General features: G+C 45.2%; 1 long non-coding RNA gene across 2 annotated transcripts; it reads right to left on the bottom strand.

The window, feature by feature from the left end:
* Positions 1-23,342: 23,342 nt before the first annotated feature.
* On the bottom strand, positions 23,343-47,463 carry LOC141091318 (uncharacterized). 2 transcript variants are annotated; one of them, XR_012232488.1, is made up of 4 exons: positions 47,369-47,463; positions 28,825-28,913; positions 27,197-27,293; positions 23,343-24,048 (listed from the first exon to the last, which is right to left on the bottom strand). It is a non-coding gene; the product is annotated as an uncharacterized lncRNA (long non-coding RNA). The 2 variants fall into 2 exon arrangements; XR_012232487.1 differs by lacking the exon at positions 47,369-47,463 and adding an exon at positions 41,207-41,335.
* Between the last annotated feature and the right edge of the window lie 24,626 nt (positions 47,464-72,089).

Raw genomic sequence — 72,089 nt, 5'->3', positions numbered from 1 at the left:
GGCGTGATCAACAGTCATCTTGGTATAACTTTTAAGTACAGTTTGGGTCCTTCGTAATCTTTAATAATGGTGTAATGGTATCTTGTTAAATAGCAAAGGTTGGGGTCCCAGAAGCCATCCCAACCTTGACATCCTCCAAAGCTATGCCCTGGTCATAGCTGAAATTCTTACTGACTACAACAGCAAGCAGACTTAAGATGACTACATAATCTTCACATCACATATCATCTATGTCTGCTGCCAATTAAAAGAAACCATGTCTTACCAATAACGTTTTATTCATTCTTGTTTAATTTCCTTCAACAGAAAACTTTCAATTTCCTTGTTCAATTTCCCTGATTTGCAGCTGTAATTGCTGCAAACGGAGGCTCTATAAAATACTGACTTTAGGAGGGTGAATAGCTCCGCACACTGAAGTTTTCAGTTGTTTTGTCCTATTTGTTGTTTGCCTCTCAATAAAAAAAAAACAAATGGTCACTGTTGTAGACATGTTCTTTACATGAAGTGAGGAAAACCCTAAAAAACAGTGAAATTCCAAATTGTGAGGTAGCAAAACATGAAACAGGCCAAGAGGGCTGAATACTTTCGCAAGCCACTGTAATTGAAATACAGTATCACAAATTTCTCTATTAAATTATTTTTGCGAGTTTTCTCTTAATAAAAAATGTCATAAGCTACAGGAATTGTACCCACAGAAGCTTCACTAGTCTGTTGCTCTTTAATTGGTTAATATTGGTCTATTGCTCTCATTTCAATGTAGCTTTATAGCATGATCAAAGTCTGACAACAGCAGGGACATAACAAGTTTTCCTTGTTTCCCGTAGGCCCCATGCTGTACATTTGGACATGAATTTGCTGGACTATTACAATATTTCCTTGTTGAATATGTAAAGGAGTGGAAGAAGTGTGGGCACTAGTGATGAGCAAGTATACTCATTACTTGAGATTTCCCGAGTATTTTGGTGTGCTCGGAGATTTAGTTTCTGTTGCCGTTGCTTCATGATTTGCGGCTGCTAGACAGCCTGAATACATTTGGGGATTGTCTGTTTGCTAGGAAATCCCCACATGTATTCAGGCTGTCTAGCAGCCGCAAATCATGCAGTTCCGGCGACAGAAACTAAGTTTCAGGGCACATCCAAATACTCGGAGATCACCCGAGCATGTTCGGTAAATCTGAAGTAACGAGTATACTTGCTCATCACTAGTGGGCACCCCTTCTGAAAATCTGCTGTAAAACATGTCTTTGAATGTGATGCATTTATTTGCTTTAAAAGTGATTTTACTTGCTTAGTGCTCTGCAACAGTTTGTTAGCCTAGGAAAGGTTAACAGTTAAGCCCCTGTCACACACAGTGATCTCGCTAGCGAGATCGCTGCTGAGTCACAAGTTTTGTGACGCAACAGCGATCTCACCAGTGAGATCGCTGTGTGTGACAGCTATCAGCGACCGCCCCCCCTGCCGGGTATCGCTGATCGCCCAGGAATGGCCAGGACATTTTTTTGATCGCTGGTCTCCTGCTGGCCAGCACACATTGCTGCGTGTGGCAGGCGGAGACTAGTGATCAGCGACGCTGGAGCTGGTAACCAAGGTACACATCGGGTTTCTAAGCGCCACGTGGTGCTTAGAAATCCGATGTGTACCTTGGTTACCAGCTCCCTGCACCAGCGCGCTGGTTTCTAACATACACAGCGGGTAACTAAGTCACGTGCGTCGCTTGTTACCCGCGTGTTGCTGGTGCTGATCGCTGGTGAAGCTACCTGTTTGGCAGCTCACCAGTGATCATGTAGCGACACACCAGTGATCCTGACAAGGTCACATCGTTGTCGGGATCGTTGGTGCATCGCTATGTGTGACGGGGCCCTTAGTGTCAGTCAGGTGGGGAGGAGTTATATGGGCATTTTCAGGAAATTAGTTTCTGCCTACTAGTGAGTAATGGATAGGTCTTGAAGGTGATCTGCTGTTAGTTGGCCACACATGGGAAGTGTGCAGTTACTGGGAGTCAAAGATTAACATTCAGAAGAGTGCTATAGAAGATCTTTTCCATACAACGATCTGAGTGCAGAGACAGGAAAGGAAGTCTCAGCCACGCATGTTGACCCGTGTGACTCTTATACTAAGAAAGATTCTTCATGCTCATTGAGCACCTGCTGTAGCATAAATGGAGCTGAGGGAAGTGCGATTCCCATAGGCAGCTAGCAAGGAGTGGGCTACAGGGCAACATGTTAAACTGGTCCTGGAGGACTAAGAAGAATCTTACTCTGACTAGGAAGGAGCACCGTACTGGAGGACATTGATAGTAGGAGAAGAAAGACTCTGTCACTCTGATACTGTACTGATCATCTTGTTATGCCGTTTACCATGAAACCAAGATATGTGCTTTCTGTCTTATGCGGATGCAATGTGCAAGACAATGCATGCCTGTTACCAAGTGTTGAGAGAACCATTATGTTTTTAACTATTTAAAAAGTTTGTTGGCCTCCTTGATTCGTTGCATGAATTTAAGTTCCCCATACCATCGTACAACTTGTTGCCCAAAAAGGGGAAAGCAACAAGTCTCCATAAGGCACATGCACACTCAGCAGGGTGTATAGAGACACGGGTGTAACCATCGGACAGTCTCATCCCTTAAGGACAACTTTTTGTTTACAGATGTTTTTGTAAAATATTTTTTGTAAAAAAAACAACAAAAGCTCTTCCTATTATCAGAGCTAATGAAGGCTGACTTTCACTTCAGACTGAGTCTCTATGGGTATGTGCACATGGTGTCTTGTAGACATCGGCACACCCGCCGAGCTTTCCTAGGCAAAGTCATTTCAGGAGAACATTGACAGTTGTTTTCCTGAAGTGGCTTCTCTCAAGGTTTTGCCATCGTTCTGGCATCGCCACTATCATTTACTTTAAATTTTCATGTATAGAGAGCACACGCCTTCCTAATAGATGCCACACAAAGAACCAGCATATCACTTCTTTTAACCACTTCAGGATTTTACATTTTGAAATTTCCTTACATTGTGTTTATTATATTGGATATTGGTTTGCTGTGCAGGAGGATTCCGGGAGGCGTCCACCAGAAAAAGGCGCCGTGTGTACATACATTTGAGAAGTCAATCAATTTTGGACGAATCTGTTGATGTTTCTACTTCTTTTCTAAGGAAGCTCAGACTAATATAAAAATTAGTTTGCATCACTTTTGTAAGAGGAGTATCATTCATGACTAGAGTTGAGCGAAACGGGTCGAAAAAATTCAAAAGTCGCCGACTTTTGGCAAAGTCGGGTTTCATGAAACGAAACCCGACCCTAGGATGAGGTCGGCCACGAGGTCGGCGACTTACGCGCCAAAGTCGCGTTTCAAAAGTTTGTTTTGCGCTCTTTTTCAGCCAATCAGGATCCACGGACACTGTGGGCAACGTGATGACATAGGCACGGGTCACCACCATCTTTCAGAAGGGCATGCAAGTGATTGGCTTGCTTTGGTGGGCGTCACAGGGGGTATAAAAGGGCGTGCACGCCGACCGCCATCTTACTTCTGCCGATCTTAGTATAGGGAGAGGTTGCTGCTGATTCTGTAGGGAGAGCGTTAGGCAGGGAAGAAGACAAAAAAACTGCTTCTGCTGCTAGCGATTTGGCCTGCACAACACACAAGTCACTGTGTGTGCAGTGCAAGGGGAGGCTATATTGTGGTGTATCAGTGGTGTTGGTTGTTGGGCTGCCTTTTAAGGCTTCCTGACACGCTGGCATTGCTGTTTACCCACTGCTCCGCAAACTGCTTTTTTAAAAGCAATCCAATCTCCCTTATCCTCTCGTCACTTTGGTCACAGGCAGCTGTGCCATCGAGCGTGTCACATAGCGCTCAGATATCAGTGGGCCGCACACAATCCACAAGTGTCCAGTGTCCAAAAGTGTACGCAGAGATTCAAAATCTCCATTATCCTCTCGTCACTTTGGTCACAGGCAGCTGTGCCATCGAGCGTGTCACATAGCGCTCAGATATCAGTGGGCCGCACACAATCCACAAGTGTCCAGTGTCCAAAAGTGTACGCAGAGATTCAAAATCTCCATTATCCTCTCGTCACTTTGGTCACAGGCAGCTGTGCCATCGAGCGTGTCACATAGCGCTCAGATATCAGTGGGCCGCACACAATCCACAAGTGTCCAGTGTCCAAAAGTGTACGCAGAGATTCAAAATCTCCATTATCCTCTCGTCACTTTGGTCACAGGTAGCTGTGCCATCGAGCGTGTCACATAGCGCTCAGATATCAGTGGGCCGCACACAATCCACAAGTGTCCACTGTCCACAAGTGTACGCAGAGATTCAAAATCTCCATTATCCTCTCATCACTTTGGTCACAGGCAGCTGTGCCATCGAGCGTGTCACATAGCGCTCAGATATCAGTGGGCCGCACACAATCCACAAGTGTCCACTGTCCACAAGTGTACGCAGAGATTCAAAATCTCCATTATCCTCTCGTCACTTTGGTCACAGGCAGCTGTGCCATCGAGCGTGTCACATAGCGCTCAGATATCAGTGGGCCGCACACAATCCACAAGTGTCCAGTGTCCAAAAGTGTACGCAGAGATTCAAAATCTCCATTATCCTCTCGTCACTTTGGTCACAGGCAGCTGTGCCATCGAGCGTGTCACATAGCGCTCAGATATCAGTGGGCCGCACACAATCCACAAGTGTCCACTGTCCACAAGTGTACGCAGAGATTCAAAATCTCCATTATCCTCTCGTCACTTTGGTCACAGGCAGCTGTGCCATCGAGCGTGTCACCTAGCGCTCAGATATCAGTGGGCCGCACACAATCCACAAGTGTCCAGTGTCCAAAAGTGTACGCAGAGATTCAAAATCTCCATTATCCTCTCGTCACTTTGGTCACAGGCAGCTGTGCCATCGAGCGTGTCACATAGCGCTCAGATATCAGTGGGCCGCACACAATCCACAAGTGTCCACTGTCCACAAGTGTACGCAGAGATTCAAAATCTCCATTATCCTCTCGTCACTTTGGTCACAGGCAGCTGTGCCATCGAGCGTGTCACATAGCGCTCAGATATCAGTGGGCCGCACACAATCCACAAGTGTCCACTGTCCAAAAGTGTACGCAGAGATTCAAAATCTCCATTATCCTCTCATCACTTTGGTCACAGGCAGCTGTGCCATCGAGCGTGTCACATAGCGCTCAGATATCAGTGGGCCGCACACAATCCACAAGTGTCCACTGTCCACAAGTGTACGCAGAGATTCAAAATCTCCATTATCCTCTCGTCACTTTGGTCACAGGCAGCTGTGCCATCGAGCGTGTCACATAGCGCTCAGATATCAGTGGGCCGCACACAATCCACAAGTGTCCACTGTCCACAAGTGTACGCAGAGATTCAAAATCTCCATTATCCTCTCGCCACTTTGGTCACAGGCAGCTGTGCCATCGAGCGTGTCACATAGCGCTCAGATATCAGTGGGCCGCACAAAATCCACAAGTGTCCAGTGTCCAAAAGTGTACGCAGAGATTCAAAATCTCCATTATCCTCTCGTCACTTTGGTCACAGGCAGCTGTGCCATCGAGCGTGTCACATAGCGCTCAGATATCAGTGGGCCGCACACAATCCACAAGTGTCCACTGTCCACAAGTGTACGCAGAGATTCAAAATCTCCATTATCCTCTTGTCACTTTGGTCACAGGCAGCTGTGCCATCGAGCGTGTCACATAGCGCTCAGATATCAGTGGGCCGCACACAATCCACAAGTGTCCAGTGTCCAAAAGTGTACGCAGAGATTCAAAATCTCCATTATCCTCTCGTCACTTTGGTCACAGGCAGCTGTGCCATCGAGCGTGTCACATAGCGCTCAGATATCAGTGGGCCGCACACAATCCACAAGTGTCCAGTGTCCAAAAGTGTACGCAGAGATTCAAAATCTCCATTATCCTCTCGTCACTTTGGTCACAGGCAGCTGTGCCATCGAGCGTGTCACATAGCGCTCAGATATCAGTGGGCCGCACACAATCCACAAGTGTCCAGTGTCCAAAAGTGTACGCAGAGATTCAAAATCTCCATTATCCTCTCGGCACTTTGGTCACAGGCAGCTGTGCCATCGAGCGTGTCACATAGCGCTCAGATATCAGTGGGCCGCACACAATCCACAAGTGTCCACTGTCCACAAGTGTACGCAGAGATTCAAAATCTCCATTATCCTCTCGTCACTTTGGTCACAGGCAGCTGTGCCATCGAGCGTGTCACATAGCGCTCAGATATCAGTGGGCCGCACACAATCCACAAGTGTCCACTGTCCACAAGTGTACGCAGAGATTCAAAATCTCCATTATCCTCTCGTCACTTTGGTCACAGGCAGCTGTGCCATCGAGCGTGTCACATAGCGCTCAGATATCAGTGGGCCGCACACAATCCACAAGTGTCCACTGTCCACAAGTGTACGCAGAGATTCAAAATCTCCATTATCCTCTCGTTACTTTGGTCACAGGCAGCTGTGCCATCGAGCGTGTCACATAGCGCTCAGATATCAGTGGGCCGCACACAATTCACAAGTGTCCAGTGTCCAAAAGTGTACGCAGAGATTCAAAATCTCCATTATCCTCTCGTCACTTTGGTCACAGGCAGCTGTGCCATCGAGCATGTCACATAGCGCTCAGATATCAGTGGGCCGCACACAATCCACAAGTGTCCACTGTCCACAAGTGTACGCAGAGATTCAAAATCTCCATTATCCTCTCGTCACTTTGGTCACAGGCAGCTGTGCCATCGAGCGTGTCACATAGCGCTCAGATATCAGTGGGCCGCACACAATCCACAAGTGTCCACTGTCCACAAGTGTACGCAGAGATTCAAAATCTCCATTATCCTCTCGTCACTTTGGTCACAGGCAGCTGTGCCATCGAGCGTGTCACATAGCGCTCAGATATCAGTGGGCCGCACACAATCCACAAGTGTCCACTGTCCACAAGTGTACGCAGAGATTCAAAATCTCCATTATCCTCTCGTCACTTTGGTCACAGGCAGCTGTGCCATCGAGCGTGTCACATAGCGCTCAGATATCAGTGGGCCGCACACAATCCACAAGTGTCCACTGTCCACAAGTGTACGCAGAGATTCAAAATCTCCATTATCCTCTCGTCACTTTGGTCACAGGCAGCTGTGCCATCGAGCGTGTCACATAGCGCTCAGATATCAGTGGGCCGCACACAATCCACAAGTGTCCACTGTCCACAAGTGTACGCAGAGATTCAAAATCTCCATTATCCTCTCGTCACTTTGGTCACAGGCAGCTGTGCCATCGAGCGTGTCACATAGCGCTCAGATATCAGTGGGCCGCACACAATCCACAAGTGTCCAGTGTCCAAAAGTGTACGCAGAGATTCAAAATCTCCATTATCCTCTCGTCACTTTGGTCACAGGCAGCTGTGCCATCGAGCGTGTCACATAGCGCTCAGATATCAGTGGGCCGCACACAATCCACAAGTGTCCACTGTCCACAAGTGTACGCAGAGATTCAAAATCTCCATTATCCTCTCGTCACTTTGGTCACAGGCAGCTGTGCCATCGAGCGTGTCACATAGCGCTCAGATATCAGTGGGCCGCACACAATCCACAAGTGTCCAGTGTCCAAAAGTGTACGCAGAGATTCAAAATCTCCATTATCCTCTTGTCACTTTGGTCACAGGCAGCTGTGCCATCGAGCGTGTCACATAGCGCTCAGATATCAGTGGGCCGCACACAATCCACAAGTGTCCACTGTCCACAAGTGTACGCAGAGATTCAAAATCTCCATTATCCTCTCGTCACTTTGGTCACAGGCAGCTGTGCCATCGAGCGTGTCACATAGCGCTCAGATATCAGTGGGCCGCACACAATCCACAAGTGTCCTCTGTCCACAAGTGTACGCAGAGATTCAAAATCTCCATTATCCTCTCGTCACTTTGGTCACAGGCAGCTGTGCCATCGAGCGTGTCACATAGCGCTCAGATATCAGTGGGCCGCACACAATCCACAAGTGTCCAGTGTCCAAAAGTGTACGCAGAGATTCAAAATCTCCATTATCCTCTCGTCACTTTGGTCACAGGCAGCTGTGCCATCGAGCGTGTCACATAGCGCTCAGATATCAGTGGGCCGCACACAATCCACAAGTGTCCAGTGTTCAAAAGTGTACGCAGAGATTCAAAATCTCCATTATCCTCTCGTCACTTTGGTCACAGGTAGCTGTGCCATCGAGCGTGTCACATAGCGCTCAGATATCAGTGGGCCGCACACAATCCACAAGTGTCCACTGTCCACAAGTGTACGCAGAGATTCAAAATCTCCATTATCCTCTCGTCACTTTGGTCACAGGCAGCTGTGCCATCGAGCGTGTCACATAGCGCTCAGATATCAGTGGGCCGCACACAATCCACAAGTGTCCACTGTCCACAAGTGTACGCAGAGATTCAAAATCTCCATTATCCTCTCGTCACTTTGGTCACAGGCAGCTGTGCCATCGAGCGTGTCACATAGCGCTCAGATATCAGTGGGCCGCACACAATCCACAAGTGTCCAGTGTCCAAAAGTGTACGCAGAGATTCAAAATCTCCATTATCCTCTCGTCACTTTGGTCACAGGCAGCTGTGCCATCGAGCGTGTCACATAGCGCTCAGATATCAGTGGGCCGCACACAATCCACAAGTGTCCACTGTCCACAAGTGTACGCAGAGATTCAAAATCTCCATTATCCTCTCGTCACTTTGGTCACAGGCAGCTGTGCCATCGAGCGTGTCACCTAGCGCTCAGATATCAGTGGGCCGCACACAATCCACAAGTGTCCAGTGTCCAAAAGTGTACGCAGAGATTCAAAATCTCCATTATCCTCTTGTCACTTTGGTCACAGGCAGCTGTGCCATCGAGCGTGTCACATAGCGCTCAGATATCAGTGGGCCGCACACAATCCACAAGTGTCCACTGTCCACAAGTGTACGCAGAGATTCAAAATCTCCATTATCCTCTCGTCACTTTGGTCACAGGCAGCTGTGCCATCGAGCGTGTCACATAGCGCTCAGATATCAGTGGGCCGCACACAATCCACAAGTGTCCACTGTCCAAAAGTGTACGCAGAGATTCAAAATCTCCATTATCCTCTCATCACTTTGGTCACAGGCAGCTGTGCCATCGAGCGTGTCACATAGCGCTCAGATATCAGTGGGCCGCACACAATCCACAAGTGTCCACTGTCCACAAGTGTACGCAGAGATTCAAAATCTCCATTATCCTCTTGTCACTTTGGTCACAGGCAGCTGTGCCATCGAGCGTGTCACATAGCGCTCAGATATCAGTGGGCCGCACACAATCCACAAGTGTCCACTGTCCACAAGTGTACGCAGAGATTCAAAATCTCCATTATCCTCTCGCCACTTTGGTCACAGGCAGCTGTGCCATCGAGCGTGTCACATAGCGCTCAGATATCAGTGGGCCGCACACAATCCACAAGTGTCCAGTGTCCAAAAGTGTACGCAGAGATTCAAAATCTCCATTATCCTCTCGTCACTTTGGTCACAGGCAGCTGTGCCATCGAGCGTGTCACATAGCGCTCAGATATCAGTGGGCCGCACACAATCCACAAGTGTCCACTGTCCACAAGTGTACGCAGAGATTCAAAATCTCCATTATACTCTTGTCACTTTGGTCACAGGCAGCTGTGCCATCGAGCGTGTCACATAGCGCTCAGATATCAGTGGGCCGCACACAATCCACAAGTGTCCAGTGTCCAAAAGTGTACGCAGAGATTCAAAATCTCCATTATCCTCTCGTCACTTTGGTCACAGGCAGCTGTGCCATCGAGCGTGTCACATAGCGCTCAGATATCAGTGGGCCGCACACAATCCACAAGTGTCCAGTGTCCAAAAGTGTACGCAGAGATTCAAAATCTCCATTATCCTCTCGTCACTTTGGTCACAGGCAGCTGTGCCATCGAGCGTGTCACATAGCGCTCAGATATCAGTGGGCCGCACACAATCCACAAGTGTCCAGTGTCCAAAAGTGTACGCAGAGATTCAAAATCTCCATTATCCTCTCGGCACTTTGGTCACAGGCAGCTGTGCCATCGAGCGTGTCACATAGCGCTCAGATATCAGTGGGCCGCACACAATCCACAAGTGTCCACTGTCCACAAGTGTACGCAGAGATTCAAAATCTCCATTATCCTCTCGTCACTTTGGTCACAGGCAGCTGTGCCATCGAGCGTGTCACATAGCGCTCAGATATCAGTGGGCCGCACACAATCCACAAGTGTCCACTGTCCACAAGTGTACGCAGAGATTCAAAATCTCCATTATCCTCTCGTCACTTTGGTCACAGGCAGCTGTGCCATCGAGCGTGTCACATAGCGCTCAGATATCAGTGGGCCGCACACAATCCACAAGTGTCCACTGTCCACAAGTGTACGCAGAGATTCAAAATCTCCATTATCCTCTAGTTACTTTGGTCACAGGCAGCTGTGCCATCGAGCGTGTCACATAGCGCTCAGATATCAGTGGGCCGCACACAATTCACAAGTGTCCAGTGTCCAAAAGTGTACGCAGAGATTCAAAATCTCCATTATCCTCTCGTCACTTTGGTCACAGGCAGCTGTGCCATCGAGCATGTCACATAGCGCTCAGATATCAGTGGGCCGCACACAATCCACAAGTGTCCACTGTCCACAAGTGTACGCAGAGATTCAAAATCTCCATTATCCTCTCGTCACTTTGGTCACAGGCAGCTGTGCCATCGAGCGTGTCACATAGCGCTCAGATATCAGTGGGCCGCACACAATCCACAAGTGTCCACTGTCCACAAGTGTACGCAGAGATTCAAAATCTCCATTATCCTCTCGTCACTTTGGTCACAGGCAGCTGTGCCATCGAGCGTGTCACATAGCGCTCAGATATCAGTGGGCCGCACACAATCCACAAGTGTCCACTGTCCACAAGTGTACGCAGAGATTCAAAATCTCCATTATCCTCTCGTCACTTTGGTCACAGGCAGCTGTGCCATCGAGCGTGTCACATAGCGCTCAGATATCAGTGGGCCGCACACAATCCACAAGTGTCCACTGTCCACAAGTGTACGCAGAGATTCAAAATCTCCATTATCCTCTCGTCACTTTGGTCACAGGCAGCTGTGCCATCGAGCGTGTCACATAGCGCTCAGATATCAGTGGGCCGCACACAATCCACAAGTGTCCACTGTCCACAAGTGTACGCAGAGATTCAAAATCTCCATTATCCTCTCGTCACTTTGGTCACAGGCAGCTGTGCCATCGAGCGTGTCACATAGCGCTCAGATATCAGTGGGCCGCACACAATCCACAAGTGTCCAGTGTCCAAAAGTGTACGCAGAGATTCAAAATCTCCATGATCCTCTCGTCACTTTGGTCACAGGCAGCTGTGCCATCGAGCGTGTCACATAGCGCTCAGATATCAGTGGGCCGCACACAATCCACAAGTGTCCACTGTCCACAAGTGTACGCAGAGATTCAAAATCTCCATTATCCTCTCGTCACTTTGGTCACAGGCAGCTGTGCCATCGAGCGTGTCACATAGCGCTCAGATATCAGTGGGCCGCACACAATCCACAAGTGTCCAGTGTCCAAAAGTGTACGCAGAGATTCAAAATCTCCATTATCCTCTTGTCACTTTGGTCACAGGCAGCTGTGCCATCGAGCGTGTCACATAGCGCTCAGATATCAGTGGGCCGCACACAATCCACAAGTGTCCACTGTCCACAAGTGTACGCAGAGATTCAAAATCTCCATTATCCTCTCGTCACTTTGGTCACAGGCAGCTGTGCCATCGAGCGTGTCACATAGCGCTCAGATATCAGTGGGCCGCACACAATCCACAAGTGTCCTCTGTCCACAAGTGTACGCAGAGATTCAAAATCTCCATTATCCTCTCGTCACTTTGGTCACAGGCAGCTGTGCCATCGAGCGTGTCACATAGCGCTCAGATATCAGTGGGCCGCACACAATCCACAAGTGTCCAGTGTCCAAAAGTGTACGCAGAGATTCAAAATCTCCATTATCCTCTCGTCACTTTGGTCACAGGCAGCTGTGCCATCGAGCGTATCACATAGCGCTCAGATATCAGTGGGCCGCACACAATCCACAAGTGTCCACTGTCCAAAAGTGTACGCAGAGATTCAAAATCTCCATTATCCTCTTGTCACTTTGGTCACAGGCAGCTGTGCCATCGAGCGTGTCACATAGCGCTCAGATATAAGTGGGCCGCACACAATCCACAAGTGTCCACTGTCCACAAGTGTACGCAGAGATTCAAAATCTCCATTATCCTCTCGTCACTTTGGTCACAGGCAGCTGTGCCATCGAGCGTGTCACATAGCGCTCAGATATCAGTGGGCCGCACACAATCCACAAGTGTCCAGTGTCCAAAAGTGTACGCAGAGATTCAAAATCTCCATTATCCTCTCGTCACTTTGGTCACAGGCAGCTGTGCCATCGAGCGTGTCACATAGCGCTCAGATATCAGTGGGCCGCACACAATCCACAAGTGTCCACTGTCCACAAGTGTGTGCAGAAATTCTAAAACTCCCCTGTCCTATAGACACCTTGTACCTTGTTTTACATTACTATATAGTTTGTTGGATTTTGTCTACATTTCTACCAAAAATGAGGAAGGCTGGTGGAAGAGGCCGTGGAATTGGGCTGGGGTTGGCAGCTGGTAATGATGGTGTTGGTGGTGGATCTGATGGTAGTGGCAAGAGCAAAATAGGACCGAATGCAGGAGGTGCTGACCCTGTGTCATCGTCTGGCTACATAAGGACTCGAACGCTTAGTTTTCTAGGAGTTGGCAAACCGCTTTTAAAGGCAGAGCATCAGGAAAAAGTTTTGTCTTACATTGCTGACTCAGCCTCCAGCTCTATCGCCTCCTCTTCTTCAGTTGTAAAAAGTAAAAGCACTGAGTCGTCATTGGAGGCTCATGTTCATGAACCACACCTTTCCTTGTGTCCTTCACCCCAACCAAGATTGAAGGATGACGCAGGCCATACTACTGATTACTCCATGGAGCTGTTTTCACATACCATGCCTGGATTATCAAGTCAAATGGTGAATTACCCAGGCCAAGATGAATCTGACATGGAGTGCACTGATGCACAGCCGCTGATGGATGATTCTGCTGGTACATTCACTCAGAGCACTACATTGTCCTCGCAGTGTACAGAGCCAGATTTTGACCCTGATGAGACTCAGGTGCCCCTTCCCGCACACTATACCACCATACACGGTGACACAGAGAAAGGTGCACATGACATAGAAGAGGAGGTGATGGATGACCCAGTTGTTGACCCAGATTGGCATCCATTGGGGGAAGAGGGTGCTGCTTCCAATAGCTCAGATGAGGAGCATCCACAGCAGACATCGACATCGCAACAGCTGTTATCTGGCAGGCCCGGAGCACTCCAAAGACAGGTTCCAAACATCAAAAGAGTTGCTGGACAGCTTGTCCAGAGGGTCAAAAGATCACAGCGTGCTAGGCCGCAAAATGTCTGCCAAAGTAGGAAGAGTGCAGTGTGGCAATTTTTTGAACAAAATCCTCATGATCAGGCCAAGGTTATCTGTAAGAAGTGCGCAAAGACCTTTAGCCGAGGGAAAAATCTGAAAAATTTGAATACCAGTTGCATGCTTAGACATTTAAACAGCATGCACTTGCAAGCGTGGACACAACACCAAACCTCAAGTGCCACATGTGCAACTGATCACAATGAAGGTAGTCAGCAACGCTACATTGTTTCCCCCACTGTAAGCCCACCGGTTAGCACAGCAGCAAATGTTGAGGTGTCGTTGCAAGGCCACAGCAGTCAGGGAATCCCACTGTTATATCAACAAAAGACTGATTCTAGGCCATCAGAAAGAACAACAACTCCATCACCATCATCAACCCTCTCTCAGTCCGCCCTGTCCACCGCTACTTCCACCATATGCAGCTCTCAAGTCCAGCTCACCCTCCCAGACACTATGAGTAGGTCAAGAAAGTACTCAGTCTCTCATCCGCGTACACTGGGTTTGAACGCCCACATTGCCAAACTAATCTCGTTTGAGATGATGCCCTTTCGGTTGGTGGAAAGCACAGCTTTCCGCGAACTCATGGCCTATGCAGTACCATGCTATGGCCTACCCAGTCGCCACTTCTTCTCTCGCAAAGCCATCCCAGCCCTCCACCATCATGTGAAAGACCGCATTGTCCATGCACTCAAGCAGTCAGTGAGCGGAAAGGTGCACCTCACAACTGATGCATGGTCCAGTCGGCATGGCCAGGGCCGTTACGTGTCCATCACTGCGCACTGGGTTAATGTGGTGGATGCAGGGTCCACAGGGGACAGCGGTGGTGGGACAGTGCTGCCTAGCCCACGGTATAGGAAACAGTTGGCTGTAGGCGTTTGACCCTCCTCCTCCTCCTCCTCCTCCAGACGCGACAGCTCGTCCACAGAGCGCAGTCGTACGAGCACTCCATCTGCAGCTGCCACTGTTGCACACGATGTGTCCCCCTATCGAGCAGCTAGTGGAAAGCATCAGCAGGCTGTGTTGCAGATGATGTGTTTGGGCGACAGACACACCGCCGAGGTGCTGGCCGAGTACTTGAAGCGACAAACTGAGTCATGGCTGGGCAGTGTACATCTTGAGGCAGGCAAGGTAGTTAGTGATAACGGCCGTAATTTTGTGGCAGCCATAGCCCTTTCAAAACTCAGCCACATACCTTGCTTGGCTCACACCTTGAACCTGGTGGTGCAGTGCTTCCTCAAAAATTATCCGGAGTTAACAGCCCTGCTCCAGAAGGTGCGAAGACTGTGCGCGCACATCCGCCGGTCACCTGTACACTCCGTTCGTATGCAGAAGCTGCAGCGATTGCTCCACCTTCCCAACCACCGCCTCATTATCGACATTGCAACAAGGTGGAACTCCACCCTGCACATGGTGGAGCGGCTGTGTGAGCAGAGGCAGGCCATAATGCATTTGTGGGAGGATACACGGCCAGGCACTTTGAGAGCAGACATGGAGTTGACAGGCGTGCAATGGTCGAAGCTGAAAGACCTTTGTAAAGTCCTTCAGTGTTTTGAGGAATGCACACGGCTGGTAAGCGCAGACGACGCCATCCTAAGCATGAGCATCCCACTTATGCGTCTGCTCATGCAAACTTTGACGCACCTTAAGGAGCAGGCGTCTGCAGCCAATGTTGATGAGGAGGAAGAGGAGGAGGGAATCCTTGATGACATTCAGCCATTGTCTGCTCCGGGACCTCTCCTGGACGAGGTGGAGGAAGAAGAGGAGGATGAGGATGATGGGGATGATTACATAGGGGAGGAGGATGCATCTCGTGGGGCAAGTGAAAATGTTGGCGTGGCAAGGTCTGGTACAGGGTTTGTGCGTGACTGGAGGGATGTGGATTTGCCAGAAAGTGCTCCTCCACCCAGCACTCGCAGTGCATCATTGACACCGGGAACATTGGCCCACATGTCAGATTATGCCTTGCGGATCCTAAAAAGGGACCCCCGCATTGCCAAAATGATGAACGATGACGACTACTGGTTGGCCAGCATCCTGGATCCACGCTATAAAGGCAAATTACAAAACATCATGCCACAGGAGAACCTTGACCTAATATTGGCTAATAAACAAGCAACTCTGGTAAATCGGTTGCTTGAGGCATTCCCAGCACACAGCAGCGGTGATGGTTCTCACACGAGCCGTACGGGCCGGGGGCAGCTTGGCAGAGGTGTTCGTGGTGCACACAGCAGAAGTGGCGTTGGAGACAGGGGTTTCATGACAATGTTGTGGACTGATTTTTCAAATACCGCTCACACAACTAGTAATACTGCATCGATGGAAAGTGACAGGAGACAGCAGTTGTCAACTATGGTTACAAACTACTTTTCCTCCCATATCGATGTTCTCCCACACAGGTCATTCCCCTTTGACTATTGGGCCGCTAAACTGGACACCTGGCCTGAATTGGCACAATATGCCTTACAGGAGCTCGCTTGCCCAGCTGCAAGTGTGCTATCGGAAAGAGTCTTCAGTGCAGCTGGATCAATCCTGACAGAAAAAAGGACCCGTCTGTCAACCCAAAATGTGGATGATCTAACCTTCATTAAAATGAACCACGCATGGGTTTCCAAGGATTTTGTCCCACCTTCCCCTGATGACACATAGGGTGACAGAAAAATGGCTTGCTTTGGTCCACCTCTTCCTGGTACTTCACCTATTTCGCCTTTTGCATCAGCTGAATGTCCAACATCAACATATGCCACTTTCTAAAACTCCCTAACTGTGCTGCCTCCCCCCCATGGCCGGGGTCACCACCTACCGCACGACACCGTGCGAGTGCCGTTGCCCTGGACAGGTGGGTAGGCCGACTCTTGGGCGCGGGCACTGGCACAGGGTCCCTCATAGTGCAATCAAGTGTCTCTGACGGTGGTGGTGCACACCCGCCGTCAGACACACCGCTGTACTATGAGGGGCCCAGTGCCAGTACCGACGCCCACGAGTGGGCCCCCCTTGCTTGGCCAGGGACCCAGCATTTGCAATCTTTACCTCTCCCTGCTCCTCCGCTGTGTAATCTGGGCCGTCAAATCCATACTGTGCCTGACACCGTCTGAGCCTGCCTCCTGAGACATATATTTTGAATGTGTACGCTATCCATACATGTTATCCAGGGATACGGTACCCTTTCTAACATTTGTGCAATGACGTGCAATCCATACTGGGCCTAACACCGTCTGAGCCTGCCTCATGCTGTATAGACATATATTTTGAATGTGTACGCTATCCATACATGTTATCCAGGGATACGGTACCCTTTCTAACCTTTGTGCAATCACGTGCAATCCATACTGGGCCTAACACCGTCTGAGCCTGCCTCATGCTGTATAGACATATATTTTGAATGTGTACGCTATCCATACATGTTATCCGGGGATACGGTACCCCTTCTAACCTTTGTGCAATGACGTGCAATCCACTGGGCCTAACACCGTCTGAGCCTGCCTCATGCTGTATAGACATATATTTTGAATGTGTACGCTATCCATACATGTTATCCAGGGATACGGTACCCTTTCTAACCTTTGTGCAATCACGTGCAATCCATACTGGGCCTAACACCGTCTGAGCCTGCCTCATGCTGTATAGACATATATTTTGAATGTGTACGCTATCCATACATGTTATCCGGGGATACGGTACCCCTTCTAACCTTTGTGCAATGACGTGCAATCCATACTGGGCCTAACACCGTCTGAGCCTGCCTCATGCTGTATAGACATATATTTTGAATGTGTACGCTATCCATACATGTTATCCGGGGATACGGTACCCCTTCTAACCTTTGTGCAATGACGTGCAATCCATACTGGGCCTAACACCGTCTGAGCCTGCCTCATGCTGTATAGACATATATTTTGAATGTGTACGCTATCCATACATGTTATCCGGGGATACGGTACCCCTTCTAACCTTTGTGCAATGACGTGCAATCCATACTGGGCCTAACACCGTCTGAGCCTGCCTCATGCTGTATAGACATATATTTTGAATGTGTACGCTATCCATACATGTTATCCGGGGATACGGTACCCCTTCTAACCTTTGTGCAATGACGTGCAATCCATACTGGGCTTAACACCGTCTGAGCCTGCCTCATGCTGTATAGACATATATTTTGAATGTGTACGCTATCCATACATGTTATCCGGGGATACGGTACCCCTTCTAACCTTTGTGCAATGACGTGCAATCCATACTGGGCCAAACACCGTCTGAGCCTGCCTCATGCTGTATAGACATATATTTTGAATGTGTACGCTATCCATACATGTTATCCGGGGATACGGTACCCCTTCTAACCTTTGTGCAATGACGTGCAATCCATACTGGGCCTAACACCTTCTGAGCCTGCCTCATGCTGTATAGACATATATTTTGAATGTGTACGCCATCCATACATGTTATCCGGGGATACGGTACCCTTTCTAACCTTTGTGCAATGACGTGCAATCCATACTGGGCCTAACACCGTCTGAGCCTGCCTCATGCTGTATAGACATATATTTTGAATGTGTACGCTATCCATACATGTTATCCGGGGATACGGTACCCCTTCTAACCTTTGTGCAATGACGTGCAATCCATACTGGGCCTAACACCGTCTGAGCCTGCCTCATGCTGTATAGACATATATTTTGAATGTGTACGCTATCCATACATGTTATCCGGGGATATGGTACCCCTTGTAACCTTTGTGCAATGACGTGCAATCCATACTGGGCCTAACACCGTCTGAGCCTGCCTCATGCTGTATAGACATATATTTTGAATGTGTACGCTATCCATACATGTTATCCAGGGATACGGTACCCTTTCTAACCTTTGTGCAATCACGTGCAATCCATACTGGGCCTAACACCGTCTGAGCCTGCCTCATGCTGTATAGACATATATTTTGAATGTGTACGCTATCCATACATGTTATCCAGGGATATGGTACCCTTTCTAACCTTTGTGCAATGACGTGCAATCCATACTGGGCCTAACACCGTCTGAGCCTGCCTCATGCTGTATAGACATATATTTTGAATGTGTACGCTATCCATACATGTTATCCGGGGATACGGTACCCCTTCTAACCTTTGTGCAATGACGTGCAATCCATACTGGGCCTAACACCGTCTGAGCCTGCCTCATGCTGTATAGACATATATTTTGAATGTGTACGCTATCCATACATGTTATCCGGGGATACGGTACCCTTTCTAACCTTTGTGCAATGACGTGCAATCCATACTGGGCCTAACACCGTCTGAGCCTGCCTCATGCTGTATAGACATATATTTTGAATGTGTACGCTATCCATACATGTTATCCGGGGATACGGTACCCCTTCTACCCTTTGTGCAATGACGTGCAATCCATACTGGGCCTAACACCGTCTGAGCCTGCCTCATGCTGTATAGACATATATTTTGAATGTGTACGCTATCCATACATGTTATCCGGGGATACGGTACCCCTTCTAACCTTTGTGCAATGACGTGCAATCCATACTGGGCCTAACACCGTCTGAGCCTGCCTCATGCTGTATAGACATATATTTTGAATGTGTACGCTATCCATACATGTTATCCAGGGATACGGTACCCTTTCTAACCTTTGTGCAATCACGTGCAATCCATACTGGGCCTAACACCGTCTGAGCCTGCCTCATGCTGTATAGACATATATTTTGAATGTGTACGCTATCCATACATGTTATCCAGGGATATGGTACCCTTTCTAACCTTTGTGCAATGACGTGCAATCCATACTGGGTCTAACACCGTCTGAGCCTGCCTCATGCTGTATAGACATATATTTTGAATGTGTACGCTATCCATACATGTTATCCGGGGATACGGTACCCCTTCTAACCTTTGTGCAATGACGTGCAATCCATACTGGGCCTAACACCGTCTGAGCCTGCCTCATGCTGTATAGACATACATTTTGAATGTGTACGCTATCCATACATGTTATCCGGGGATACGGTACCCCTTCTAACCTTTGTGCAATGACGTGCAATCCATACTGGGCCTAACACCGTCTGAGCCTGCCTCATGCTGTATAGACATATATTTTGAATGTGTACGCTATCCATACATGTTATCCAGGGATACGGTACCCTTTCTAACCTTTGTGCAATCACGTGCAATCCATACTGGGCCTAACACCGTCTGAGCCTGCCTCATGCTGTATAGACATATATTTTGAATGTGTATGCTATCCATACATGTTATCCGGGGATACGGTACCCCTTCTAACCTTTGTGCAATGACGTGCAATCCATACTGGGCCTAACACCGTGTGAGCCTGCCTCATGCTGTATAGACATATATTTTGAATGTGTACGCTATCCATACATGTTATCCGGGGATACGGTACCCCTTCTAACCTTTGTGCAATGACGTGCAATCCATACTGAGCCTAACACCGTCTGAGCCTGCCTCATGCTGTATAGACATATATTTTGAATGTGTACGCTATCCATACATGTTATCCGGGGATACGGTACCCCTTCTAACCTTTGTGCAATGACGTGCAATCCATACTGGGCCTAACACCGTCTGAGCCTGCCTCATGCTGTATAGACATATATTTTGAATGTGTACGCTATCCATACATGTTATCCGGGGATATGGTACCCCTTCTAACCTTTGTGCAATGACGTGCAATCCATACTGGGCCTAACACCGTCTGAGCCTGCCTCATGCTGTATAGACATATATTTTGAATGTGTACGCTATCCATACATGTTATCCGGGGATACGGTACCCCTTCTAACCTTTGTGCAATGACGTGCAATCCATACTGGGCCTAACACCGTCTGAGCCTGCCTCATGCTGTATAGACATATATTTTGAATGTGTACGCTATCCATACATGTTATCCGGGGATACGGTACCCCTTCTAACCTTTGTGCAATGACGTGCAATCCATACTGGGCCTAACACCGTCTGAGCCTGCCTCATGCTGTATAGACATATATTTTGAATGTGTACGCTATCCATACATGTTATCCGGGGATACGGTACCCTTTCTAACCTTTGTGCAATGACGTGCAATCCATACTGGGCCTAACACCGTCTGAGCCTGCCTCATGCTGTATAGACATATATTTTGAATGTGTACGCTATCCATACATGTTATCCGGGGATACGGTACCCCTTCTAACCTTTGTGCAATGACGTGCAATCCATACTGGGCCTAACACCGTCTGAGCCTGCCTCATGCTGTATAGACATATATTTTGAATGTGTACGCTATCCATACATGTTATCCGGGGATACGGTACCCCTTCTAACCTTTGTGCAATGACGTGCAATCCATACTGGGCCTAACACCGTCTGAGCCTGCCTCATGCTGTATAGACATATATTTTGAATGTGTACGCTATCCATACATGTTATCCAGGGATACGGTACCCTTTCTAACCTTTGTGCAATCACGTGCAATCCATACTGGGCCTAACACCGTCTGAGCCTGCCTCATGCTGTATAGACTTATATTTTGAATGTGTACGCTATCCATACATGTTATCCGGGGATATGGTACCCCTTCTAACCTTTGTGCAATGACGTGCAATCCATACTGGGCCTAACACCATCTGAGCCTGCCTCATGCTGTATAGACATATATTTTGAATGTGTACGCTATCCATACATGTTATCCGGGGATACGGTACCCCTTCTAACCTTTGTGCAATGACGTGCAATCCATACTGGGCCTAACACCGTCTGAGCCTGCCTCATGCTGTATAGACATATATTTTGAATGTGTACGCTATCCATACATGTTATCCGGGGATACGGTACCCCTTCTAACCTTTGTGCAATGACGTGCAATCCATACTGGGCCTAACACCGTCTGAGCCTGCCTCATGCTGTATAGACATATATTTTGAATGTGTACGCTATCCATACATGTTATCCGGGGATACGGTACCCTTTCTAACCTTTGTGCAATGACGTGCAATCCATACTGGGCCTAACACCGTCTGAGCCTGCCTCATGCTGTATAGACATATATTTTGAATGTGTACGCTATCCATACATGTTATCCGGGGATACGGTACCCCTTCTAACCTTTGTGCAATGACGTGCAATCCATACTGGGCCTAACACCGTGTGAGCCTGCCTCATGCTGTATAGACATATATTTTGAATGTGTACGCTATCTATACATGTTATCCGGGGATACGGTACCCCTTCTAACCTTTGTGCAATGACGTGCAATCCATACTGGGCCTAACACCGTCTGAGCCTGCCTCATGCTGTATAGACATATATTTTGAATGTGTACGCTATCCATACATGTTATCCAGGGATACGGTACCCTTTCTAACCTTTGTGCAATCACGTGCAATCCATACTGGGCGTGAGAACGGCTGGCGAGCTGTTAAGCAAGCTATAGCACCTGTCCAGACAAGTACAGGGATTCCCTAGCGAAGAGACTTATTTGATTGTTTTCTATGTTGGGACAGCAATTTTTGGGGAGCACTATACTCTGGAGAATGATAGATGGGGCCCACCATACACTGGAACATTCCAAAGGTGGACATCAGACACTGGAGCAGCATTTACAGGGCCCATTATACACTAGAGCATTAGAAATGGGGCCCATTATGTTTGGAGCATTATTTGGGCCCATAAGACAGTGGAGCTTCATCCATGGGGACCAACATATACTGTAGCATTATGTGGAGCTCATCATATACTGTTTCAAACATTATATGGGACCAATGATTTTGTATGGAGAAATAGATGGGCCTCGTCATGAGATGTAAAAAGTGAGGTATTTTTCATTGTACTATTCCGCTATTTCTCTGCCGTATCGGAGCATGATGAGTTGTGGTATGTGTTAAAGGGGCGCTCTTTCGCCCAGGGCACATGAAAACCTGTAGCCAGCCCTCCCCCCCCCACAAATTTAGCCAAATAACCCCCATTTTTCAGTGCGTAACTTGTATTATGAAGTTAATTAAGGTTGACAAGCTTAAGTAAGAAGAATTGATGCTTTTGGCATTCAAATGGGCACTGTAGGTGTGTTTCCTGTCCTCCTCTCACTGCAGACTTTTATTCCCCATTGACTTACATTGGGTTTCGTGTTTCGGGACGACCCCGACTTTTCCCTATAATCGGACGATCTTGCTCGACCCGACTTTTGGAAAAGTCGGGTTTCACGAAACGAAACGCGACCCTAAAAAACCAAAAGTCGCTCAACTCTATTCATGACACTTCTGGGTTCAATAATTCATTTTTAGGATTCGTGCACACCACCATAAAAATCAGACGAGTGCTATCCCTCATTTTGATGGAAAGCACTTATCTCTGTGTTATTCTATGGGGCCGTGTATGGGTCTTAATTTTTTCCTCCAACCCGATTGCATCACACCCAGCCATTCACGTCTATGGGTCCGTGAAAAATGTCAGACTGCACTTGGCTCACAGGTGTTCTTAGTCTGAGCTACCTAAGAGAGTTTGAAATGCGTTGTCTTAATCACCTGTGTGGATTCATGTTTTACATTTTAGAAATAAATTTTGGAATTTTTCGGAGCTGGAATCTTCTTCCCTTTTTCTCTAGCATTTATGAGCCCTCCACCCATGCACAAATCCAGATTACTACGATGTGTCCTCTAAGGAAAAGGCGTGTTCTTTGGGACTAGATTCTAGGTGCAACTTCTTTGCATTGTCTATAGCTAAGTTTTAGACATATGTCATGATAATGAGTGAAAAAATCAGATGCCAACAGATTACCATTGCTCTAATAAAATTGAATTAGGGTGAAAATTAGTGCAGAAAGGCTGCATTCTGCCCCTTTAATGCTCCTAAAAGAGATGTAGACTTCACAAATGATCACATAACATAAATACCCGTATCCATAGACATTTACATAGACTGCTCTAGCTAGGCTTACTGTTTTTTTTATATACAATCAAGAGCAGAAATCACGTGAATTCAACACAAATATAAAGAAAGATATAAGAAAGGATAGAGAGTGACATTATTTCCAGTAATTGTAGGTATAGTATTAAATTGCATGGAAGCCGATATAGTTGTAGGCTGTTACAAGGCAGCAGCGCCATTGTGTACAATTGTGCCATGTTATGGCATTCCGTATGTGCCCAAATGGCTCTGCATATTTTAACAAGGAATAATCCAAAATAAAGCTATTTACTGAAATAGAACTATAGTTATACAGGGTCTAACGCAAAAACCTATTTTGAAAAACATATACAATCCTAAAAATTAAGCTAATTGAATGCCTTTGCACCTTTTCAGGCTGTGTGACTCTTCAGTGAGAACAATGCTCTACACACATATATATAGCGCGTGAATAAACTGAAGTTGTTATTTCTGGAATGGCCAAATAATATTACGACCCCAGGAGTAAGAGAATACAGTGAATTCTTGTAGAAACAAGTGCATTATGATTCAGTGTAGTTGTTTATCAGGGACCCATCATTTTCTTTAATGAGGAATTCTCATCCTAAAAAACAGAAACAAAATAATACAGTAAATATTAATCAGATGTATAAATGCAATGTACAACCTACAATCTGACTATACACACTATACACTTATGCTACTCACAGGGCCGGTTTTAGACAAAGTGGGGCCTTGCACAAAAGTGGGGCAACAAATGCTAAACATATTGCACCATCACACAGAAATATTTTGGTTGCATTCATATGCGCTGAGTGCAGGACATTAAATGAGCGGGATCAACAAGATCGCAACCGGACTCTTCACCCTGGCTGAGGAAGAACGATGGGCACAGAACGTTGCTAGTAGATCAGTCTGTCCCCACACAGTATCATGTTATCAGCAGCATATCTGCAGGTTACACTGGGCATGTGCTGCTGGGAACAATGATTTCTGTTCTGGTATAAACATTCCAATCACCCTATGAACAAGCAGCAGTTTGTTAGGTCGTTGGGCAACGTTTTCACTTATGGACTCATAGATTCATAAATGCGGATGCTAAGCACACAGTATGTGACACACATATATGTTTATACATGCAGCACACACACACACGTGTATACACCGAGCACATACAGTACACACATACCTATACAAGGAGCAGATTCATGAATACACAAAGCACATACATACAGAGGCATGCATGCACATACAGAGGCATGCATACACAGGCACTTACATACAGATTTATGCATGCACAAACATACAGAGACATATATACAGATGCATGCACATACAGAGATATGAATGCACAGGCACATACATATAGATGCATGTTTACATATGCATACAGAAGCATGCATGCAAAGGCACATACAGATTTGTGTATGCACATACTGAGACATGCATGCACATACATACAGATGCATGCATGCATGGGCACATACATACAGGGGCATGTATGCACAGAGCACATACATACAGAGAGACATGCATGCACAGGCACATACATACAGACACATGCTTGCACATACATACAGAGACATTCATGCACAGGCACATACATACAGAGACTTGCAGATATATATTATACACACAATGGAATACTTACCAGTCCCCTCTTCTTCAGTTCTTCTAAACCCACACATATTACAGGACCTACGGTGACATCACAGACATATGACCAGTCACTGGTCACATGATCATGATGTCACCAAAGGTCATAATGTCACCCAGAGTGCAAGTTTGATGTTGTGACCAGTGCTGTGCATCAGAGGCCCATTTGGCACTAGAAGCCCTAGTGAAGGAGGCTGAAGAGGATGTGGTGAGACAGGGTTCGGAAAAAAGCAAAGGTGAGGAAGACCAGATGCTAGGTTGTGGTGCGGCTGCACAGTAAGGCTACATTCACACGCCGCATTTTTTTCGTGTTTTCATGGTGGTTTTAAACACGCGATTTTGCCACGAAAACGCGAAAAATAAGCATCCCATGCATTCCTAAGGGATTCTGCAACTAATGCTGCGTTTTTTTCCGCGGCGAAATTGCTTCGTGGTAAAAAACGCAAAATGCTCATTAATTTAGAGGAATTGCGGCGATCCCACACCCATAGGAATGCATTCTTCTGCTTACTTTAAGCATGTGGCTGTGCACACCATGCGAAAAGTAAGCAGAACATTTGCGGATGGTACCCACGATCCGGAGGAGGAGAGACTCTCCTCGGGGCTGTGGGTACCATATCCCTGTAAAAGATAGAATTAAAATAAAAAATATTGTTATTCTTACCTTCCGGCGTCCCGCGCAGCCTTCCCGCCACTCTCCACGCTCCCGGTCCTAGTATTCCTTTGGGAGAATGACGGCGATGACGTTGTGATCTCGCGGGAGCACGACATCTCGCGGTCATTCGCGATGACGTTGCGGGAGCGCGAAGTCTCGCGGTCTTTCGCACAAAGGATTACTGGGACCGGGAGCGTGGAGAGAGGCGGGAAGGCTGCGCGGGACGCCGGAAGGTAAGAATAACAATATTTTTATTTTTTTTTATTATTTTTTACATCCTATCTTTTACTACTGATGCTGCATAGGCAACATCAGTAGTAAAAAGTTGGTCACACTCGTCAAACACTATGTTTGACGAGTGTGACCAACCTGTCAATCAGTTCTCCAAGCGGTGCTACAGATCGCTTGGAAAACGCTAGCATTCTGCAAGCTAATTAAGCGGGAAAATCGCGTGAATTTAAATGCGATTTTTCCGCGGAATGGAATCCGGAATTCTCGCGGTAATTTCCGTGAGAGTTCCGCTATGTGTGCGCATAGCCTAAACCGTGAAATGAGTACTAATTTTTTTCACCTTTTGCTGGCCCTATATGACTCATCAAAATGGCAGCCAACTGCTCTCTGTTTTGTTGAATTCACATGGAGCAAATTTCAAAAGATCAGTATTCTGAATTTTTGTAATAATCGAGGAGATTCAATTCTACTGAATAAGTTTGTTAGTCTATTGATCACATCATAATTTAAGCTTGTTTGCTGATAATTACTGGTTGAGTAGTGCAATAGATACAGTCTACACGTAAAGACAATGATACACTAGGAACAAGCATAAGTTTGCCAACCGGACCCTCTCTCTCTATATTTTATTGTAAGATTGTATCTCACAGTAATTTCAAGTAATTGTACCCTGTACGTTTTGGTACAGTGCTGAACAAAATTATTATCATTATTATTATTATTATTATTATTATTATTATTATTATTTTTAGCATTATTGAAGTGACCAGTTATTTTTTTAAAGTAACTGTTTAACATTAAGAAAAATTATAATGAAAATATAAGATACTACTGTTATCAACACCTAAAGGTGAGCTGAGCTTCCCCTCTGTAATCATTTGATATGTGGAAGGAAATTTCTGTGCCCTTGAGCGTGATCTGAATATAATTTGGTCCCATCGTAAGATACAAGTCTTACTACTAGCCCTATGAAAACCACTGGTAGATTATTGCTGAACCTTGTGGTGAGATGAGAAAACTAGGTGCAATGACAGCTTGTCTAATACCTTATTTTAGCTGGAGGTTTCAGAAGGATAAGTAAGGGAATTACTGGAGAGAATGACATGCTTTTAGGACATTGACGTGCCAGCCGCACATGCATCCGATCTGCTGAGTAATCTACCTCTACAATTCGTACAAGTACAGTCATTTAGATTTCAATCCATTCTACCTGTTTTCATTATAGAAACATCTTTAGGTCTTCACCTCTCGTTCGAAGGTCTGGACCTCATTTATACCAAGGCTCAGGTTCTTCCTTCTTTACCCAACTAAAAAAAACAGCCAGAACAGAAGATATAAGTCAAATGAAATTATTATTTTTCTCCCCAGCAATAGAACAGATAAAGGACATTTATGGACTGATCTTGCGAGATTTGGAACACTGATTGGGTTAAGATTGCCCGAGAAGTTTCTTTCACGGCGGTTTTTTGAAGCTGATAGAATCAAACCCAATAAGTATTACACAGTAGCTCATGCTGCAGATGGAGTCAGTGTGACCGCGATACAAAGTAGCAGAAATCCCCATCAAAGCATAGAAAGTTCTGAGCGCTCACATTGACAAGTATCTGTTTCCAATTCAGGACCGGACTAGGAATGAAAATCAACCCTAGCTGTCATCTGACAGCAGTCCATGCGTGTAATTAATGAGTTGATACCCTCACAATTTACATTGGGTACGGAAAGCATTCACAGTTTCACACCCCTTTAAATTTTTCACTCTTTGTTTCTTTGCAGTCATTTGGTAAATTCAAAAAAGTTCATTTTTTTCTCATTAATGTTCTCTCTACACCCCATCTTAACTGAAAAAAACAGAAATGTAGAAATTTTTGCAAATTTATTAAAAAAGAAAAACTGAAATATCACATGGTCATAAGTATTCAGACCCTTTGCTCAGTATTGAGTAGAAGCACTCTTTTGAGCTAGTACAGTCATGAGTCTTCTTGGGAATGATGAAACAAGTTTTTCACACCTGGATTTGGGGATCCTCTGCCATTCTTCCTTGCAGATCCTCTCCAGTTCCATCAGGTTGGATGGTGAACGTTGGTGGACAGCCATTTTCAGGTCTCTCCAGAGATGTTCAATTGGGTTTAGGTCAGGGCTCTGGCTGGACCAGTCAAGAATAGTCACGGAGTTGTTCTGAAGCCACACCTTTGTTATTTTAACTGTGTGCTTAGGGTCATTGTCTTGTTGGAAGGTGAACCTTTGGCCAAGTCTGAGGTCCAGAGCACTTTGGAAGAGGTTTTCATCCAGGATATCCCTGTATTTGGCCGCATTCATGTTTCCTTCAATTGCAACCAGTCGTCCTGTCCCTGCAGCTGGAAAACACTCCCATAGCATGCTGCTGCCACCACCATGTTTCACTGTTGGAATTGTATTGGGCTGCGGGCAGGTGATGAGCAGTGCCTGGTTTTCAATGAACAGGAAAGTTGATAATTTGCTGATTTGTGGGTGTCCGACTACTAGCACTAGTACTGATTAGCAGAACAGGAAATTTGTATCCCCCAATGGATAACTTTTATCCCTGCTACAAAATGGAGCAGCAGGTCAGATACCAGGTAAAAAAAGCCAAGCTGTTGGATTGCCACTGCTCAATACGTTATCACCAGAGATATAGATAGGTGATACTTTTTTATTTTAACAGGATACCCATTTGAAGTCTGATAAACTGCCTAGACCGCGGCATTTCAGTCTATCCAAATTCTTTTATTTGACATTACAAAATGCAGTGATTTCTATTCCCAAAGCTTTCTTAATCAATGCAAAGTAATATCTAGTGGGTTTTTTTGGGCTATATTGTACCTTATTTCTTGGTTGAAAAAGGCAGTCTTCATCAGGTAGATTGATGCATTTGTAATACCCAAAGCTGTGAAACCAAGCAAAGGCACCAACTGCAGAGTGCAAGAAAGTAAAATTATTTTATAGTTTCAAATGATGTATTAATTACAATTTTTGGTTATATAAATTATAAAATATAATATGAAGAGACATTATTATTTTTCCAAAGTCAGAGTGTCTCGTTTTTTATTTTTTTTGGTTGTTATCAATGCTGGGATTCACAATCTAAATTCCCACATATCACACACACATACACACATACTTGTACATACACCCCAGTAACAGTTTTGAAAGAAGCAATTCACCATTCAGTAATAATACAAGTGTCATGGTCACGTGTGTCTGGGACGCAGATGTTTCCGCAAGGCGAACCCATGTGACACACGTGACCCTGGATACACCGCCTCCAGTGGGGCGCATTTAAATAATAAAATGTGCAGGTGGATACGCCGCCTCCACCTGGCGAATTTGGGTATTACACGTTATATACATAAAATCTGGAAACCCCGCCTCCAGTACGGCGAATTTAAATAATAAAGGGGAAACCTGGGAAACTTTAACAATGGTGGGCCCTGCGATAGGGAATGGGGGACGTGGAGACCTCCTAAACTCCCCTGAGCAAGTGTCCCTGCACTCCTCACATTCCCTAAACAGGCTCCGCACCTGTCGCCGCACGCGTACCTTAACGCCCTTGCTCACCCTGACCCTAAACCCTCACTAGGGAATGGTCGGTGCGGAGACTAATCCCACCACTGCACTAATAACACACGAGGAAAGAGACAATACAGGGGAAACACCACTTAGCTTTGCTCTGTTGCATGCGCTCCCAGCAACAGAGCCCTCCACCTGAGTGCATCTTCTCCTCCACCTGGATCCATCACCATAACAGGATCCTTCACCTTAGTGCAGCCTTGGAGCAGAGTCCACCACCAGTTGCAGCTGCTTAGTACCAGAGTCCCAAGGAAGTGTTCAGCTTCTGCCACAAAGTCGAGCATGCTTGAGTCCAGCTCAGTGGCCAAGTCCCACATGGTGAGTGCCACTCTCCATAGTCGCCACTCCACCAGCCCATGCAGACACTTCCCGCTGACACCATCACTGCGACCCCACCACGCCATGCCAGCCCTTCGTCCAGACACCATAGCAGAAACACATCCCCCCTGGCTAAGCTGCGCAGGACTCCTCACCAGCTCCATCCTTCCTCCAGGCTCTCCAAAAACAGAGTGAACACACTCTCACAATATCACAGGCCGTGATTGCACCCCCTAGCACACCTTTATAGGGTGTCACACCTGATCCCTAATTAAGTGCACAAAAACCTAAAGTGCAATACTGCTAACCACCACCGGGGACAGTCAAGACACCTTGGAACTTTCCAAAGTAAAAAAAGTTCACCCAGTGCAATTTAAAACTGTCAGATCATGACAGTACCCCCCCTTAATGAGGGGCCTCTGGACCCTCAAGACCACCCCTCATTAGGGAAACACCTACAGCGGGGACGCCCAGATCCTGAGTTCACCCCACCACTACCCGACATCTCAGGTCTATGACAAACACACCGCTGGTATTGGCAATAAAGTTCCTTTTGGAGGCACCACTCATCTCCAGAGCGCCGACCTGGGGAACGAAATTATGTATGTGTATGTTTGTTTGTTATGAGCTGATCAGGCTCCACAACACACTTCCACGATGTTTTTTGGTGGCACACATACATGCTCGTTCACACACAGGTCCGGACCTGAACGTTTATTGCATACATTCGTTTGTCATAATTGGTGAACTCATTCTGAACTAGACAGCAGAGGCGTCCCCCTGCATCACCACACTCACACCCCCGCAAATCACCAAGGGGTCACCACCCTCCAACCCTCTTCACCATGAGGTCTGCACCTCCCAGGGTTGGTTAATGGTGAGGGTTGAGATTTGTCCCTACTCCCCCGCAGCACACCTGCTGCTCACACCAGGAGGAGAGGGAACGCATATGGAGGAAATATACACTCACTGGCCGCCTCCACAAGGCCAGGAGGGGCGGCTTCTACGGTGGTATTTGAAGATTTGGCGTAAACCCCGCGGACTCTACATCAGTCTGCTCATCACTGGAACGCACCCCTTCACCTCGGGGAACACCAAGCAGCTCCGTGGGGCACCATTCCTCCCACCTGCCTTGGTACGCTCGCGTGCATGAGCAAGTCCCGCTCCCCAGCAGCGACTCTAGGGGCCTTTAGCCAGATCACAGCCGCCATTTTTTTTTTTGTTCTGGTTACCTGAGCAGAGGCCCCAGACCCTGATAACTGCTGCTGCAGCGGCTCTAACACACCTTGCCGCTCCCCACACCTCAGTGAGGCCTGGCAGCAATTACTCAGCAGTCTCCACATGGCCAAAGCTCACCAGAGAAAAAAAAAAATCTGTATGGGCTGTGATAATGTCATGGTCACGTGTGTCTGGGACGCAGATGTTTCCGCAAGGCGAACCCATGTGACACACGTGACCCTGGATACACCGCCTTCAGTGGGGCGCATTTAAATAATAAAATGTGCAGGTGGATACGCCGCCTCCACCTGGCGAATTTGGGTATTACACGTTATATACATAAAATCTGGAAACCCCGCCTCCAGTACGGTGAATTTAAATAATAAAGGGGAAACCTGGGAAACTTTAACAATGGTGGGCCCTGCGATAGGGAATGGGGGACGTGGAGACCTCCTAAACTCCCCTGAGCAAGTGTCCCTGCACTCCTCACATTCCCTAAACAAGCTCCGCACCTGTCGCCGCACGCGTACCTTAACGCCCTTGCTCACCCTGACCCTAAACCCTCACTAGGGAATGGTCGGTGCGGAGACTAATCCCACCACTGCACTAATAACACACGAGGAAAGAGACAATACAGGGGAAACACCACTTAGCTTTGCTCTGTTGCGTGCGCTCCCAGCAACAGAGCCCTCCACCTGAGTGCATCTTCTCCTCCACCTGGATCCATCACCATAACAGGATCCTTCACCTTAGTGCAGCCTTGGAGCAGAGTCCACCACCAGTTGCAGCTGCTTAGTACCAGAGTCCCAAGGAAGTGTTCAGCTTCTGCCACGAAGTCGAGCATGCTTGAGTCCAGCTCAGCGGCCAAGTCCCACATGGTGAGTGCCACTCTCCATAGTCGCCACTCCACCAGCCCATGCAGACACTTCCCGCTGACACCATCACTGCGACCCCACCACGCCATGCCAGCCCTTCGTCCAGACACCATAGCAGAAACACATCCCCCCTGGCTAAGCTGCGCAGGACTCCTCACCAGCTCCATCCTTCCTCCAGGCTCTCCAAAAACAGAGTGAACACACTCTCACAATATCACAGGCCGTGATTGCACCCCCTAGCACACCTTTATAGGGTGTCACACCTGATCCCTAATTAATTGCACAAAAACCTAAAGTGCAATACTGCTAACCACCACCGGGGACAGTCAAGACACCTTGGAACTTTCCAAAGTAAAAAAAGTTCACCCAGTGCAATTTAAAACTGTCAGATCATGACAACAAGAACCAGCAATATTTGGGAATTACCCACCATTAGGCTCTATGGTATGTGGATCATAGGAAAGGTGATGTACACATAAGGGATGGCACATGGATTTGGTGAGACTTAAACATTAGGGACAATCCTGATTGGGTACACCTTGTTGTGGTGGAATGGCTTTTACGCTTTTTTTAATCAAAATAGTGTGAACTAAGTACCCTGTGTTATTCACATGTACTATCACTAACTATTTATTTACTGCAGAGTATTTGTTCATTGTTTTTATACTAGATTTTGTATGTTAATGGCCACAGTGTGAATGTTCACCTACACATTGCAATTATACCAACAGGTACACCAGCCCATTTTTGTTCAGTTCTGCTTTAGTTCCTTGTACTTTGTACATATGATGCGTAGCCCCCCTTTTACGGTTGGATATCTTATCTATTTAGCTTTCCACAGCAGGTGTAAAACAGTCAGGTCTGACAGTGTTTTAACATGGGCATAATTTAGTGTCTATATTGTAAAGGAGTGAGAAATTGACTGACTCCCCATAAAGAGTTTTAAATTGTAATTTTTGATGTGCTCTTTGTGCAATACAGGTATGTGAGTTAGTATTATTTTGCTGTTCTGGGCTGTGGAGATCAGGCAACTGGAAAAGAATGGGTTAGCCGCTGACCAACCCAGATGATGGGAGCAGTTTCAAATGAATGAGGGGGCAGTTCCTTCCTGAGTTTAGCCCTTTGAAGTTAGTAATTAGCGAAAGAAGATGGTGACATTGCTAGACTATCATATGGTATTGTGTGCTAAGGAGGAGATCTGGATACACAGGTAGCAAGCCCTAAAAGCAAGGGCGTTGCTCTAGCCCCAAATGTTTTGCCCAGAGCCCCAGATGTCCTGGGACTGCCGCATTGAACTGTGTTGCGTGACCTGCTACTATACATATGCTCTATCTATTCATTCAGTAAATAACCCTTTATTTTTGTACCCCTGAGTAACTCCTCCCTTATGATGTTACTGGTGGATCCCGGTTTACTGTGTCACCTAGCAATAAGTGATCTGAGAGTAGAATCAAGAAAAGAGACAACACACACAGGCATACCTAGAGATTGGTTTAACTGGTGATTAGGGTTGCAGAGCAACATCTCGACCCATGGAACCCTTACAACGTGGTGGCCACATTATCTACCCTTCCCATGTATCTTTATAGGATTTTATAATAATTTAACCCTGCTGCAGTAAAATTACAAGTCTGTACGCTAAGATGGGTCTGTACACTAAGATGGGTCTGTACTAGGGCCCTGCAAATGCAAACTTACTCTATGGCATTTCAGTAACCCACAGACTAAGATCTGTGGAGTGTGTGGTTGACTATATCCAAGCACAGTGATACTGTTGTATTTAAACCAGGTATTGGTACATTTGGCAGTGTGGACAGGTGCCAAGTCCTGCTGGAAAACTACATTTCCATCTCCAAAAAGCTTGTTGGTCAAGGGAAGCATGAAGTGCTCTAAAATCTCCTGGTAGACGGCTGCACTGACTTTGGTCTTGATAAAACACAGTGGACTTATTCCAGATGATAGTTTTTATATACTGACAGATCATGAGACATTTAGATTGCACATAGGTGGACGGACTTCCTTTCACTAAGCATGTGACTAAGGCTAGTTTCGCACTAGCATTAGGAGGCGCAGCGCAGGGCCGCCGCTAAGCTGCACCCCCAGCCACGCCTCCTCTGGTCAGCTCCTCCTATGGGCGCATGACGCTGAATACAACCAGCGTGCCCTATATTTAGCGTTGGGTACGCTGGCCATGCGCTGGTATGGTTCTGTCGGTGCATGTGCCCTTTTTGCGCTGCGCCGACGTGCGCAAAATGCACCATGTTGCATTTTTGTGTGCTCCGCGCAGCGCAAAAAGGGCGCATGCGCCGGCAAAACCATACCAGCGCACAGCCAGCGTACCCAATGCTAAATATAGGGTACGCTGGTCGCATGCAGCGTCATGCGCCCATAGGAGGAGCTGACCGGAGGAGGCACGGCCGGGGGTGCAGCTTAGCGGCGGCCCTGCGCTGTGCCTCCTAACGCTAGTGTGAAACTAGCGTTGTGAAGGTGATTGCTTGCACCAGAAATTTTTATGACTTTGTAGCAAGAATGTTGAATACATATGTACATGCCAATTTTTAGTTATTTGATCCCATAAATGTAATTTTTGCTTATATTTTTCTTACTCCACTTCACCAACTTAGACTATTTAGTGCTGCTGCATCACACACAAATCAGAATACAAAAATAATTAAACACAGGTTGTAATGTAACAAAATAGGTAAAAATCCAATGAGGGGTGTTGAATACTTTCACAAGTCACTATATATTACAGTTGTATATGCATTTTCTCTGTTTAATTTTCAAATTTTAGGCTGTGTGCCCACATTGCTTTTCTTAAGCTTTTCCGCCGCGGAAATGCTTAAAAACGCATTCCCATGCAATGCTATGGGATTCCGCAGCTGCTGTGCCCATGCTGCAGATTTTCCCGCTGCGAGATCGCATAGCAGTAAAATCTGCAGCATGTTTATTATTTCTGCGGAATCGTGGCAATTCCGCCGCCATAGGATTGCATTGAAATGCTCACTTTACGCATGTGGCAATGCCCACCATGCGTAAAGTGAGCGCTTCATGTGCAGATGGTACCCAGGGTCTGGAGGAGAGCAGATTCTCCTCCATGCCCTGGGTACCATAATCCTGTTAAAAATAGAATCAAAATAAAAAATAGTGATATACTCACCTTCGGTCGACCCCCGGAGCCTTCTCGCCTCTCCGCCATGCTGCCTGCATCTTCTGTTCCCAGTGATGTATCGCACAAATCATCTGAGATGACGTAGCGGTCTCACGAGCATGACGTCACAAAGGTCCTTCGCGCAAAGCATCCCTGGGGACTGAACATACCGGGAGTACCGCTGAGGAGATCGAGGCTCTCAGAAGGTGAGAATAGCCACATTTTTTATTATTATTTTTAACATCCTATCTTTTACTACTGATGCTGCATAGGCAGCCTCAATAGTAAAAAGTTGGTCACACTTGTCAAGCACTATGTGTGACCAACCTGTCAATCCATTTTCCAAGCGATGCTTCAAATCGCTTGGAAAGCGCAAGCATTCTGCAAGCTAAAAATGCTTGTGTTTTGTGGGAAAATGCATGCGAATTCTGCATGTGTTTTACCCACGGAAGGGAGTTGCGGAAATGCTGCAGACATTTCCGCAGTATTTCTGCAACGTGGGCACTTAGCCTAAGGCTATGTGCACACATATGCAGAAAATTTCTGCATAAAAACAGGACTCCTTCCCAGAAAACGCACGTTTGTTTTCCGCGCATTTTTGCCGCGTGTCCCCAGACACATAGAAAATAGCTAGAAATGCGGAATTTTCCGCGAAATTAATGAGCATGCTGCGTTTTTTACCGCAAAGCGTTTTTTTCGCGAAAAAAAATGCATCAGTATGCACAAAAAGTGCAAAATGCATTAAAATGAATGGGAAGCTTCTTTAAGGCTGTGTGCACACGATGCGTTTTGTTAAGCATTTCCGCAGCGTTTGAGCCGGCTCAGACGCTGCAGAAACGCTTAAAAGATGCATCAAATTAATTAGCATGCGTTTTTGGCTTTTTGTGCCAATGCATGCGTCTTTAACCGCTCAGGAATCGCTTAGCGGCTAAAAACGCAGCATGCTCATTAATTTCCGCATTGCTGAGCGTTTTTAGCCATCCCCAATGATCCCAAAAATCGCGTGTCAAAAAAACGCATCAAAACCGCGTCAAAAATCGCGCAAAAAACGCGCGGAAAAAGACGCGCGATTTCTGGGAAGGGGATCCTTTTCCTGAGCGTTTAAAAACGCTAGCGTGGGCACATAGCCTTAAGCGTTTTTTGAGCGAATTCTTTTGGTAAATCCGCGGGAAAAACGCAAAAAAACCTGCTGTGTGTGAACACAGCCTTACAGTGTTGTATCTCATCTAATTAATACCTGATATATAACAGCAATTATTGCATAGATATTAACTGTGTGTGATATGTGGTCCATGGATGGAAGGGACACAAATCAATATTCCCTGTCTTTTCTAAAAATGGTGAACCTATGCAATCTTCCCCTTCACAAAGCCTTTCACATTAGCAATAAAGGGAAAGCAGCCAGCCAGACACAAGTTTATTTTCACCTGCAAGTCTCAGGTAGGAGCAAGCATCAGGAATGGGGTGGTGTTTAGGCTATTTTGTTATGTGCTACTGCTTGCTTATCACATGTAATCTGATTGAAAAATGCAGCATTTTATAGGCAGCATTTTTACTGTAAAGAGTGAAGGTTTTGGCTGCTGGAAAAAAAAGCTGAAAAAATGCCATGTATGAATGTACTCTGATTAGCAAATACTCCCAGTTACCAACAGAAGTGGTCAGCTGGAGAAATCCGGTATATTTTACTGTTGCGCTGCCGCTGCCCTGTTGCCACGCTGCCGCTGCCCTGTTGCCACGCTGCCACGCTCAATACAGTCTTCAGTTGTGGTCTATTACAGAACAGTAGAAACTGGAGAATGGCTCCTTCAGGTAAATTAAACTTAGGGGTCAAACAGATCTTTATAACTTCGGACATCAGCCGCATTTCGATCTTTGCCCAAGGTTTTGCTTTGACTGTACGTTTTACATTCACTTGCTGGACTAACAGTAACAGATAGATACCTTGAAAACAATTTTTTCCTTTATTTGTCATCGGGAACTTTATTTTTCATTTTTCTTTTTACACTTATCAGTCACAATGGTGATTGTTAGCCCTAAGCAAAATTCTGGTGTGTAGGTTTTATATTGATAATGTCATGAAGCTATTTGGAGCAGCCAGTGGCTACATAGAGGCATTGACACTGTCGAGTTGAAAAAAATGATATTCCTGTAAGCGTAAAACCTAAACAGTGCGGTTTACTTAAAAGATCACTCCAAGAAAAGTGTTAATTATATCAAAAAGTCAAATAGAAGCTCAGTTCACAAACTTGTGCCCATCTTCACTTAAGACTACAGTCACACTATCATTATTTGGTCAGTGTTTTACCTCAGTATTAGTAAGCCAAAATCTGAGCAATCAGAGGAAAAGTATAATAGAAACATGTCACCACTTCTGGATTTTTCACCCACTCCTGCTTATGAGGGCGCCAATGTGCTTCGGGCAGCATGAATCATAAGATAGGTTCTCTTTAAAACCTCTGCTTGAACTTATAGACACAGAAGAAATGGTATATAAACACAAAAGAGGTGATAATATTTTTTCTGTTGGTCCTATCCTTGGTTTTGACCTAGAAGTACTGATCCAAAATACTGACCAAAATACACAAGTGTTAATGATGTTTCTATATAACTATGAATAAAGTCTATCGGCAGTCATGTTTTTGCTTTAGGCCTAATTCACACTTTTGTTTTTGCCATACATGTGCAAATTATAGTCTACGGACCCAAATCATCAAGCAGTTTATACCAAGTGACTTTTGGTGTTTTTTCACCATTCATGAGCCATCTCTGCCAACATTTTAAAAAGTGGGAGGGGGTGTGGCCAAACACAGCTGAAAAATGAATAACAATTTATGCAAAAAACTGTGGAAATTATACCAAAATATATTGTGGTCCTTTTCTTGTGGTGCATACAACTGCTGAAAAATGCACCAAATTTATTAAGGAGTCCACGCCTATGGATGAGTTTGATACATATTCCTCCAACACATGGTTCATCAAGACTCGCATGCAAAATATCAGTTTTGATGCTTCTGGGTCCGGGTTTTTATTTTCCCTTGCAGAAACATGTTACCTTGTTCCGATTTGAGGAATGAACTCATCCGTCCAATTGAATGGGTCTATATTTCAAATGGACAGAACGAAGAGGTCATACATGTTGCATGTCTGCTTAATGTGTTAATAAAGCCAAACACTACCTTACGTGAAAACATTTCTAATGGACCTCAGTTTAAACAACATTTTCCCTCTATAGTCAAAATGCTATGATGTCTGGGTAGTCTGCACGTACCCTTTAGGATTGTGGGGTTTTTTAGATATTTTTTGAGCCAAATGCCAATTACGCAAGGAGACATATTATTTATTTATGCTTAGGAAATAGAGAAATGCCAACCATTTAAAATAATTCCCCAATTTTATTTTGGTATCATTAAAATAGTTCCAGGTACAATTCCATTGACGCATAGACTGATTAAAGGTGTTATCCACTATTAGGACAACCTTTTTTTGATCAAAATGTTTGGCCCCCATAAAATAATAAAGCCTACACTTACCTCCCGTGCTGGTGCCGCTCCCGCGGTGTTGGCACTTGTTTTCTCCTCTTGTGCAGTGTTGTGACACACGACGCCAGCACCCAATCAGCACTACCGTCAATGTCTCCGCCTTTAGATAAATCAAACATGAAGAGGAAGTTTGGGCTACAGCTGATCTTGGACTTCCTTATCTTGCGTCACGTTTCACAACACCACATGAGAGCCCCAGGGAGAGCCACTGCTTACACTGTGAAAACGCGCCAGCACGGGAGGTGAGTAAAAGCTTTTTTATTTTATTTGGGCCTAGCAAGGGGTATGAGAAAAAGCTGTCTAAGTAATGAACAGCATCTTTAAGGACAGTAGCATATCTGAAACATGTAGGGTATTACTATAATTCTTTTGCTTGAATGGAATTGTACTCGGAATGATTCTAATGATGCTGCAATAAAATTTTGAAATTATTTTATTCAAAACATTTCTCTACCACATTGAGGATTCTTAAAATCCAACAATGGGGTAAGATGGACTTATTTTTCTAGACTTATTCATATTTCCCATTCCATCTAATTCTATTTCTGGTTTTGGCTCCAAAAACTGCATAAAAAATCTGACCTCCCATTTTTCAAATTGTATGTAAAACCATCCTCAGGGCAGATGATCGTTTTCTCACCATCCAAGACAAACGGTCTGATTATGCATTTGTTTAACCGTTAATTAATTGTATATGCTTACAACTCTTTAGAATAAGGTATTGAAGGACTCGTTTAGGGAACTCTCACCCTGTTTGTTCTAAATTACTAAGGGTCCCATTTCACTTAGCGACGCATCAGTGATCCCGACAACGATACGACCTGGTAGGGATCGCTGGTGCATCGCTACATGGTCGCTAGTAAGTTGCCAGACAGGCAGATCTCTTCAGTGATGCAGCAACCATCCAGCGATCCTCGGCGGTCGTTGTGACCTTGTCACACAGCAGTTTTTCTGAATGATTCCAACCTGCGTCCCTGAGTTCTGCGTCGCCAACAAGGTCGCTCGTCTGGTCAAACACAGCGATGTACGCTGGCCTGCGGGATGCCGATGATGAAAAAAAGGCCCAGGACATTCGAGCACTATCAGCGATATCTAGCAGGGGGGCCGGTCGCCGCTGCATGCCACATGTAGCGATCTCGCTAACGATCTCGCTATGTGAGACGGGTGTGGTGCCCCCAGGGGTATGGCCACCACAGTGGCATTGCCTTCCTCCAGGGAGGGTGATGCCAGACTTGGAAGCAATGAAGGGTCTCTCTAACAGTTAATCATTTACACGCAACACATTCCCACTCCGGGCCAGCAGAGGGAGCTCTGAACCAGGATTGGAGGAGGAGCGCGCTCTGAGGGCCAGGAGGGGAAATAGTTAGTGTGAGGATGGCAACGTGTGTAGACGTGTGGAGAGAAGCTGGAGGTTGAGCTGAGGATAGAGATCCCTCCTAGAGATAGCGCATGATCTGGAGCTTGGTCTCCACGGTTGTATGGATACTGAAGGTCCTGCAACAGAAACCAGAGGAGTAGGAAGCTGTAAATGCTCTATTCCCACCTAAGACTCGGAGGCACAACAGCGACTGGTGAGCCAAGAGAGATAGAGGGCTACAGCTGTCTGCCATATGAGGTAGTTCTAAGAGAAGATAAGAAGGAGGAACTTCAGTGTAACACTGTACTGCATGTACCTCAAGCCAGCGCTAGGAAGGAGACTACACAACCCATCTGATAGATCCCTGAGTTGCTTTCAGGCTAGCCTGCTCCTGTGCCATCTGTAACCAGGACCCTGGACTGTGTTTGCTAAGTAAAGGTAAAGAAACTGCACCCTGTTGTGTCCTTGCCTTCTTCCTACAACCTCTCTGGCACTGCTACATCCTTGTGCCATACACTGCACCCTCGTCCCCAATACCTTTCTACACTGCCCTGGGACTACAGCCCTGCCTGTGGAGGGCTACAACATCACAGCTGCACAACACCATCTGTCCCAGAGGATCTGCGTGCAGTGTCGGCTTAACATCTCCCTTGCGAACACCACAGGTGGCGTCATGAATCATTCATAAAATTTATTCAACCACTCAGCCCCTTTACATGGGCGCCCAGGGCCACGGACCGGGTCACCGCTGCTGTGACATTCCCCTCTGAAGGACCGGCCTGGTACCGAGTACCCCACAGCCCTGGGAGGGTGACCCACGGGGGCTTAAGGATTTGTCATAAATTGAAAAGAGTGAGCAAAACCAGTTTTCATTTCTACTAATTCTGTATTTAAAAGATGAATAATTTATTTAAATAAAAAATACTATAAGAAATCTAGTTCAAAAGCATTCTCCTTCCTACTAAGTTAGTGAACCACATTATATATCATTTAACAAAACAATTGTACAAAAATCTAGATGTATTTTTTAACAGCTGTTTCTAAACTTTTCTGAGATTAATTGCTTGCAAAATGAAACAAGACAAAAAATCGTATACTAATCTTAGTAGCAATACAACATCACAGCCGCATCCCCAGTCTGTCCAGCACCTGATGGGTCAAACCCCAACCTCCTTACCGCACTAATAAGAGTTTTGTTTCTCCATTTCTCAGAATAATGACTTTTGTTGCTGTCTTCAGGTCTACTTTGCCTGTGTTTGTCCCAGGGGAAAGAAAGCTTTGCCCTCAATCGGATACTATACACAAGCACTTGACCTTAACTAAGCTGGAGTCTCCTGCCAGGCTATGTACTGCTGCTGATTGCCTCATTTAGAGAGGACCAATTGCACACAGAATAGCTCTCACATACAAACTGTGGAAATAATAAAAATGTGGAGGGCGGTAAACGATTTAGAACAAGTAGACTGGTCGGTGTTTTTGGTGAAGACTTATTTTTTGTGCACACAATTGTCTTATGGTCAAAAGCTGTATGGTAAATATGTTGAAAATGCATAGCGAGTGATCTGTTTCGTTGTTCCAGTTTTGGGAAATTTTAAAAGAGTAGAAAGGATAAAAGGGGTAGGTCACTGAAAACTTATTCAATACTCAAGCTGCACCAGAAAGGCCCTGACACAGTTCACGGCCTTCAAGATATCACTAGGGTTCGCTCTCAGGTATTAGCTGTGACAGCACTAAGTTTACTATCCCTGTTTCTTGTCATCACTGCGTGCATCTCATGGTGGATCAGTGGTTAGCACTGTTGCTTTGCAGCACTGGGGTTCTGAGGTCAAATCCCACCAAGGACAATATGCTATATGCAAGTACTTTGTATGTTCTCCCCATGTTTGTGTGGGTTTCTTCAGGGCTCTCCGGTTTCCTCCCACAATCTAAAGACATACTGATAGGGAATTTAGATTGTGTGCCCCGATGGGGATAGTGACGATGATGTCTGTAATGTGATGCAGAATATGTGGCACTATATAAATAAGATAAATGCGTAAATTATGGCCACGTATAGATAGTATCTAATTACTTCAAGTAGCAATCATTGTGCCAAGCTGCAGACTCAGCATAATGAACACTGTTATATAGCGCTGGAGAACTGAGATCATAGGATCCCCTTTTTGCAGCACTTCAGTTATGGTGTAATACCTCCCTGGATGAGAATTGATGAATTATGCTACTAAGATCCTCACACCGAGACAATTACAAGATACAAGAGGTAGTTGTTCAGTCAAAGCTCTTGAAGAGATTAGTCAGACTACTCAGGGATGTATCCAGGGGGAAAAGGGGTCCTGGGAAGCGTACTTTTCTTCTGGATATCATCCAAATTATGGACCTTTCACCCTGTAGTGTTAAACATACGCAATCCCAAGCACATGAGAGCGCATACAAAGGCTCGCTTTCATCTATAAGGAAGATATACACATACACAATAATGATGAAAACCAGCAATATACTACACCATGGGATGTAAATGAAAGATGGTTTTTAATTATTCCTTTATATAGTCATTATATTGGTCATTTGCTATCCCATTATACACTATTTTTAGACTGGAACAATCAGTCTTTGTACTGAACTTTGGAAAAATTCTACTAAAATTACTATTTTTTTGTATATCACTGAAATATGTTAAGGTGAAATGGAGTAAAACATGTTTTTCACCTAAAATTTTAATAGATGTTGAAAAAGAACTTAACACAGTTATGTGCTCTATTACATGTATGCTGAATGAATGTATGACATATCTACAGGTATCTCCCTATCCCCTATAGACTTGAATGGAGGGAGCTATGTACATGTATAGCCACCTCTTCATTCAGTCTAAGGCCACCTGCACACATTCAGCATTTGGTGAGTTTTTTACTTCAGTATTTTTTATCCAAAACCAGGAGTGAGTGATAAATATAGATGTGGTGATTTTTTTCTATTATACTTTTCCTCCGATTGTTCCACTCCTGATTTTCTCTCACCCAGCCAAACCAGATCTCACACTTTGCACTGATGAGGGGCAGTACCCTGAAACACAGTGTCTGCAAATTGAGATTTTGGTTTTGGCTTTTATCCCAAGTCATGTGACAAATTACGTTAGAGGGTTGATATTGACTTTTTAGGATTGCTACTTTCAATAGGTGGAACTAGAGCGGAGGTGTATCTAGGCTTTCTGCCACCTGATGCAAAAATTGGGTTCGCAAACTTAGTCATGTACCCACGAGCTGCTCTCCCTATTGCTCTCAATGTTCAGTAAAAAACTGAAAGAGGCAGGAAGAGAAGCTCGTTGTCACAGGACCATAACTAAGAAAATCGCATATGAGTGATGTGTCCATGTGATGACTACTGGAACCTGCAGAGCTGAATCCTGACATTGGAGCTTCTGAATTCTCACAACTAATGCACTGCACACTTTTAGGATTCTCCCTTGCCGATGTACAGTCATGTCAGCACAAGTATGAGATTTGTATACTTCTGGCCACATTCCGACTAGACGTGCCCGGCCTCGCTCTGTTCATTTTCATTGAGTGAGGCCACACATGTCTAGTCAGCATGTGACCGCATGTATGTAAATTACCGGCATGAGAGAATCCTGACAGCGTTCAGTGAGCACTGTGAGAATTCAGAAGTCTGCAGTCACATAGAATGCCTGCAGACTCAACACAGACCTGGACAACCCCTTTAATGTTCCTAACATGAATAAAAACATAAGAACTAGTCAGTATCACAAATAATATTTACATCCAGGTAACTTATAGATGACGTCGTCTCTGGAGTCGTTCTCCTTTTCTTCTTCTCCAGACCCCATGATGAGTTTTCTCATCCACAGCCGTCTCTGCAGACTTCCATCTTCTCCACACAATGCCCTTAAAGATAGAAGTATCATTATAATGCTCCTGAATAAAAATATCTGTGATATACTGTCGCCTCACACTATTCCCCTCACTCCTCATACTGTCTCCTTTAACATCCCACCTGTTCACCATACTGTCTCCTCATATATTTACCCCCTCACTCTCTATACTGTCTACTCACACATACCCCCGACTCCCCATACTGTGTCTGCACACATCCCATCACCCTCACTCCCCACACTGTGTCCACATACATTTTTCCCATCGTTACTCATACTGTGTCCACATACATTTACCCGTTCACACCCCTTACTGTCTGCACCCATCCCCATTCACCATACTGTGTCTGCACCCATCCCCATACTGTTTCCTCATACATGCCCACATACATACATACTCTTCATTTTGTGTCCTCAAATCTCCCCACACACATTAAATCCCCCCATCCCCACTCCGAATCCCTCACACACATTAAATGACCCCCCATCCCCACTCAATAACCCTACTCCCAAATCTCCCCACACATTTAGTACCCCCCATCCCCACTCCAAATCCCCCACATATTAACCCCCATCCCCACTGAAAGCCCCCCACACATTAACCCCCATCCCCAATCCAAGTCCCCCCACACATTAACCCCATCCCCACTCCACATCCCCCCACACATTAACCTCCATCCCCACTCCAAATCCCCCCACACATTAACCCCCATCCCCAATCATTAACCCCAATCCCCACTCCAAATCCCCCCACATATTAACCCCCATCCCCACTCCAAATCCCCCCACATATTAACCCCCATCCCCACTCCAAATCCCCCCACATATTAACCCCCATCCCCACCCCAAATACCCCCACACATTAATCCCCATCCCCACTCCAGATCCCCCCATCTCCCATCTTTGATGGTTCTTCAGCTCCAGAGTAGAGCATACTTACCACCAGCGTTCGCTCTGAGCGCCGGGGAGTGATGTCAGCAGTGTGATCACATGACCTGATCACGTTGCTGGCGTCGCTCTGACCTGGCAGTCAGAGCTTCAATTGTACTGGTGTCTGTACAGACGCCAGTACAATTGATCACTGGGAGTTAGCACGCTGCAGCTTCTCTGCGTCGGCTGTCAGTTTGACAGCCGGCACAAAGAACAGATGACTCCCAGTCCGGGGGGAGGCAGAATGCAGCCGCTGGGTAAGACACTGCGGACCTCCGCATTAGGTGGTCCGACTGCAACCCCCTGCCGGCTGTGCCCGGGGAAAAGGCCCCGGCTGCACCCCCGATATGCCTCTGAACTAGAGTTCTAGTCCTCTTCCTCTCTGAAGAGACAATTTGCATATTTCCCAGAGAAGCACTTCCAGGCTAAAAAGTCTCCAAGCTTGACATGTCACTCTCCGCAAGGAGAAACATTACCTCTTGGATTACGGTCAGGCGCCTCTTACACAGCCAAACCAATTATTAGACTTTGCACTGACAAGAGGCAGTACCCCAAAAATACAGTGTCTGCAAATTAAGATTTTGGCTTTTACCCTAAGTCATGTAGCAAAGCTCGTTAGAGGGTCGATATTGACTTTTAGTATTGCTACTTCCAATAGGTGGCACTAGAGTTCTCTGAAGAGACAGCTTGCACTACTGATTTTGTCTTACATATACTGAACTAAAATGCTGACCAAATTCGGAATGTGTGAACTTGACCTATGGCTTTTGGATGCCCGTTCTCCTGAATAATTGGTGTCTCAGAGAGAGATGTGGACAAATCTTCAATATTTCAGATAAGAATACCCCTTTTGAAGATCTGACTTAAAGCAATTTAAAAAAAATTACAGTATGTATTAGAACTGCATGAGTAGGAATCATTACATATTAAATCTGCAGGTAATTTTACTGGATTGTCTTGTTTGTAGAGGAATCGAATTATGGCAGCAGCACAGCACACAAGAGAAGCGTTATTTGTGTCATTCTCTAATATAGATATATGGTTTAAGTGGGTGAATATATACTGTAGTTTGTTTCTGATTGGCAGACTGCACTTCAGATTATTACATGTTAATTTGCATTCATTATGGGCCGGTGCAGACAACCGCTGTCTCGACATCCGAGAAAATAGGTCCAATTATGCTAATTATACTCTGATCAGAGTTTGCTCTGATTGTGATCCGATTTTCTCAGAGGTGGAGAAAAAACACATTTTATCCACCTAATCTATAATGTCAGTCCATGAAAATTGTACCACACTCGAATCTGAGTGCAGTCTGCTATCTTTTTCCATTGACCCATTGAGTTGAATGGATGAGTGCCATCTGAGTCTCATGCTGCAATTTTTTTTTCCTCTGTCTGACTCTGGCCAAGGAAAAAATCGAACATGTGAACGGCCCCATAGAATAACATGGAGATGAGTTCAATGAGTCAAAACGAGTTACACGATCGTTGCATTAGCCCTAACACCTAAACCCTTGAAACAAGAGTATGCACAGGATTAGGAAACACAAGCAAGATGGGGATTACATCTGTACATTGCAGCCTTCTGTAAACACCTTAGGTCATACCAAAAGTCATGTGGCATCCCTTGTTCAAGAGATATGGCTCATAGCATCACAATACTAGACATTTCAACCTTTTGGTCCATAGTGGTCTCATCAAAATGATCACTGCTGATATGATTCATCCTATCAATCTTGGTGGTGCAAGAGATTTGAGGTTCACCCCTTGAGCTGAATCATGATCCATGTAGGAGAAGACCATTTGGCAATTCTACTTGTGTGTAGTGTTTTTAGGCTATGTGCACACGTTGCGGATTCTGCTGCGTTTCCGCAGCGGTTTTGGCCCTGCGGAAAAGCAGCAGTTCCGCAGATATGGTACAGTACCATGTTATTTCAAACCTGCGTTTTTTTCCGCGCGGTTTTGCTGCGGTTTACAAACCGCAGCATGTCAATCGTTTGGGCGGATTCCGCAGTGGTTTCACACCTTTAACATAGTAGAGGTGTGAAACCGCAGGGCAAAATCGCAGGCTAATCCGCAAGAAAACCGAAGGTCACTTTACCTGCGGATCCGCGCGGAAAAACCAGCAGGTGAATCTGCAGCGTGTGCACATAGCCTAACATCTACTACATAAAACAAAATCTCCTGTGAAATTGGTTTACTTTGTGACACCTCCATTGCATCTGCTAAATGACATTGAGATATGTAAAGAGCATGTATCATTACGTAGGTGGTTTAACGAGAGAGTGGGCCACCTATTGAAATGTCTCTTCAATCATCAATGTCAGCTTCAATCTCCCATATCAATAGATGAAAACTCAGCAGCTGCCTTTGCTGTAATATACTGTGAATCATTAAGAAGTACTTAGAATTGTCACTATGTACAGATATTCCAAAAACCTTCTCTGAAAACGGTACTTTCTACACTGCCGACTATTCGCTTTGAAGGTAACAGGAAAAGTAAGAAAAGTGCAGGACTTACTCCCGGATGCTTCTTCATCTGCTTTGAGAATGCTGAAAATCTGGACCACATTCTGTCCCAGGAAGTTTTCTGTCCTGTTCTGCAAACTTGTGCAAGGTCCCAGCATACGTCTTGGCTCAGAGTCCTATTTAAGGAGGGGGTGACAACTGAGGGTGGGTGTACACAATATATCTGCAGCTCTCCTCTCTGTAAAGCCCACTCCTACACCTCTTAACATAATTTTGTGTAATGAGGCTGTAGAGGATGTAATTGAATTATTTCTCTCATTTCCATCATAGTGCTCATTGCCCCTGGTATTCCAGTTTCTATTGATCTCTTCTTTTTTTAGCGACCATTATTTATTTTTGCGGAGTTTCTTTAAATGATTGAATGAGTGATGTAGTAAATGACATTACGTTTTCTCGGGGCATATGCTTGCGCCATTTCATTCAATGATTTAAAAAAGACAATTAGCAGTGGAAAAATAATGGAGATAAATTAAAATGCAGCCCTCCATTAATCATGCCTAATTATGAGTGTTGTATCTTACTGACCCTTTCTGTTCTTTAGAAAAAACAAGGGTCTGATTCATTATTGCCATTTGTGCTTTTTTGTCTAGTTTTTAATTTTTATTTTTTCCTTTTGTGCCTTTTTCTTCATCAAAATCTATTTTTTATTTGTTCTCCTTTTTTTTTGTTTATGTTTGCCGTTGTGGATGGGTTTGGGGATTCCAGATGTTTTCAGCGGATTCATCAAATGCAAAATATGGGAGCAAAATTAAAAGAGTTTCAAATGATTTTATGAGGAGAACAAAGAACCCAGCATATTAGGCGCACACCCAAGACAATAGAGGAACCGTATATGAAAAAATGTATATAAATTTTATTGAAAGACAGAAAAAAAAAACAAAAAACACAATAAAAGCATTTAAAAAGCAAAGCACACCCCCAAATGTCCCAAGTAAATCTAACAATAAGTACTAATAGACAGAAACCACATGGTTGAAAAAACAAGATGTTAGCCTAAATGTACATAATAATACATAAGACATGACCCAATGACCCCAAATCTGGGCGTCCCCAGAAAAACAATAACATACAAACGCTCACTCAGAAAAAAACAGGAGGCCCCGTAAGTGGCCCTGTAAGGGAATGAGATGAACATCCACTATAGGGATAAGAGAAAATAATATACCAACACTCACTCCAAGAGACCTAATGAAGGCCAAAGGGCACTGTAGGTAACCCTGGTAGAGAGGGAGCAAAAAACCATTCACTATAAGGATAGGGAGGAGGGATGAACTGGAGGAAAATGCAGGAGGCAGAAATTATATGACAAAATATATAAATGGGAAAAGTGGAATCACCATAGAGAGCAGTTCAGCATGGAGCGTCAGGGGTCAGGCCGTCAGAGGAAGATAGTCCCGGCACAAGGGCTGTGTGGGGAGCCCCACGCGTCTCTGACTTCCCCTGACGAAGCTGCACCCAGCAGCAATACGCGTGGGGTCCCCATACTGTCCTTATCCTGGGGTATGTGCAGACGATCAGAAAATGCTGCTTGTTGGATGCTGCATACTTGTGCAGCGTCCAATCTGCAGCGTCTGGCTGTTTCATCATAGTGGATGGGATTTTAAAAAATCCCACGCCCACTATGCGTCCAGAAACGCATAAGGGCTCACCCGCAGAGACAGACATATACGGGATGTCTTTCCAGACAGCAGCATGGCAATTTGTCTTGCAGAGACACTAGTCTCCGCTAGATAAATTTCACCCATATAATGTTCTGGACGCAGTGAATCCGCATGGTGGAATCACCTGCGTTCAATAGAAGGCAGCGCTTTGGATGCTGCCACTTCCGGATCATGGGCACATAGCCTAGCGGATAGGGAGATTTGGCATTAACCTGCAGTGTTGTTGTGAGGTGTACAGTTGTTAAATTGGACTAGCATACAGTTATGCAAAACATTTTTTTTTGCATTTTTTATATACATGTTTTGTTAATTTTTATCAAAGTAGGAAATTTATTTTACGCTTAAACACTAAATTGTTTGGTAGGTACACTGATGGATAGAGAGGTGTGGCAACAAATAGAAAAAAATACTTGGGCACCCATAAAATGCAGTAAACTCTTGATATTTCATTCTTAAATTCCACCCGTGCAAAACAGAAATGTAAAGCTTTTATCAAGGTTTATCTAGGTACAGAGAGAAAAACAACTAGAATGGTAGTTTCCAGATAGTAGAACCAGAAATAAAGTATCAACAATACACGTATATGTATGGGAAAATCACGTACAGCACGTAATATAGACAATTCCAATAATCGCCATGGATAAGCATTGAAATCAATTATATGGAGAGTACGTCCAAAGCAAAACTGATCGTCATGGATAAAAGCTATGAAATTTGTATTCATGTATTTTCTATGGTATGGTCACGTGCATATCCAGTACTTTGCGGCAAGTTTTCCTCGTCTCTCCTTCTGTACCAGACACTGACTTGTATTGTTTAACCCCTTAGTGATCGAGTCAATTTGATCTTAATGACCAAGCCAATTTTTACAATCTTGACCACTTTCAATTTATGTAGTAATAACGCTGGAACGCTTCAATGAATCCCACTGATTCTGAGACGGTTTTTAGTGACATATTGTGCTTCATGATAATGGCAAAATTTCTTCGATATGGCTTTCGTTTATTTATGAAATAAATGGAAATTTGGCAAAAATTTTGAAAATGTTGCAATTTCCAAATGTTTAATTTTTTTTTGCCCTTAAATCAGAGAGTTATATCCAAACAAAATAGTTCCTAAATAATATTTCCCACATATCTACTTTATATCAGCACAATTTTGGAAACATATATTTTTTGTTAGGATGTTCTAAGTGTTAAAAGTTGACCAGTGATTTCTCATTTTTCCAACAAAATTTACAAAACCATTTTTTTAGGGACTACATCATATGTGAGTGACTTTGAGGGATCTGTATAATAGAAAATACCCAAAAATAACACCATTCTAAAAACTGCTCCCTTCAAGGTGCTGAAAACCACATTCAAGAAGTTTATTAACCTTTCAGTTGCTTCACAAGAATTGAAGCAATGTGGAAGGAAAAAGTTAACATTTAACTTTCTTCACAAAAAAAATACTTTAGACCCAAACTTTATTTTCACAAGGTTAACAAAAGAAAATGGACTACAAAATTGCTTGTGCAATTTTTCCTGCGTACGCCAATAAGCCATGTGGGGAAATCCACTGTTTGGGTGCACGGCAGGGCTCAGAAGGGAAGGAGCACCGTTTGACTTCTTGAACGCAAAATTGGCAGTAATCGCATTTAGAGAGCCCCTGATGTACCTAAAAAGTGGAAACCCCCTACAAAAGACCCCATTTTGGAAACCACACCCCTCAAGGATTTTATCCAGGGGTATAGTGAGCATTTTTAACCCACAGGCACTACACAGAATTTGACAACATTATGTTGTCAAATTGAATATGTTGCCATTAGTGTTGAGCTCAAGTGCTCGCTATTCCAGTTTTCATGGAGTACTCAGGTACGCAATGAATATCACTGGTGATTGAGTGACATGCTCCACATGCACAGCATGTTTTACGTCTGTTAAACAACCCCAAAAAAACATTTGGGATCTGCAATATTCGGTGCATACCAGAGCACCCTATGGAAACTTCGTAACATAGTAACATAGTTAGTAAGGCTGAAAAAAGACATTAGTCCATCCAGTTCAGCCTATAAAATTCTGTCCCCAGATCTACATCCTGCTAAAGAACCTAACAATAACTGTAAGATACAATATTGTTACGCTCCAGGAAGACATCCAGGCCTCGCTTGAACCCTTCGACTGAGTTCGCCATCACCACCTCCTCAGGCAGGGAATTCCAGATTCTCACTGCCCTAACTGTAAAAAATCCTCTTCTAATGTATGTTGGTGGAAAAACCTTTTCTCCTCCAGACGCAGAGAATGCCCCCTTGCGACCGTCACCTTCCTTGGTATAAACAGATCCTCGGAGAGATATTTGTATTGTCCCCTTATATACTTATACATGGTTATTAGATCACCCCTCAGACATCTTTTTTCTAGACTAAATAATCCTAATTTTCTATTCCTAATTCCTAACTTGAGTAGTGAGCATTTGCTCTCAACACTAGCCATCATATCGTCATCACTTTTTTTACTTTTGAAAAAAAAACCAATACTAACTCCAGCCCTAACACAACCATAACACTAACCTTAACACAACCCTAACCCCAGCACACTTCTAACCCTAATACAACCCTAACTCCACGCTTAACCCCAACCTTAACCCTAACACAACCCTAAACCATACCTTAACCCTAACACAACCCTAACCCCAACCCTAATACAACCCTAACCCCAACACTAACACAACCCTACCCCAACCCTAACTCTAACACAACCCTAAAGCCAATTCTAACCCTAACACAACCCTAAGCCCAACCCTACCCCTAACACAACCATAACCATAGCCCTAACCCCAATCCTAATTGCAAAGAATGGAAAAAAATAAAAAAATGTTCTTATAATTTTTTATCTAACTAAAAGGGTGACAAAGGGGGTTTGATTTACTATTTTTTTTAGTTCTATCACTGTGATAAGGCCTATCAAAGTGATCAAAATGAACCAACAGGAACAATTTCCTTTTGTTGTTGGGGACCGGCCGGCAGATCTCGGCGGCGCCATTTTATTCCTGGAAGATGAGGAGAAGGGATGGAGCAGGAGGGCCCGAGGATGGCAGACGTCCTGGGGAAGGGCCTAGGGGGCTAGACCATATCAGAGGAGAAAGAATTAATTGTAAATCGGACTTTTTTGTGATATCCGTTATTTGGTGACAGGACTGTAAAAACCAGTACTGATCATGTTCTTCCAGGTCTCAGCTACCACCGGTAGCCGAGACCTCTAAGATTTTCTGACCCTGGGCCTGCTATACCCTTATTTCTCAGCTTATTTCTCCCGTTAAAAGCATATCTTCCCATAACTACCACTGATAAAAGGCATATCGGTGGTCGTTAGGGGGTTAAGATTTTTATACTTGATTTTATTATGCATACCCTTTCACATGTAAAAAGCCATGGCGTAAATGTAATAAATAATAATAACTTTATAGCTATTTCAGTGGAGTTACCAAGATGCATATAGTACCGATAAAAGAGGCTAAAATGAGAAAAAGAAGTTTCCTTAAACAAATTACAAATAACAGAGTGAACATACAATGGAAAACAAATAGTGTTACAAATAGATGATGTGACATGGAGAGACCATGCTGTGAAGTAATAGTAAAGTAAGTATAAGAGTAAGGAAAGTGACACTTGGAAAGTCCTGGAGAAAGTGATGAGTGACAAAAAAAATATTCCTGCTGGCATGAAGGGAATGAAGGGAAAAATTAGGTGTGCATTAAAACAAAACCAATATGTAGGGTGATTGTAGAGTCAGGGTGATGGAAAACTAGTGGCGTTGTGGCTAAGTTCTGGGTTAAAAAGCGGTGCCTTATAAGACCTGTGGGTATGGTTGATGGCCGCATGATACAGAAGGTGTGCTCTGGGTCCGGGATCGACCAGTGGACTTGCGTCTCGGCCAGAGATAAGTGACAGAGGGTGAAATATGCCAAAGATAGCACAGACATGCACAGAGGTACTATGCTTACAGAAGATACAAGTATATGGAGAATAGAATTCATAAACAAGGAAACGAAAGGCACTAATGGCTATATAAATGGGGGATAAAGGCGTAAGCAAGTAAAGCCAGTACATAATGGAGTTAGTAATAAAGATGGTAAAATAGTAAAGATAACAAAATAAAAAAAGATAAAGAAGTTGGTAGATGGAAGCAATTTTTTTTTATCAAGAATGTCTTGGTACATTTGTCCATTCATCCTTCCTTCAATTAAATGAAGTTTGCCAGTGCCTTATGCTGAAAAACAGTCTCAAACCATGATGTTCCCACCTCCAAACTTCACCGATATGATGTTTTAACATGGTGTGTATAATGGCATCCCAAGAGTTGAATTTTGGACTCTTCGGACCAGACTATATATACCATGTATTTCACAGGCTTGTCTAAATGTTGCTAAGCAAAGTTTAAATTCACTTGAACATGCTTTTTGTTCAGCAGTGGAGTCTTGTGTGGTGAGCATGTATATAGGCTAAGGACGTTGAGTGCTGATTCCAAGTTTTTCTATAGCTCTCCACAGGTGGTGTTGGCTCTTGGACAAATCTTCAGATAATTATTTTCACTCATCTGACATTTTATAGAGCAGCAGAGGGAAAGCGGACAGCTGGGGGAAGATGTTTGTAACCTGGGAAGGGTGTAATACCCATGGAGCTTCCCAGGCTATTAATATCAGCTCACAGCTCTTTTTTTAGCCTTTGCTGGTTATTAAAATGGTGAACCCCTATAAAAAATTACATAGGGTCCCCCTATAATTATTAACCAGCAAAGGCTAGGTACACAGCTGCAGACTGATATTAATAGCCAAGAAGGGGCCATAGATATTCTCCCCATCCCAGACTAAAAATATCAACTCTCAGCTACCCCAGAAAAGTAGCATCCAAATTAAACCATACTCACATCATCACCCAGTCCACTGAAGCCAATATCAGCTGTAACAAAAATAAAATAATACAGCAACCTAATCCTCACCTCTCCAATGAGAAGATAATCCAATTGTCCCGTGATGACTCTAGCTCTGCTACATCTAGATGGCAAGCTGCATTGTAGCATGTTGCAACAAAACAGGCTGTCATCCAGCAGAGACACTTAGCAGCAAGCATTAGCACTACTTGGTGGCTCGTGGTGATGAACTCCTTTGACCTAACTGATTTCACCACAAGCATGAGAAAGTTCACATGCTTGCCATTTTGTCAGAAAGATTCTCTGAGTTCACAGCCAATGAACTCAGCTGAACTCGCTGACGTCAGTGCTGAATAGTCACATCATGCAACAATGCAGCCTGTCATCTAGATGTAGCAGAACTAGATGCATTGCGGGACAAATGAATTATTATCTTCTTGGCAGACAGGTGAGGAATATTGGTTATTATTTTAATTCTTACAAGAGACTGTCACGGTCACACGTGGCTGGACACAGCACCCCCAGCAGGATGGATTTAGATGACACGCGTGACCCTGGATACACCGCCTCCAGGGGGGGCGAATTTAAACAGTAAGGGAAAACCTGGGGAACAATAACAATGGGGGCCCTGCGATAGGGAATGGGGAAGTGGAGACCTCCTGCACTCCCACTGACTGAGTCAGTGTCTCTACACGCCTAACGCTCCCTAGGCCGGTTCCGCACCGGGTGCCGATCAGGATACCTAATATCCCTAGCTCGCCCTGCACCTAAACCCTAACTAGGGAAATGGTTGGTGTGGAAACTAATCCCACCACTGCACTAAACACACATAAGGAAAAGTGACAAAACAGGGGAACACCACTTAGCTTTGCTCTGCTGCTTACGCTCCCAGCAACAGAGCCCACCACCTGCGTGCATCTTTTCCTCCAACCGGATCCATCACCATAGTGCAGCCTTGGAGCAAACAGAGTCCACTACCTGCGTGCAGCTGTCCAGAAATAGAGTCCCGCCATCGAGTCCAGCTTTTCTGCCAAAAAGTCCAGCATGCTTGAGTCCCGCTCTCTGCAACAATGTCTAGCATTTTGAGTGCAGCTCTACACCATAGCTGCCACTCCACCAATCCATGCAAGAACTCCTTGCTGACACCATAGCTGTGACTCCACCACGCCATGCCAGCACTCCTTGCAGACACCATAGCTGACACTCCAGGAATCTCACTGAGCTGCCTGTGACTCTCCTTTAGCTCCATCCTTCACCCAGGCTTGCTTGCAAATGAAGACCTTATCACCAAACGTGATTGACACACCTGATACTCTTTTATAGGGCACTCACACCTGTTACTTAATCACGTGCACAAGCTAAGGTAACCTAAGTGCAATGACCCTAATGGCCACCGGGGGGAAAATTACAGCTGAAACCACCACAGTGCAATAACCCTAATGGCCACCGGGGGCAAAAACCACCTTTGGCACACAGCCAAAGGAAAAAAAGGTTACTTTGTGCATTTAAACTGTCAGATCCAACCTGGATCATGACAGAGACATTGTGTAACGCTGGTCTGTTTGTACCTTTTTTCCCCGGCGTTATTCTGCATGTTTGTGCTCTTACACTTTGCTCCTTTGCCCCTAACCAGCTGGGATACTGTTGTTACCTGTATGGATTTTGCTCAGTTCCCTGCTCTGCTGCGTAGTCGTACATGTGTTGTAGAGTCTTTGCTCTGCTGAACGACCATCTGCGTGTGAGGTTCCTGGCTGCCACTGTGGAAGCTATCCATGGGTTGTGAGGTCCTCTGCAGCTGGTGCATGAATTTTCACGTGTGTCCAGGTTTGCAGCCGCTGCCAGGTGCCTTAATCTTCAGTTCCTGTACTGGCTATGCTGTACTGGTTTCTGTCTGTGCTTAGGTGCACGCGGCCACACCTTCCCCGCTTTCATTAGAGGCAGTGTGTGCGCTTGAATTGGTTTCCCCAGCTTATTGCTGAGGGGCAGCTCCTATTTAAAGTTCCCTTTCCCTGTTCAGCATTGCCAGAGCTTCTCATTAGGTTGCAGAACCTAGCCATGTGTGTTTGGTCCAGCATGCTGCTCATGGTATGCCTTGTCTTCAGGTCCTGTTCTGCCTGCTACCAGTTCTGGGAAAGCTGATGTCTTCATCTCTGGACCCATCCTGCTCATGTGTTGGTACCAAAGTCCTTGCCCTTAAATGGAAATTCCTACTGTGTGATGTTCCTCAAGTCCTTCTGTGTCTTGAGCCATGTACCCAGTGACTGTGAGTTTCTTGTAACCTGTGTCTTGAAAATAAACCCTGTGTTTGGCTTCTGAAGATGGAGTCTGGTATTCCTGCTGAGCGTCTACTATGCTGTTCTCAGCCTACTATGCAGTTCTAGCTCCGTCCAGCTCCGATCAAATGATACGGTGTTTGCACCATACCGCTTGAGCTCCTTTCTAGGTTGTGTCCATTCTCTGGAGACTGATGACCACTGCCTGATTCCTGGAGCCCTGACTACTGCTGCCTGGTCCCTGGAGCTTGACTGTCTCTGCCTGGTGCCTTGAGCATGATGACAGTCATCTGGTGCCTGGAGTCTGACGACCACCGCTCAATGTTCTGCCAGTTTCTCTGACGTCCTGCCGTTCTCTGCCTGGAACCGTGTCTGTTGTCTGGAGTCCAGATGTTCTGTCTTTATCCTAGATGTCCAGCCTTTGTCCAGATATCCAGTCCATGGTCCAGCCTGCGTTTGAGTCGGTCCCACTTGTGTTCCTGGACGGGCTCCTTCTTTGTGTTCCTGGGGCGTCTCGAGCCTTGTTTTCTGGAGACGGCTCTGCCTGTGTGTCCTGGATCTGACCAGCCCATGTCCTGAGTTGCTATTTTGATGTTCCTGGACCTGTGCTTTCCATGTTTTGTCTGTGTCCCGATGTCTGGCCTGTTCCCTGGGGTCCATCTTGTGATGACGTCTGTCCAAGGTCGGTGTCTGATGTTCTAGTGCTGTGCCTGTGCTACGCCTGAGGCCTGAGAGAGGGGTTCTCCTGATATGCCCGTGCCAGGTGACCCTGGACTGCATCAACCCGTGATGACCTCTTTCCTTTGTCTGACATCTGCTTTCCTGTGATGTTCACCCTTGCTTGGTATGCGAAAACGGGAGCCTAGCATTGTAACCTCTATGACGTCACCCCCCCGATCACTGACACTGTGTTCCCAGCAGCTCATTCACCAGTGGTTCTCAGCCTAGGCGGTCGCATCTTGGCACCGTCCAGGTTGAAAACTAATTATCCCCCTGACAATGATTACGGTGTAGGACCAGTGGCGGATTATAATGAGGTCAATCTTGGTGGTAGCCCAGGGCCCAGTAGTGTGGGGGGGCCCACCAGCCCAGGGAAAATTGCCCCATTATAATCTGCCACCTTAGTCCCACGCCCCTCCATGTACTGACCCCTTCCTCCCCCTCCCAGACCCACCGGCCACCACAACGCCAGTCCCTCACTGATAGATCCCTGCTCTGTGCGCACAAGACCTGTGATGAGGTCACATGAGGGGAGGAGTCAGGGGTCACATGATCAGGAGCTTCAATGGAGGCCCCTGATCATGTGACACCTGACTCCTCCCCTTCTGTTACCTCATCACAGGTCCTGTGCACACAGGTTGTCATGGTGCTGGATGAGGGAAGTAATATGTGTGGGGTCAGGAGGGGTTTACAGGGTGGATGTAGCTGTGCACATGCGAGGTGTATGGAGCAGAGCCGCATGTGCGAGGTGTATGGAGCAGAGCCGCGAATGTGCGATGTGTACGGAGCAGAGCCATGTGTGTGCGGAGGTGCACGGAGCAGAGCCGCGCGTGTGTGAGGTGTACAGAGCAGAGCCGTGAATGTGTGAGGTGTACGGAGCGGAGGTGCATGTGTGTGAAGTGTACGGAGCAGAGCCGCGAATGTGCGAGGTGTACGGAGCAGAGCCACGCGTGTACGGAGCAGAGCCGCGTGTGTGTACGGTGTGTACGGAGCGAAGACGCGGGTGGGTACGAGGTGTACGGTGCGAAGCCGCGTGTGTGTACGATGTGTACGGAGCAAAGCCTTGTGTGTGTACAGAGCGAAGCAGCGTGTGTGTAGAGGTGTACGAAATGGAGCCCTGTGTGTACAAGCCGTACAGAGCTGAGCCATTTGTTTACGGAGCGAAGCCGCGTGTGTATGAGGTGTACGGAGCGGAGCAGCGCATGTGTGAGGTGTACGGAGCGGAGCCGCGTGTGTACAAGGTGTACGGAAAGGAGCCCTGTGTGTACAAACTGTACAGAGCTGAGTCGTGTGTTTACGGAGCGGAGCCGCGCATGTGTGAGGTGTACGGAATGGAGCCCTGTGTGTATGGAGTGAAGCCGCGTGTGTGTACGAGGTGTACAGAGCGGAGTCGCGTGTGTACGAGGTGTATGGAACGGAGCCCTGTGTGTACAAAGTGTACAGAGCAAAAGCCATGTGTTTACGGAGCGGAACCGCATGTGTATGAGGTGTATGGAGCAAAGCCGCATGTGTACAAGGTTTATGGAGCAGAGCCATGTGTGTACAAGGTGTACAGAGCGTGGCCGCGTGTGTATAAGGTGTATGGAGCAGAGCAGCATGTGTACAAGGTTTACGGAGTGGAGCCATGTGTGTACTGAGTGGAGCCATGTGTGTGCGAGGTGTACAGAGCAAAGCCGTGTGTACGAGGCATACAAAGCGGAACCATGTGTGTATGAGGTGTGTGGAGCCATGCGTGTACAAGGTGTATGATGGGGAGCATTCATACCTCCCAACCATCCCAGATTTTGAGAGTCTGCCCCACTGCCCCGACCAGGAGCGTACTTTTCCCGTGGACACAGGAGTATACAGTGGAGCCCCGAGGAGCACTTGAAAACTCGCATGTGACATTCCATCGGAAGTGACGTGCTGGAAGCTGACTGGAGGAGATTGTGACGGAACCATGGAGGCACTTCAGGGAATGCTTCAGATCATCACCATGTCCTCCTCTGACAGCGCGGACAGCGGGATTGCCTTGGACTCGGGGATGTCGGCCATGTGAGTGGATCATGATATGTCCTGCACCAGGAGGCTCAGGTGGGCACTACAATGTGAGCCAGGCTGGTATAGTATCTTTATAGAATCTTTCTTTCTTTCCCCTTTTTCCTTGTCTTCCTTTCTTTCTTTCTTTCTTTCTTTCTTTCTTTCTCTGTTCTTTCTTTCTTTCTTTCTTTCTCTTTCTGTTCTTTCTCTCTTCCTCTCTGTTCTTTCTATCTTTCCACTTTCTTTCTTTTTTCTCTCTTTGATCTTTATTTCACCTCTTTCTTTCTCTCTTTGTTCCTTCTTTCCCCTCTTTCTTTCTCTCTCCCTCTCTGTTCTTTCTTTCTTTCCCCTTTCTTTCTTTCCTTTTTTTTCTCTCTGTTCTTTCTTTCCCCTCTTTCTCTTTCTTTCTTTATCTCTCTGTTCTTTCTTTCCCCTCTTTCTTTTTTCTCTCTGTTCTTTTTGTCTGTCCCCTCCTTCTTTCTCTCTGTTCTTTCTTCCTTTCTCTCTCTGTTTCTCTCTCTCTTTCTTCTTTCTTTCTCTCTGTTCTTTCTCTCTCCTTTCTTTCTCTCTCTCTGTTCTTTCTTTCTTTTCCTTAGTACCAGTCAGTGTGCCCATAATGCCAGCCACTGTGCCCTCAGTCAGTGTGATCAGCAGTGCTAAATGGGTGTGGTTGGGGTGTGGACATGGGTGTGACTAGTTGTGAAATGGGTGTGGTCAGGCAGCCGGTAACCAATCATCATAGTGGAAGTTATCTGTTTCCATCAACTTGTTATATGTGGGCAGTGGGCACCTCTAGTAAGGTGGGCACGAGATGGAGGGTCTTGTCACCTCTGCCTCACACATAAGTTACTATGAGGTGTACTTTATTCCTGACTAGTGTTGAGCATTCCGATGCCGCAAGTATCGGGTATCGGCCGATACTTGCTGTATCGGAATTCCGATACCGACATCCGATATTTTTTCAATATCGGGCATCGGAATCGGAAGTTCAAAGTTGATTGACAGCCGAAATGACGTCATCATGATGCGCGGTGTGTGCGCATCATGATGCGCCGTCATTTCGGGCCTTCCGGGGGTCTCTGCCGGCCTGCCGGGGGGCTGTGCCGGCCTGCCAGGGGGCTGTGTGGACTGCCCGGGGTCTGTACCGGCCTGCCGGGGGGCTGTGCCGGCCTGCCGGTGGTCTGTGCACCCTGTGGGGGTCTGTACCGGCCTGCCGGGGGGCTGTGCTGATGTCCGGGGGTCTGTGCAGGCATCGTCCGATGGGACTACACGTCCCATCTGGCGATGCCTGCTACCATGACAGTGATTGACACATTAGCCAATGATGGGACAGTAGTAGTCCCATCATCCGGCTAATGTGTTAAATGTAAAAAAAAAAAAAAAAAAAAATACTACATACATACTACATACATACTACATGCATGCTACATACATACTACATGCTACATACATACCACATATATACCACATGCATGCTACATACATACTACATGCTACATACATACTACATATATACTACATGCATGCTACATACATACTACATGCTACATACATGCTACATACATACTACATACATACTACATGCATGCTACATACATACTACATGCTACATACATACTACATGCTACATACATACTACATACATACTACATGCATGCTACATACATACTACATGCTACATACATACCACATATATACTACATACATACTACATGCATGCTACATACTACATGCTACATACATACCACATATATACTACATACATACTACATGCATGCTACATACATACTACATGCTACATACATACTACATGCTACATACATACTACATACATTCTACATGCATGCTACATACATACTACATGCTACATACATACCACATATATACTACATACATACTACATGCATGCTACATACTACATGCTACATACATACCACATATATACTACATACATACTACATGCATGCTACATACTACATGCTACATACATACTACATATATACTACATGCATGCTACATACATACTACATGCTACATGCATACCACATACACTCACTGGCCACTTTATTAGGTACACCATGCTAGTAACGGGTTGGACCCCCTTTTGCCTTCAGAACTGCCTCAATTCTTCGTGGCAGAGATTCAACAAGGTGCTGGAAGCATTCCTCAGAGATTTTGGACCATATTGACATGATGGCATCACACAGTTGGCGCAGATTTGTCGGCTGCACATCCCTGATGCGAATCTCCCGTTCCACCACATCCCAAAGATGCTCTATTGGATTGAGATCTGGTGACTGAGGAGGCCATTTGAGTACAGTGAACTCATTGTCATGTTCAAGAAACCAATCTGAGATGATTCGAGCTTTATGACATGGCGCATTATCCTGCTGAAAGTAGCCATCAGATGCCTGTTCTTAGCTGAGAGGAGTGGTACCCAGTGTGGTCGTCTGCTGCTGTAGCCCATCTGCCTCAAAGTTCGACGCACTGTGCGTTCAGAGATGCTCTTCTGCCTACCTTGGTTGTAAGGGGTGGCAATTTGAGTCACTGTTGCCTTTCTATCAGCTCGAACCAGTATGCCCATTCTCCTCTGACCTCTGGCATCAACAAGGCATTTCCGGCCACAGAACTGCCGCTCACTGGATTTTTTTTCTTTTTCGGACCATTCTCTGTAAACCCTAGAGATGGTTGTGCGTGAAAATCCCAGTAGATCAGCAGTTTCTGAAATACTCAGACCAGCCCTTCTGGCACCAACAATCATGCCACGTTCAAAGGCACTCAAATCACCTTTCTTCCCCATACTGATGCTCGGTTTGAACTGCAGGAGATTTTCTTGACCATGTCTACATGCCTAAATGCACTGAGTTGCCGCCATGTGATTGGCTGATTAGAAATTAAGTCTTAACACACAGTTGGACAGGTGTACCTAATAAAGTGGCCAGTGAGTGTATATACTACATACATACCACATGCATGCTACATACATACTACATGCTACATACATACCACATATATACTACATACATACTACATGCATGCTACATACTACATGCTACATACATACCACATATATACTACATACATACTACATGCATGCTACATGCTACATACTACATATATACTACATGCATGCTACATACATACTACATGCTACATACATACCACATGCTACATACATACCACATGCTACATACATACTACATGCATGCTACATGCTACATACATACTACATACATACTACATACATACTACATGCATGTTACATGCTACATACATACCACATATATACTACATGCATGCTACATACATGCTACATGCTACATACATACTACATATATACTACATGCATGCTACATACATACTACATGCTACATACATACCACATATATACTACATACATACTACATACATACCACATATATACTACATGCATGCTACATACATGCTACATGCTACATACATACTACATACATACTACATGCATGCTACATACATACTACATGCTACATACATACCACATATATACTACATACATACTACATACATACTACATGCATGCTACATACAATACATTCGTACAATACATACATAGACATACAGTACATATAACATAGAGTAACATACTTACCAATACTTGTCACATTGTTCCCCAAAGCCATTGTCATCTACGGAATAAATATTAACATAACAAACCACAAAAATACTCACCCATGATCCGAAGCAGTCCACGAGTGTGTCCCACGACGATCTTGGGTAGAGAACTGCAGCATCAGCTGATGCTGCCGCTCTCTACGGGCTGCAGGAATCCAATGACGGAAGGTAGGTATCCTTCCGCACTGTATTCCTCCGCCACTTAAAAAAAAAAAGTCCCTAGTCTCACTTTATGGTAAAAGCTGTGTGGGAATTTCCCTCCTTGGTCCTCCACATGCTGAACATCTGGGACATGACTAACATTGCACAATGTGAGCTTGTTCATCTCCAGATGTAGCGTCGTGTCCAGTGTGTGAGGAGACGGCGACTTGTCTGTGGCGTTAACCCCTCAGCTGCCATGTTGGGCACAGCCTGTGATGAGGAGCATCTCTTCCTGTGTATCCGGCCACAGGCTGCACATCGGAGGCTGCTTCTTCTATCTGAGGAAGTTCATGAAGCAGAAGCCTCTGTGTGACTCATGTGAAGTAACTTGTCTGACAGGTCATGGGTCCAGGTCAGCAGGTGATTGCAGACTATTAGCTGGTTTCGATGTTAGGTACAGGTGAGTCAGGACTAGATGTTGGGTGGAAGCCTTCCAGTATTTGAAAGGCCTCGTGCACACGCTGAGTATTTGGTGAGTTTTTACCTCAGTATTTATAAGGCCTCGTGCACACACTGAGTATTTGGTGAGTTTTTACCTCAGTATTTATAAGGCCTCATGCACACGCTGAGTATTTGGTGAGTTTTTATCTCAGTATTTATAAGGCCTCGTGCACACGCTGAGTATTTGGTGAGTTTTTACCTCAGTATTTATAAGGCCTCGTGCACACGCTGAGTATTTGGTGAGTTTTTCACTCAGTATTTGTAAGGCTTCATGGACACGCTGAGCATTTGGTGTTTTTTACCTCAGTATTTGTGAGGCCTCGTACACACATTGCGTATTTTCAGAGTTTTTTTTTACCTCAGTATTTAACCCCTTCCCGCCCCTGGACACACCGTATGCATCATGAAATCTAGTGGCTTTCCGACCCCGTCACATGACCGGGGGGCCCACAGAGTCTGAACAGCCCAGGGCCCTGACTACCCTTAATCCACCCCTGCGTAGGACAGAATGACAGACAGGTATGGTTTATTATTGTTACATATATATATACACATTGATTTTTTTAACATTAATTTTGATTTTTTTAAAGTATGTTTACAATTATTTAATTTTTTATTACTTTTTTCTAACTTTTTTACTTAGTCCCACTATAGGACTATCATTTTTTGCAGGCTGGTTGCTTCTATAGCATATAGATGAAGTAGCTTCTGCATGCTATAGAAGCTGTCAGCTCTGCACTGATAGAGAGAATTGCTGATCATACACTGCGCATGATCAGCAAGTTTTCTAGCACTGGTGACCCTGATGCCGTCATGACAACATCAGATCACCATGGCAATGATCGTAACCTTGCGTCACGCTGTGGGGTCTTTGATCCAAAGGCAGAGGGGCTGTCAGTCCTCTGCCGGCTTCAGGAATGATTCATTCGTGTTTGATCACAGCATTTTGGGGGTTAAAGTTCTGGGAGCGGTCTGTGACTGCTCCTGGCACCTAGTGCTGGTTGTCAGCTGTCAGAATCAGCTGACATACAGCGGTGATCACGCATGCACCCTCGCAATAACGTAATAATCCATCCATAGTTAAATAGGCACAAGTCACATGGACAGAATATTACATCCGATGTCAGAAAGGGGTTAAAGGACTTTATTTAGTGTGTGTGTGGTTTTTTATACAATATCACTATGGGGTTAGTAATGGGGGCATCTTATAAGTGCCTCTCCATTACTAACCTCTGGGCTTGTTATCAATTGACAATACAAAGGTGACATCAACCCCCTAAGCTTATGGATGCACCATTTTTGCATTGTGAGAGCAGATGTTTTTAGTCTGGGAGGGGGTCAATATTCATAGCCCCTTCCTAGGCTATTAATATCAGTCTGCAGCTGTGTGCCTAACCTTTATTGGTTATTAGTTATAGGGGGATTCCATGCCATTTTTGGGGGGTCCCCCATTTTAGTGACCAGTAAAAGCTAAGTATACAGCTGTGAGTTGATATTAATAGCCTGGGAAGCTCCATGAGTATTACCCCCTTCCCAGGCTATAAACATCTGCCCCCAGATGTCCACTTTCCCTCTGCTACTTTAGAAAATGTTGGGGATCCCACTCTATTTTTTCCAGAAAATAATTTGTTATGTAAAAAAAATACATGTACAGTTAGTATATACTAGCACTGTACTAATTATATACAGTGGGGCAAAAAAGTATTTAGTCAGTCAGCAATAGTGCAAGTTTCACCACTTAAAAAGATGAGAGGCGTCTGTAATTTACATCATAGGTAGACCTCAACTATGGGAGACAAACTGAGAAAAAAAAATCCAGAAAATCACATTGTCTGGTTTTTTTTCATTTTATTTGCATATTATGGTGGAAAATAAGTATTTGGTCAGAAACAAAATTTCATCTCAATACTTTGTGATATATCCTTTGTTGGAAATGACAGAGGTCAAACGTTTTCTGTAAGTCTTCACAAGGTTGCCACACACTGTTGTTGGTATGTTGGCCCATTCCTCCATGCAGATCTCCTCTAGAGCAGTGATGTTTTTGGCTTTTCGCTTGGCAACACGGACTTTCAACTCCCTCCAAAGGTTTTCTATAGGGTTGAGATCTGGAGACTGGCTAGGCCACTCCAGGACCTTGAAATGCTTCTTACGAAGCCACTCCTTCGTTGCCCTGGCGGTGTGCTTTGGATCATTGTCATGTTGAAAGACCCAGCCACGTTTCATATTCAATGCCCTTGCTGATGGAAGGAGGTTTGCACTCAAAATCTCACGATACATGGCCCCATTCATTCTTTCATGTACCCGGATCAGTCGTCCTGGCCCCTTTGCAGAGAAACAGCCCCAAAGCATGATGTTTCCACCACCATGCTTTACAGTAGGTATGGTGTTTGATGGATGCATCTCAGTATTCTTTTTCCTCCAAACACGACCATAGGACATTCTCCCAAAACTCCTCTGGATCATCCAAATGCTCTCTAGCAAACTTCAGACGGGCCCGGACATGTACAGGCTTAAGCAGTGGGACACGTCTGGCACTGCAGGATCTGAGTCCATGGTGGCGTAGTGTGTTACTTATGGTAGGCCTTGTTACATTGGTCCCAGCTCTCTGCACTTCATTCACTAGGTCCCCCCGCGTGGTTCTGGGATTTTTGCTCACCGTTCTTGTGATCATTCTGACCCCACGGGGTGGGATTTTGCGTGGAGCACCAGATCGAGGGAGATTATCAGTGGTCTTGTATGTCTTCCATTTTCTAATTATTGCTCCCACAGTTGATTTCTTCACTCCAAGCTGGTTGGCTATTGCAGATTCAGTCTTCCCAGCCTGGTGCAGGGCTACAATTTTGTTTCTGGTGTCCTTTGACAGCTCTTTGGTCTTCACCATAGTGGAGTTTGGAGTCAAACTGTTTGAGGGTGTGCACAGGTGTCTTTTTATACTGATAACAAGTTTAAACAGGTGCCATTACTACAGGTAATGAGTGGAGGAAAGAGGAGACTCTTAAAGAAGAAGTTACAGGTCTGTGAGAGCCAGAAATCTTGATTGCTTGTTTCTGACCGAATACTTATTTTCCACCATAATATGCAAATAAAATGAAAAAAAAACGTGTTGCCAAGTGAAAAGCCAAAAACATCACTGCTCTAGAGGAGATCTGCATGGAGGAATGGGCCAACATACCAACAACAGTGTGTGGCAACCTTGTGAAGACTTACAGAAAACGTTTGACCTCTGTCATTTCCAACAAAGGATATATCACAAAGTATTGAGATGAAATTTTGTTTCTGACCAAATACTTATTTTCCACCATAATATGCAAATAAAATGAAAAAAAAACAGACAATGTGATTTTCTGGATTTTTTTTTCTCAGTTTGTCTCCCATAGTTGAGGTCTACCTATGATGTAAATTACAGACGCCTCTCATCTTTTTAAGTGGTGGAACTTGCACTATTGCTGACTGACTGAATACTTTTTTGCCCCACTGTATGTGACTGACACCTTTAAATCTATATATTTTATATGTAGATATCTATTCTATCTATTTTATTCTGTCGGGTAATGCTGTTATTTTACTGTACTCAGCAGATGAATTGTTGCCTTTTCAAATGACATCGGTGTGTAAAAATCGGACGGCACTCGTATTGTCGAATTGCTGTGCGATATTTTTTTTCTTATATTCAGTGACTTGCATTTGTGAGCCTCGTCCGAGATATGAGGACAATCGCAGCATGCTGTGATTTTTTTTTCAGTCCGATTTCAGCTGAGAAGAAAATTGCAGATGAGCTGTGACTCATAGCTTAACATTGGTCAGAGTGCAATTCGATTTTTTAATCGGACTGCATTCGTCAATATGAGACCTTACAATAGTAGTCTACGAAGCTGATATTTGTGGCATCTGAGTTTGGCTGAGCAGAAAATCAGTTTGAGCTGTTGCATGAGGTTTCAGGGCTCCCACCATAGCACCCCTACTCTGGTCCCTCACCCACCTTATCTTAATTTAAACTTAAATTCAAAGCTGAAAATGCTGGCCCAAATCCTGATACCTCATGTATGTCCCATGGCTGACTGCTGCTGTGCTATTATCAAATTTCTACTGTGGGTCAATTGATGCCACTTCTCCTGGTGTCGGCCCGTAATTTTTGGAAATGTTTGGACTCCAAGTTGGGTTTCCTTCATGTGTTTTGCCTGAATTTGGCAGGGTTCTCAGAGCACCAGGCCTACATCTCACTCATCTACCTGTTACTGATCAATGTTTAAGCTAGAAATGCTGGTCCAAGCCCTGTCCCAGGTCTTATCCCATGCATCCATGCTGCGCAATTATACTATTTGTACTCTGGGTCAATTGATGACACTTTTCCTGGTGTGTGTCCCTAATTTGAGATGTTTTGGCGGCTTTGTGCCCCTCCCTGAAAATGTTTTCTGGGCTTTTGGTTTTGCCTTATTTTGAATTAAATGGGTTTCAGATATGATGGCGTAACTGCCAAACATGTTCAGCAAACATTGGGACGCTCGGACATCCAAACAGAACTGAAGCTTGAAAGTTGTGCTCATCTTTATCTGGGTCCAAGTTGTGGAAGCAATCCATCTGAATTCGAGATAAAAAAAATCGGCAATGGAATTCTATATTCCCAGAACATGGACCGCCCTAATTAAAGCATTCTGTTCCAGGCAACACAAGACTAGTTCCCTAAGCAATCTTATCACCAAGACCATGTTATCGCAGTAAAACCTAATCCTGCAGGTCTTAAATTCTTCTCTCCAAATGGACACCACTGCTACAATTGATATTATCTCCAATAACATCAAATTCTTTAACCCTCTAACGACCGCCGATGCGCCTTTTAACGGCAGTCACAAAGGGTACTTAAACCACAGCGCCGTTAATTAATGGCGCTGTGGAAAAAGTAACTAGCACCCCCCACAGTCGGATTTTCACCAGGGTCTTGGCTGCCGGGGGTATCCAAGACCCCAGAGAACATGATTCAGGTTGATATTTACCGACCCCGGGGTTGCGATCTCCATTATTAACCCTATAACAGCGACTGCAACAAAAAAATAGGAAATAGGGTCCCCGGGTCCTCCGATGCCCCCCACGGTACCTTATGTACCTATTCAGCGTTCCCCCACTCTCCTGGCCCCCCTCCTTCCTCCGGAAGAAAGAAAATGGCGGGCGCATGCGCAGTGCACCCGCCTAGATCTTCCTGCCTGCACCCGGCAACCAGAGAATTTTCTCATTGGCTGCTGGGTTTTGATTACTATGATAGACCCTATTACAGTGATCAAAACCCCCAATATTAGTAAATATGGCAGCACTTGGGCTATACTTTCTTTCTTCTCTCCTTGTAGTTGTTCTGGGAGAGAAGAGAGACTACAGCTGAAGTGTTGCCCTGTCAGTGAAGAAAAATCATAATTTTCTGCGTCCGCAAGCATCCTAAAAATCCAATTACCCCTCCCCTTTCTCTGTAATCCCCACATCCCCATCCCCATTGTCAGGGGATTCCTTTAATAATTTCTTTTTTTTTATAATTTTTTAAAATAATTTTTTGCAGTTAGGGTTACACGTGTTAGGGTTAGGGTTACACATATTAGGGTTAGGAGGAAAAAAAATACTAGAGTTAGATTAGGATTAGTATTTCATTAGGCAGGGAAATAAATAAAATGGTCCACAGAACTTATAGAGCGGAGCTAGCTTACAGCCTGCTTTGCTCCGGCAGCTCCGGCAGTGAAACAGAATCTGCCTCTGAAGTACAGCAGCTTTCAGACAGTGACGATGACTCTTCCTCCACGGGATCCCTCAGCCCGATGGTAGGGGAATCGGTCATTGCTGAAGCTTCAGAGGCCAAGTACCACAGTCCCCCCCATCGCTGTGGTATAATGACACCTCATTTTCCCCTCAAATTCCCCCTTTTTCTGATGTCCATGGAATAAGAGTAGATGTCGCCAATTTTACCCCATTGATTTTTTTCAAAATTTTCATTAGCCCTAAAGTCCTAGAATTGATCGTCCACCAGACAAACCTATATACCCGACAATACAGTTCCCAAAAACCCACTGCCTTCCATTTTCGTTGCTAGATCCCCACAAATGTCCCTGAAATAAAAAAAAAATTTAGGCATTACCCTGAATAAAAAAAACCATACTCCGCTCTTACTGGGCAAGAAAAGCTGTCCACAGCACCCCTGTAATTGTAGCTGTCATGTCCCGAGTCCGTTACGAAGCCCTGATGAGATTCCTCCACTTCAGTAACAATTCCCAAGCCCCCCAAGAACTGACCCCAATTATAATTGGCTAAATAAATTGAGACCCCTAATTTCAAACTTCATTTCTAAATTCCGACGAGTCCTTGATGAGCTACAAGGGCAGTCTATCATTCCGCCAATTTATCCCCTCCAAGCGTGCCAAATACGGAATCAAATTATACAAAACTTGTGAGAGCTCATCAGGGTACACTTCCACCTTCCTAATTTATGAAGGTAGGGACCGCCAAATAACCCTCCCAAATTGCCCCCAAACAATTGGCATCCCAGGCAAAATTATGTGGGAGATAATAATGCCCTTTCTAAATCAAGGGTACCATGTGTATATGGACAACTATTACACAAGCCACCCCTATATAAAACCCTCTACGCTGCAAATACAAGGGCCAGTGGGACAGTCAGGAAAAACAGAGTGGGGTGTCCGCCACAGTTGGTGTCCAGACGTTTGGAGAAGGGGGCGTCATTCTCACTTGCAAGTGACCAACTTCTTGCAGTGAAGTGGAATGACAGGAAGAATGTCTGCATGCTAACCACACTGCATGCGGACACAACTGTGACGGTCAGAGAGAGGGATCCCACCAGGGACAAGAAAAAACTGGTCTGCGTCGCATACTATAAAAAATTTAAGGGTGGCGTTGATTTATCAGACCAGGCTCTGCAACCATACCTGGTGAAGCGAAAGATCAAGGCCTGGTACAAAAAGGTGGCAATCTTCCTTATTCAAACTGTCACATAAAACAGCTTTGTCCTGTATAAAAAATCCCAAGGACCCCTTACATTCCTACAGTTTCAGGAAAAAATTATTGAGGGCCTCATGTTTGAGTCAATGGCACCGGGGGAAGCCTTCGAGTCTGAGGATTCCCGGAGACTTGCAGAGCGCCATTTTCCTCACCCTGTCACTCCCACCTAAAGGTATCCTCAAAAATGATGCCGGGTTTGCAGGAAGCATGGCAGACGGAGTGATTCCCTGTACTATTGCCCCATATGCCCATCACAACCAGGTCTTTGTATCTCCCTCTGCTTTGAGACTTACCACACCACCTACAATTATTAGTTTTTTTTTATACAATTTTTCTTTTCTGCTTAGAGGCCCCAGTAGATTAATTTGGAACAAGTAATAGAGAATATTTTCATTAGTAGATCCCATTTTACCCAATTCCACAATGAATTCCAACACTTGATCAATCCCATACCAAACTACTATTCCAACAAATTCTCATCCACGCACTCACGTCAGTACAACCCAGAGTGTGGACCCCACAAATGTTCTTGTGCGCCGAACGCACCATGTTGCACCTTCAAAAGTGCGCAGCGCATGCTAAAATCCTACTAGCGCACGGTCTGCGCACCCTATGCCAAAGATAGGGTGCGCAGATCGCATGCGGCCGTGTGCGATAGTAGGCGGCGATGACCGGATGGGGCGGGCAGGGAGCCGGCAGGGGGCGGGGCTTAGTGGCGCCGTGCGCTGCATGGAAAATACGCTAGTGTGAAACTAGCCTTAGTTATACGGGCATGATCATTTTATTGGAGGATTTCTAAAAATGAGGAAGTTCCGTACTTATACATTATGGGCTTTAGTGTATGGTTCTTGCTGAACCAGACCATACTTTACAGATTTTGTAGGAGATTGATTGTTTTGTGCATATAGCATTTCTGACCTTGGCGGGTGGGAGCTTGCTATGGTGCAGCACGTCTATTGGCACATTCGTCTCTCATATAGGGATTGATGGAGCTAAAAGTATGTTGTACAACCAGTCTCTGAAAGCGTCTGCCATTCTAGCCCTGCTGGTGTTCTTCCATCTTTTGAACAAACTCAGTTTTGCCACATAGTTGGCTGCATTTTCCTCCACATTTTTCCCTTCATTCAAGTACAGTTTATTCTTCCTGCTACAATATACGCAAATGTGGTACAACTGTTTTCCTAGCAAGACCAAATTTTATAATCAACCAATGTATTTTTAGGAGCATGCCTCCCTCTGTGAGTAATAATTCCTGAAAGGATTTTCAAATAAAGCCAAATTTGTCACTTTGCCTACCTTCCTGTCTGAGCACTTCAGTTTGTCAAAACAGAACTTTTTGACTACATATTGTATATTGCCATGCTCATAACAAAGTGGGTAACAAATTGTGGGGTCCACTTTTTGGTGTAATCTCTGACAAAAGAGAGAAATTCAGGTCTAAAGCAAGATTTTTGTGGAAAAAATGAACTTTTTCAATATGACGAACTAATGTTATCAAATTCTGTGTCGTACCTGTGGGTTCAAATTGCTCAATATACCCCTGGATAAAATCTGTGAGGGATGTAGTTTCCAAAATGAGGTCAGTTTTGGGGGTTTCTGCTGTTTAGGCACATGTCCAAACCCGACATGGCATCCGGTCTCACCATTTTGAGATTAAAAGTCAAACGGTACTCCTTCCCTCTTATTTTTACGGCTCTACGTTATAAACTTCTAAAGAAAACAAAAAGCAAAAAACACAAATATCCTGAACTAAAAAGTAAAAAATATACTGCAAATAATGCATAAAGGTAGTAATAATAATAAGGGTATTTAGTAAACATAATTTTGATCAAAATAATGTACAAGCC

This window comes from Dendrobates tinctorius, unplaced genomic scaffold (genome assembly GCF_039654945.1).
Source record: "Dendrobates tinctorius isolate UK_male_01 unplaced genomic scaffold, ASM3965494v1 ptg000051l, whole genome shotgun sequence".
Taxonomy (NCBI): Eukaryota; Metazoa; Chordata; class Amphibia; order Anura; family Dendrobatidae; genus Dendrobates; species Dendrobates tinctorius.
Note: the sequence above shows the minus strand (reverse complement) of the source record. Positions and strands in the feature narration are given on the sequence as shown.